The sequence below is a fragment of the Camellia sinensis genome, chromosome 1 (genome assembly GCF_055761805.1).
Source record: "Camellia sinensis isolate YWXY chromosome 1, ASM5576180v1, whole genome shotgun sequence".
In the NCBI taxonomy this organism is placed as follows: domain Eukaryota; kingdom Viridiplantae; phylum Streptophyta; class Magnoliopsida; order Ericales; family Theaceae; genus Camellia; species Camellia sinensis.
The window spans coordinates 9896388-9968476 of record NC_138961.1 but is presented as its reverse complement, the minus strand read 5'-3'; the positions used below and the strand labels follow the sequence as shown (position 1 = coordinate 9968476).

Below are 72089 nucleotides of genomic sequence, written 5' to 3'. Positions count from 1 at the left end.
ACCGCTGGAACGCCGGTATCCTCTGGGCTTCGCGCCGGCGAGCCCGCTCCTTCAAGACCGCCCGCAAATCCTCCAAATGAGCGGAGTAAGAGTACCTCGATGTCGTCACCGGACGCGAGGGCCGGTAGGTGCTGTCTTGCGCGCTAGACTTCTCTGCATGCGCGTCGGAATCACCAACCCGGTAACTTCTGGTAATAGATATGGACTGAGTACGTCGCTGACTCTGGCCGCCTGAACGACGAGATGGAGTGCGCTCACTGTGGTCTCCCACTCCAGCTACACCCTTCCCTTTGACATGCCGCTTCAGATCCTCCATCTCCGCCGCCATTCGCCGGATGACAGCGTCTTGATCCCTCAACTTATTTTCCAGACGCCTGGCGTGTGAATCTCTCCTCCGCCGGTGACCGTCTGGACTCCGTGAATGTCCATGACTTCTTCCGCGCTTATCCCGCGCGTCTCCTGACTGGCCTCTGGTGGGCGTCCCCAAGTCCGCCATTGGATGGATGGCGGGAGGGCCTTCTCTCCTTCGGGTGAACTCCAGGGTAGCTCCATCTATGGCAGACAACGGAAACTCATCGTTGTTCGCCATGGACGGCGATCAGATGAACCTGGAAGACAAGGTTTTGTCTGTCAAGCTTCCCACAGACGGCGCCAATTGTACGGGGAGCAAATATTCCGGCAAGCCCGTATTCCTTTCTTCCGAGCTCCGTCGATGTCCGATCACCTGCGAGCAAGTAACGGTGAGCTACCCGGCGGTGTGTGGCCGGAAAAACCCTCCGACGATCAAGTTAACACACACCTTAGGATAGAGAGAAAGAGGGAGAGAGGAGTTTAAGTGTAAGAAATTCCTTACAAAGTGTTCATCTGTCTGCGTATGGGAGGCGCAGACATGCTTATATACCCTCTGCGCCCCATATCCACTCCCAGTCATCTCCTGACACGTGGCTCCGTTATCCCATCTGTCAGCATAAACCTTGCTGAACATCACCTAATCCAACTGCCTGCCCATTCTCCTGGGAGCTCGGCAGCCGGGCAATTCCATCTCGGCCATCGTCTGCCATGCTGCGCTTCATGCCCAAGTACTCCAACAGCTAAGCTTAGATGAGGACCGGACTCGGCGGCATCTCGGCAAAGCCGAGCTCGGGACTACTTACGCTTGTCTGCGGTCGACCTACCTGCCGAGCAAACAGGTAATTCGGTCCAACCTTGCCTTTCCTGGTGCTGGACTTTTCACCTGACCGGTTTCGTAATCACGGATCCTTGCAGCTCGGTCAGTCAACGCGCTGCCTTAACCGAGCAGCTTCCTTCAAGGCCGGGCCACACAACTTGGCCCAACACCTGTTCGGTCCAAATCTGTCTGGCACAACTCTGCCCGGCCCAAATCTGTCCGGCACAACTCTGTCCGGCCCAAATCTGTCCGGCACAACTCTGTCCGGCCCAAATCTGTCTGGCACAAAGTCCATATCATTAATCTCCCTCTCAATATATTATTATACTATTAAACATTTAAGTAATATTATGGCACGCAAGCTTTTGTGGTGTTAATTACCGCAAATATTATAATTAGATCATTCTCAATCCTTATTTTATTTTATTTTATTTAAAAAGATATAACCAAACACCGCATAAAATATAACCAAATACCTTTTGAATTATAACCAAAATAATGGTAAGAGGATCTCCATCAAAATAGTCAAATTCTTAGTTAAATTTTAACTAAAAGTCTATTTTTCTATATTGGCTAACCATTTTTTCAAATACATTCTCTCACAAACTCTCTATTCTTTATTTCATTTGTTGAGTTCTCTTTCTCTAACTACATGTAGCTAGTGATTTGATATTCAACTAAAATAGTTAGTTAATAATTAAGTTTGATGGAATGTGTTTCTACAGTTTTGTGCTATGAAATAACCAAAAGAAAACTCTAATGAGTTTGATAATAATACTCTTATAATCAATAGTTATAACTCATATTATAATAAGTCATAACCAAAGACCATGATTGAGGCATATAAAATTTTCCTAAACGATAAATTGTTTGTCAATTTTATATATGCAAACAAAGATAAAAGAGGCATTTTAAAAAATTAATTTCTTTTCCGTCAGTTGACTTACCGGTTGAGTAACGAAAGGATTAAATTGTAATGAAAATTTAAACCTTAGAGAGGGAAAGGGTTAAGGAGTGGCAAGAGTGATTGGAAAGGGCTAATTGGAGACGGGTGGCCAAAATTGAAGAAGTCTATTGGAGTTAGGGTTTAGGCTAGTTTAGTAAATAAATGGGTAAATTGGTATTTTAAAAAATAAATAAATTTTGGGGTGTCCAATCAACAAAATGAGCTTTTAAGAGTTGTGTATAGTAGTATTTCCCATCTTTATTTCTAGTCAAAATTGGGTTTTGCAAATGTGTTTTTTTAAATATATTCTAAAAACATATAACATATGTAGTTGTTAAAAAATTACAATCTGTTTGGATTAGGTGATTTGATGAAAATGATAAGAAATGACGAAAAAGTAAACTTCTTTCTCATGTTTGATTTCTCTATTTAGTAATTTTTTAACTTTTTTACTAAAATATGAGTTAAAAAAATAAGTATGTTTAGGATAACTTTTTAACTTTGTATAAAAAAAAAACAAAACAAAACAAATAAATCAAGGTACAAAAAGTGAGAGAAAATTAGGTAGTGTTTGGTTTACTTTTCAAAATTCAACTCTATTTTTAAATCATGATTTGGATGTAACATATTAACCAAATATATTTTTAAAATACAACTCAAAATTACTTTCAAAACTCCTCTTATTCTTATTATTATGATTAATCAATCAATCAATCATTTTTTCTCTCTCATCTATCCTCTCTCCTCTCACATTTTCTCACATTCTACATATCAATCAATCAAACAAAAAAAATTACAAATCATCCCAAAACTATTTTCAAAATCATAATTAAACAAATTTTCTCTTTTAAAATTATGATTCAAAAACTCAAAACTCAAAATATAACTTCACATTCAAATCAAAATTCTAAAATTAAACCAAACGAACCCTTAATTTTTGACCTTTTTTTTTGTATAATTTGTTGGCTTTTAAAAAAAAAAAGTCAAAGATTATTATTCTCTCTACTTTTTGCAATTTTTTTTTTTAAAAAAAACCAAAGTCATTTCAAACATACTTGTTTATTTTACTTTAGATTTTAGCTTAAAAAACTTAAAAATTACTAAAATAACATGTTTCTAAACGAGGTCGCGAGATTCGGTAAGAAACAAATTAATTGATTGTAAAATATATATAATACCAAAATTGCTAATTAAAATATAAATGAAGAAAAAGAAATTTCAGTTATATCCTTCGGTTACATGCTTTGTTTTATCACCCATCTAAATGTGATAGCGAAAAACACAATAATTTCTTTTATTTTCTTACCCTCCTATCCAAAGAAATAAAATGCTTGAAAATCTTGAAATATTATTCTTAAAATTATTTTTAATAATGTTTCAATGCGTTGAGTTTTAACTAGTTGATTTTTAAATTAATGGACACATTATCATAATAAAATAGGGTTTGTCTTCTCTTAAGTTGTCATCTCAACTTAAGAAAACGATTGGGTTTAGTAGACCCATTTTTAACTAATTTTGGTAATACAAACCGTTCACTTTTTAAAACTTGTTAAATAGAATATTAATGTGAAAATCAAAACGTTTGGACATCAGTAGTTATATGTTTGAATCATATTTATTTTTAAAAAATGCATGAAAAATATAATTTTAAGAATAATTATTTATTTTTTGTAATAGCGGCAACGGTTGGTAGGGCTGAGCAATGAATCTGTGAAATTCGTAATCTGATCCAGTCCAGTCCAATCCAGTAGGTTTGGATTGATTTTTTGAATCCGTGGTTCGGTTCCAATTTGAAAAATTAAAAATCCGTAGTTCACGGATTGGTTCCGGATTGAACCCCACAGTTTTGGATTGGACCTGATCCGGACCATATACAAATAGTCTATATTTTTATTATGCACCCTCCTCCATAATATCTTATCTTATTTCATATAAAACTTAAATTAAAACCTAAACTCACATAGTATCTTTTTTTTATTACTTTTGTTTGCTAGTTTTTAACGTTAATATGTAATGGTCTAAATACTTATGGTGGAACTAGTTTTCTTATAATTGTTTAAATTTTAGAACAATATGTCTCTGTTATGAAAAGACATGTTGTTATTGTGAAACTAATATAGTGTTATATTTATATTTTTATGAAATTAAAGTGTTATATATATTTTTTTGTTATTTAATTATGTAAATTTGTGGTCCTAAACCAATCCAATCTGTGTTTAAATGGATTGGTTCGGATTGGTTCCACGATTTAAACGGATTGGATTGGTTTCAATTTTTCAGAAACCGTAGATAACGGATTGGTTCTCATTTTATCCCAATCCGAACCATGCCCACCCCTAACGGTTGGAAAGGGGAGATCCGGTGGCAACAATGGTTGAGAAGAAGAGATGGGTTGCAGTGGGGCTTGGTGACGGTAGATTCGCGTCTAGGAAGAATGTGTAACATGTTAGAGTTTTTAGGGTTCGTGTCTAGGAGGAATGTGTAGTAGGTTGGAGTTTTTAGGGTTTGAAGGTAGATGGAGATGAAGACGAATACGGAGACAGAGACCAAGAGAAGAAACTAAGACTTTTTGCATTGTGATTTTACTTTAATTTTCATTAAGTTTCTCAATTCATAATGGCACATGTCAACTGTTTAGATTGACACATGAAGGCCATTTAGAATATTCTATTGTAAAGCTATATTTTACTTATATTAGCAGATAACACACGTAATGTGTGTGTAATTTACACAAGTAAAAAAATATATAAATAATAAATTAATTAATATTATAATATGTATGCTGTGTAAGTGGTAAAAGGCTTCTTAATAAAGTTTAAGATTTGGATTCAAACCTTGTCATTGTATAACTCTTTATTTTTAAGATTAAAAATATGTCACATGACATGAGAAGAGTAAGATTTCACTACATTAACTGAGTCCTTCACTTAGTATATGTATGGTTTGAATTTTTTTTCTTTTAATTAAAAGGTACTGCATTAAAACTTAAATGAGTTAGTGCACATAATGCTTTCCACATTCAATGCCAATTGATTGATAATATATAAAGTGATATATAAAATATGAACACCTACGTGTTCAATCTGCTGCTAAAATTTACTATGAGATTTGCACATTGATTACCCTGTTGCAATGTTTTAAAAACCGGACCGGTGAACGAACCGGAAAAGGCATCGGGTGGACGGGTCACCGGTTCAACCGGTGGGTTGAACCGGAATCGAACCGTGACGTAATAAATATATTAAAATTATATTTAAATAAAAATATAAGTAATAAAATTATAAATTAAAAATATTAAAAATATTAAATTATCTTAAATATTTGTCCTAATATTTTTTTTACTGAAAAATATAATAATATATTTTAAAATATTATTAATTTCAATTTTGGAAGATGAAATCAAATATTTAATATTCCCTCCATATGATTTTAATTCAAATAATTTGATTGAAAGGAAAGCAAAAATTTTGGAGGGATATCAAAATTTCAATATTCCCTCCAATACATTTGATTGAATCCCACATGGATTTCTTGAGTTTTTTTAAAGAGTTTTTTTCTTATAAATAAGTGAAGACTTTCACAATAATTTCATCAAACTCTTAATGGGATTCCTCACAAGAGGAGACCCTTGAAAAAGAGTTTTAAATTAAAATTTTCTTATATTCTTATATTTTATATATATATATATATATATATATATATATATAAAATAAGAAAGAAAGAAAGAAAGAAAATAAAAAAAACAAACAAAGAATTAAAAAAAAAAAAAAGAAACCCCGGTCCGGTTCGGTCAACCCGTGGCCAGGTCGACCGGTTCACCGGTTTAACCGGTGGGTTCACCGGTTTTCAAAAAATAGGCCGGTTTTTACAATTGGCCGGTTTAAGGGGGCTGACCGGACCGGAACCCCATCCGGTCACCGGTTCAACCGGTCGAACCGGCCGGTCCGGTCCGGTTTTTAAAACCATGCCCTGTTGAACTTGATTGTGGCGGTTACGTTGATTACTTTGGTTTCATAATTTTGATTGGTGATTGTATCAATGCATAATAAGCCTCCGTTTGGCAAGAGCTAAACGGGGCTTTTTTGGCTATTTTAGCCACAAAAAATAAAATAGGCTATTTTAGCCACAAAAAACAAAACATCACATCCAACCCATAATCATTACATTCTTCTCTCACAAAAAAAGTCAAAAAAGCCAAAAAGCCCTTCCCAAACCAAACTTTTTAGCCCAGGCTAAAATAGTCAAAAAAGCCAAAAAGCCAAAAAGCCAACCCACTTCCCAAACGGAGGCTAAGTAAATGATAAAATATCTAGAGTAGGCTGTCGTTTGACAAATGGATTAGGGTTGAGCGGGAATTTAAAAAAATATATAAAAAGATAAAATAAGTAAAATAAATTAATAAGATAAAATATCATATTTAAATTATAATTATTATTTTTTTTCACAAAAAATAAAATAGTCGAAAAATTATTTCCAAACAAAACTAATGTCAAGCTCAATTAGCTAAAAAAAATTAAAAAAAAATCAAATTAAAAATGTTATTCCCAAACAAACTTTATGTGTCTATGCATTATTTAGGTGGTTCGCGTATAATCGTTTTTCTTGAAGTTAGTTAGAGCAGGTAATACAAAAAGACTTTGACCCATTTGGTAGAGCCGTGAGAAAATGATTATAGATTATAACTTAACAGATTATAACTTAACATAAGTTGGTAACCTGTTTGGTGCAGCTGTGTTTGGTAAATAAGTTGTAAAATAATTTTTTACTATGTAATTGTTATTTTTGCCTTATGAACATAAAAATTGTTATTTTTTCATTTTCTTCAGTTTTAATTTTTTTTTAAAAATTATTTCATTAATGAAAGTTAATATAATTAGTATCACTTAATATAAAAATTGATACATTTTATTGCAACAATTGTTATTTCATTTAATAAAAGTTATTTCATTTTTTTTATTATTTCATTTTTTTTCATTAATATCAATTAGCAACAATTGTTTTTTTTTTTTTAATTACAACACCAAAGAATTTTATATCGATATAAAATTCTTTTAATAGAAGTTATTTTATTGAAATAAATTTATATCAATATTAATTGAAATAAATTGTGCAATTTATATCAATATTACTTGTGAAATAAATTTATATCAATCTTTTTTTTTTCTCTTTTTTTTTCCTTCTCTTCTTTCTTTGTTAATTTTGTTTAATTTGTTAATTCATTAAAATTAATACCAACTAATATTCATGTTCTAATTTATATTAATGTCGTGATTTTTTTACATATTATTTGTTATTTAATATAAAAATTGTTATTATATATATATATATATTTCATTATATATTATTTGGTATTTTTAATATAAAAATTATTTTAGAGTGATTTAATATAAAAATTGTTATTTTATATATATATTTTTATATTAATGTTGGGTACAAGCTGGAGATGGCTCGCCGTCACCGTTGATGACCTAGCCACCGTCGAAACAACGCCGGAGAGGTGTGAGAGAGAGAGAGGGATCACAAAGAGAGAGAGAGAGAGAGGGGGGGGAGGGAGAGAGACCTTTGGTTCTTCAACTAGATCGCGATGCTCAGGTTAGGGTTTTAAATCGTGACGATGATGGTGAAGGAGAAAGAGTTTCAGATCGTGAGAGAGAGAGAGAGAGAGAGAAAGAGAGAAAGAGAGAGATCACGAAAAGAGAGAGAAGAGATAGCAAAGAGAGAACTCTGGTTTGCCTCTGTCAGAAATCACTCTTGCTGGAAATCTCTGCCAGAAATCGCCTCTATCTCTCTCTCTTTCTCAAGTGTGCAAAGAACAGTATTTTGTGAAATGGGACTTATATAGTTAGGTTTTTGGTAATAGTTAGGTATTGGCGAGGGCATTTAAGTAATTTTAACCCCCCACACTAGCTGCGCATTTAAGTCGAAATCTTAAGCACCCCCTAACCAGCTTTTGAGATAATAAAAAATATAGGTTGATTTAAGCTATAAGCTAGTTAACTTAAGCTGTACCAAACACAATATTTTAGTTTAAATTAAGCTAAATGTTGAAATAAATAGCTTATAAGGTCTACCAAATAGGCCCTTTAAATATTCATTCCATGACTTTTGCGCCTTACTACTTTTTTTTACAAATAAAAAATTAATTGCCCAAACGTAAAACCTCCATAAATAATAAGATTATTATTTACACTTCTCTCCTTTAAAAAAAAAAAAAAATGCGTTAAATTGAATGAGTGGATCTTTTTGTCCTTGGGGCTATGCGCAGTTTCTTCACCTCCAACAACAATACAAGTACCTTTTTAAAATCAGCTCATTTATCATTTGGTGATAAATGTAATAAATTGAATAAGGTATATATATATATATATATATATATATATTAGATCGATCTAATTTTATTATGTATACACAAAAAAATTATAAAATGAACAGTTTACATTATCGAAATTAAACTCGTGATGAATGAACAATAACCTCCGACTCAAATCATGAACTAAAACCAAATTCCTATTAAAAATAAATAAAAATTTAGATTGAAAACTTGTCAAGACAGGTTGTTTGAAGTGGATAAATAGAAAGAAATTTGAATCCCAACATTATAAAATTATATGTTGATGGGCCAAGTTCATTTGAAAAAACCAAATTCCTATTAAAAATAAATAAAATTTTAGATTGAAAACTTGTCAAGACAGGTTATTTGAAGTGGACAAATAGAAAGAAATTTGAATCCCAACATTATAAAATTATATGTTGATGGCCAAGTTCATTTTAAAAAATGTCGCATGCAAATAATCAAACGACGTGGAAATTTGCCGCTCACGACGAACCTTCCTTGCGTGTCAGCTTCAGCTTTTCTATTTATTTTTCAAACTAATGCGAAAGGGACCGATGTAATAAGAAATACATTTTCATTAATTAAAAATAATTGATATAAAATCAAAATACATTAGAAGATTTAACTTAAATTAGAACTCCCTGAAAATATATACTTCCTCAATAATGTTATAATAATCAAACTTACATATCATATTGGGTTTACCATATCATTCGTAATAAGAAAAATTCTTAACATATATAAAATTTATTCAAAAAATTAATAAAAATAATGTGACAATATCATTATTATAAGTAAATTCATTTTCAATAGTATTTTGTTTTAAAATAAAAGAAATAAAATGATTGAAAATATAAAAAGGTTATTTGATAATATAACATAAAATAATTTCTTTTCTTTTTTCTTATGAAATCTAATCAAAAGAGAAATCTTATTCATCTATTTTATTTTATATTTATCCAAAGAAGAAGGAGAGGAATCACAATCATTTCTTTTTTTTTCTCTTTTCTTTTATAACTTAAGTAATCATTTTTTTTTTCTTTTCTCTCCTAAGTTCTCAAACATAGGGTTAAATCTAAGGCCCCGTTTGTTTGGGGTTATAGGGAGGGGATTGGGTTTGGTAGTGAGAAGGGGATTGAGAATGGAGTGTTTGTTTTGAGAGATAAGGAGGGGATTAGTAATCTCTTGGTATTATTAAGGAGGAGGAAGGAGGATTGGTAAGGAAGAGGTAGAGATGGTATTAGAAAAATAGTGAGGGAATTAAAAAAAAAAATATTTTTTTTTATTTTTTATATATTGGGAATTTTTTTAAATATAATGTTTAATTTTTTATATTTTTTTATTTGTTTTATTATTTTATATAAAAATAATTTAACAATTTCTCACTATTAATCCCCTCACTAACAATTCCCTCACTATTAATTCCGTCACTATGAATTCCCTCCATTCTATTCTGAAAACAAAACGGGCTTAATAGACCTCATTCTCAAATCCAATTACAGTAGAAAAAGGTATTACATGCCATTTACCCTCCCCACACCCAAAAATTCCTCCTTCCTTCGTATCAATACCCACCCAGGAATTCCCTTTCTGTCTTAAAACTACGAAAGACAGAGAGAGAGAGAGAGAGAGAGAGAGAGGTGACATGGATGAAAACCAGAACAAGAACTATGAAGATAATGGCAACCAAGACGCTGACGGCGTACCTCAGGTCTCTCTCACAGTTTTATGTACAAGCACAATTCTTTTTTTCTTTCTTTTAAAATCTTGGGTAATTATTCTCTTAAATTTGTCCCAAAAAACACATGGGCTGTTATTATTTGGATTGAGATATGAGTTTGCTACAAGCACAAACTGTGACTATGTTCGATTCAAAAAGTTCTCTAATATGTTCTAGTTCAGCTTAAAAAAAAAAAAAAAAAGGGTTTAGTTCTCGTTCTCTATGCTTTCTCTCAATCATCCTATCGCTAATTAGCATATACAAATAGATTTGAAAAATCAATTGAACTAGGTATTTCTTTGTTTGAATTGGGTATTGTTTTTTCTCAACAAAACACTAGAGGACATTATGGGCATTTCAATATTTATTTTTGAGCAATTTCTGTTAGTTGTATGAACGACAGTCAAAAAATGAGAAAATTTTGATATTGTCAATTAAAGTAGGAGAGGTTTTTGTAATTATTGAAACCATAAAGGAAATCTCTGTATTTGTTAGAAACCTCAGGGGAGGTAAGTGTAATTTATCCTTATATTTTTTAGATCAAAATTTTCATCTCAAAATTAAACATTTTGACACAAAATTGTTTTGTGTATTTATTAGTGACATTTTTAAAATGTCACTAAAGGTTTGTAATTTTTTTTTTTTTGACTTTCGTTTATTCAAATTAAACATTTTGGCACAAAAATAAGAAACAATATTAAAAGTGGAACAACGTTAAAAATAAGATATTAGTGAAATTTTTTTATTCGAATAATATATTTTTAGTTGTTCTACTTTTAACGGTGGTGCTAGAGACCACTAATTTAGTGGCTCTAAACCCACCACTAATGAGGCGGCGAAGCAAAAAAAAAAAAAACTTGTTTCTTTGGAAAAATATCCTTTGAGCTCATGAATTTTAATCAAACATATGAATAAAAAATGATATTGCAACTTGACATAATGTAAAAGTTTGATTCTCAAAGTTGAAAGTAAAACTATTAAAGTGAAACTTTGATAAAAGTGTAAAAAGCCTAATTAACAATAGAAAATTTTAACAATAATGAGTTAAATCTTATAAGCTCTTCTAATATAGTTAAACGTGATTCAGGTTCAACTCGAAGATAATAGGATGCAGCCATCGGATCATCAGAATGCCATAGTAGGTGGCAATCAGGAGAACAATACAGTTGCAGACAGAACGAACTTCATCACAAAACAAGCTGGATTAGTGGGATTCGGTGGCATAGTGATAGCTGCTACATTTGCAGCTCTCTGCACTTGGTCTACTCCGTACCATGAGAGTGAAAAGCTCAAACTCAAAGTTGGAGATATATGGCATCATAATAAGTTGCCACCTAAATTATTTTTGTTCATATTGCTCACATTTGTGTTTTCATCGGGTTTTCTCGTCACAGTGATTCCACTATGGAAAATGGCTATGGAATGGTCATTTTATCTCCGGGCTCTTGTGGTTGTTACTGCGACTGGATTCTATGCCATTTTTTGTGTTATATTGAATGAAAAATTGCCAAATTTCACCTTGGGTAGCATTCCAGGTTTCTTCTTCGTGTGGCTTCTTGGCTGTTCTTTGATCTTTTTGGGAGTTGCAGCATATGCTATAATATCGAAGGCGTATAGACGCATTATATCTTCATACCACCAATAAGAATTGGAACCGACTTTTCTCCTCTTGAAGTTTGGGTCATTTCTTTTGGCAAACTTCATGTGCACTGGGTATGTATCATATGCCTTATGAAGATTTATGATCCTAATAATGACTCATGTTGGTATTTGGATGTTGGTATTTGGTTATGAGATTTTGTGATGGTTAAATTTGTAGTGTAAGTCGTTATGACACTCTTTCGGTGGTTGGTTATGACACTTTTGTGGTCTTCTTTCATTATCACCCAAATTTGTTTTAGTTATATCGCTGTGTAGTGTTTGTTTATGGGAATTTTTTTTGATGTTTTTGTTATGAAGTAATTTGGTTTTGTTGTTAGATACAAACCATATGTGTCTTTTCGGGGGTATAGTAGTTGAAACTACACTACAACAAAAAAGGATTTTTATGGCGTTCAATGCACGCCGTAAAAACCCTTCTACGACGTGTAGGCGCACGTCATATTATGACTAGTCATGGAAAGTCATTCACTTTCAACGACATGCTTCGTATGTCGTTAAAAACTATTTAATGACAGATTTTGTGCGTCGTTATTATTTTTTCTACGACATGCTATAGTACGCCGTTAAAAACTATTTAATGACAAATTTTGTGCATCGTCGTTACTTTTTCTACAACTATTTTTGCACACCGTTAATTGGTGAGACAAATAACGACGTTAATTGCGCGCCGTAAAATATGTAATACGACTTATTATACTTGCCGTAGAATATACAGTTTTTATTTTTAAATTCAACAGGTTCTATTTGACCAATTTGGTACAATCTAACAAATACCAACTCTGCTAAATAATTTTAGATTGATATTCTTGGCAAAGTTTGTTTTCTCATTTGCTCATTCATTTTTTTTTTTGGTACACCCAAATAATAACACTGCTGGAAATCAAGGATTCAGAGGCGTTTAAAAAACGCCGCTATAGGTCTTAAAAACGCCGCTATAGGTCCTAAAAACGCCGTCAAAACCTTTTGTGACGTTTGTCACCAACGCCGAAGACGTGGCAATCGCTATAATTTTATGGCGCTTTAAAAAAACGTCGCTAAAAATTCTACTAACGTTAACATGACGTCACCATGCTATTTAGCGACGTTTTAAAACGCCGTCGTATCCCTTTTTGAGAAATCCAACCTGTTGTGTGATATTTAGCGACGTTTTTAGAAACGCCGCGATAGCCTTTTTTTTTTATTGTGCTAGCTTTATGTAATTGAACTAAAAAATCCTGTAATAAAACTGAAAAATAACACTAATATGAAGTTGCTACGTTTAAAAGCCTTCCTATTACATTAATGTACATAAAAGTCAGTGGTGCAAGACTCCCAACTTATCATTGCCATTCACCCAACATACATATCCACAAGAAATGCCCAAAACCAAAGGAATTAAAACAAGCATATCATATGATCTCCACAAATACAAATTCTCAATTGAGTGCTGAAAAAATAATAAAGTAAATTGGGGAGAAGTGCAGGAACAAATAGTTGTTTTCCCAATATGTTTATTGATTTCTCATTAAACAAACAGCAAAAAGGCCAAAAAGCATGCCATTTTACCACTCCAAAAGAAAAGCAACAGGGGTCTCAATCATCCAACAACAATCTAATATAGAAGGCAATTAGAATTGTCTTAAAACACAAATTGACTCTCTCTCTCTCTCTCTCTCTCTCTCTCTCTCTCTCCAGTAGAATATAAGTTCCAGAATAGGGCAGCAGAAAAATACAACAATCCTTGGAAAGAACCCATTTTAATTCAACAAAAAAATCAGCTCCGACTGTTCCCAAAATAGCAGCAAATGTCCCAGCAGTAGAACAAAGTGAAAAACAACCTGCAAATTCTACTTGGACCAAAAAATGTAATTAATAAATGGTTTCATCCAACCAAAGTGATTCAATTATTGGGAAATATGAATCAGAACTTGCAAAAATAGCATAAATGAAAACACTACTTCCATGACAACAAAAAATCAGCTAAATGAAAAGATGCCAATAATTCTGCAGTGCTTAAAATCATTTCAAAACACTGCTCCCTTCTTCAGTGTATATGAGACTTCAACTTTCAAATGGAACTAGAAAAGCTACAGGTTATAATGTTATCTGCAAAACACACATTAAACAAGATCCTCAACTTTCAAATTGAACATGTAGAATCAATAAGGCCTATTCTTTTTTTTTTTTTTTTTTTTTTTTTTGATTGCCAACAAAAAAAAGAATTGTAACTTAACCATGAGGTTAGGGTCTCCATTCAATTTGGATGCAACTGACAAGAATTTTCCTCCTATTGTCTTCTTCTTGTTTCTCTTAACGTTCAAGTTCTCAACTGTCTAACATACCTACGTTACCCATTCCCCCAACCCAACAGAAAATGGTAAAGACTAATCCTCTTAATCCACATATTATCTCAAACTACTGTGTCAGTCCATACCAAAAAAATTAAAACATTGTGAATTTGTTCATGCCCTAGTCAAAGAACCTATGACAAGAAAGCACACACGGGCAAAACAAAGAACAATCTCTATAATGTAAACTGAGTTTCATAACCAAAGGACTCAAAAGTTTTAGCAGCAAACATTAATGCGATGTTTGAAGCAGATACTGTGAACAATCACATACCACCGTAACCTTCATGTAAATGGACTCTGAAGGTTGCAGGCGGATTACACTTTCATTCCTTCCTTGCTTTTGACCTAGTAAAAATGGGATTTATACAAGACAGTCTTCAAGCCAATAATTGATGCATAATCAGCATAGACCAAATAACCATAAGCCAAAAAAAATGGAGTGCGTTGAAGCAACAGTACATGGAACTGTAGAGGATACACATCATGATAATTAACAATCACATCGAGCTATTGTCCAGTTATTTCATGTACTATCATGAACACCCTGTTTTCTGTTATTTTTCAATTAGAGGACCCTTCTTTTTTTTCCCCGACGTCAATCACACATGCAAATCAAGCAAGATATAGACTTCAGAAGATTACTGAAAAGCAGGACTGAGATTATACATTTGAATATATCACCAGGAACGGTTTTAAATTGAATACGGATTTCTGCCTTCCTAGAAGTTAATGCTTTCCCTGCCTTGAGTATAAACGGAACACCTGCAGCAAGCAATTCATACAGATTGCAGTCAAAACATATCAGAGTCAGGAACTACATTTTGATTAATCTAATGCTTAAGAAATATATAACATGAGTAGAGGTTAAGCCTGAATTATGTGCGAAAGAACAGTTTCCTGAGCAGAGAATCAACAGGTTTATCTTCCTCAACTGCGACAGTAATTTAAAAATACAAATATGAAGAATATGTAATTAATTTGTAGATATCTTATATCACACCTTCCCATCTTTCATTGTGAATTCGCAGAATCATAGTTGCAAAAGTGGGAGTATTTGAGTTGTCTAGAACTGTTGGGTCATCAGTGTAGCCATCATATTGTCCAAGCAAAACTTCTTCATCTTCAATCGGAAGCACCGATTAAAGAACCTGAATGGAAAAGGAAAGCATGTCAAGGACTCAAAAAGTGGCAACTCTTAAAGAATACAGAATATATTATAAAAATAGACATTTACGCTAACTGAAAACACAATAATCATATGGTCATTCATTTAACATCTGTAAAAATTCATACATCCTTAAATCAAATGCCTATGCAAATTATTTCCTTCATTCACATGCATTTGTTCTCCATTCCATAGTAAAAAAGAAATACTTAAATCTTGATATTTCTCTCATATTCACTTATTCTTTACATTGACTAGAAAAGGCATCCAAGAGTTTTTCAATCTTGAGCCAATTGATAGAAAGGGACCACCGACATATTATCAGTAGAAGACATAAGAAACTAATTGATGCACCTTCACTTTCTCATCTCAAAATTGGGCTATTTCTATGAGATTTAATTTTTCAAATCTAATGTCTTTCAATCACTTCTTTTTGTCTTTTTGATAAGCAAAGATCAACTCCATCTGAAATCCAACTATTCAAAAACACCATTCTGTCACTTCTCAAATTACATGATTCAAGACAATACTCTCTTATCAAATTCTAAAGAGTAGAGAAAGTGCAACCTGCATCGGAATCAAGACTACATGGTTACAGCTAATTTAACAAAAAGGACATCAAATGTGATACAACAAAAATGAAAATTTTGTAAATTACAATTTTCTCAGATATCTGAGATGCCAAGCTCTTCCTCCCAGGACAGCAGCAGTAGTGCAAAATGCTTGTCCTCTGTTAAAGGCAAAACATAATCAGTCCAACATAATAAAAATTAAATGTTGTTTTATTACCTTAACTCTAAAGAGTATCACAGGTTTTTGCTCAAGATTGCAATGTAAACAAAATTAGTGAGAGACATTGTTAATACAGATTGATGTCTTCAACACACCAAACAGAATGGATCCGATAAATCCATATACCAGAGTTCAAATTTTAATTGCTTGATGAGATTGAGAACTAAATACATGATATGACCAAACCAATGTAAAAGGTAAAAGGTACAATAGATTTTTAATTACCTAATATGCTCCTGCTTCTTTGCCAGAGTAAACCTAATTTTTTGGAGATTAGTCACTAGAGTAACTGGTAAAAACGAAGGTTTTTTATTGACTATCACTTGGCAACACAATTTCACTTGAACATGTGTGTTTGATGTGTAGCCAAAATTGTTTTCACAGAATACTCATAATAGCAAGAATTCAAAAATGTATGCTCACCAGGCAAATTTTGAAATCTGTGGAGTGGAAAATCAGAGAAAAACCGTCTTGTCAACATATTTGCCAGCAATGGTTTTGGCTGCTACCAGTCCAGCTGCCAAACCAGCATCGAATAAAGCATGCAATCTCACACAGTAATACTTCGCCATAAAGATCTTCATTTTGTCCTATAAGAATGAAGTCTCAATACCACAATAGAGAACTAATCTGATTCAGCTATAAAAAGCGTAACAACTAGGGCTCACAACCATCCAATCTGTAATTCTACAGTAAAAATTGAAGCTTAAAATGTTACTACTTACCTTGTGGTTCTGCTCAACATAGTTGATGACTAGTTTTCCAACGGGCAAGGTTAGGGCACAGAGAAACTGAAACAAAGGTATGATTAGATTTAGAATCGTGGCCAGCATACACAAAGTTATTCACTAAAATGAACAATATAAGCTGAAACCTGAGCCAATAAGAATAAGCAGCGTTAACAAAAGAAAACACAGAGTAAGAAATATCACTGCTCATATCATTGTGATAAATGGAACAATGTTCAACATACAGGCACAATAGCTGAACATCTTTCATCGTCTCAATCTATTGACGAGTTCTTGACCTAAAGGGCGTGGCCACGGCCATTCATGTTTTGCAGGTACCCAAGCTGCTACAAGATCTTCATACAAACTCATCTGCACAGTTTACACAGATTTATTTGAAGATCAAAAGATGCCCTGTTTCTGCAAACCCTTTAAAAAAAAAACAATATGTTTGGACTCTGTTGTCAGCAACTTGTCTGCAGAAACTAAAATAGTTTGAAGCATCATCATTATATCTCATGCCAAAATGATATAATTCTTCAAACAATGTGTGCATTGGAGCCTATTAAAACACTGATAACTGAAAAGCATGACAAGACCTTCCATGCTTACCTCTTTTATGCTCTTCAGAAGCTACAGAACATTGCCTAAGGTATCTTTTATGGGGCCCCACCTTTAAAGAAACCCATCTCTTTGCTTATAGGAGGAACTACAGCAATAAAATTTGTCAGAAGAGAGAGCCTAACAAATATTTTGATACATGGAACAAGAGAACAAGAGAACAACATTCACCATTCTGTTCAGGTATAGCCGTATAGGAGAACAAGAGAACGAGATTGTATGGAACAGTATTACAAATAAAAGAGTTACAATTTTATATTAAAAAAATAATATCTAAAAGGGAAAAAACCACTTAGTATTAATCCTTAATTCCTATTTAAATTTTGTAATCAAAATTTCCTAAGAAAGAAGGTGTTGCAAGCTGATTACCATGAGACACAACTTGCTCGCAGCTGAGGCAGCAGCCTCTTGTAATTCTGGATCCATGGCTTCATAGTTGGAACCTACATATTTCAAAAAGCATTGCAACAATAACATTATGACAATCCTATGAAATCTGGAATCAACACATTGTGGGCCATAAATGCTTCATAGTTTTTTTAAATAAAATATTACTTTGTCCCAAGTGTTCCCTTATGAGAAAAAACCAAACAGAAAAAACCAAAATAGGTTTAATCATGTTCTTCTATCATGTTTAAAATGACTGGTTGAGCATGATAATAACAATAATCTTCTATGGTCCATTTTGAACATGATAATAACAAGAAACAATTCATCAAAATGACTGTCCCCTATGGTTTAATCATGTTCAAAATGACTGCACGTTATTATCACACAATTGATTTTGAGTTTGCTTCAGTGTTAAATTGTAAGGTAAGAACTCAGCAAACTTTAACTTACAAATCTTTAACTTTGTAAACTCATCACCGAAAATCCAACAAAAATTTTAAGCCTTTAACTCACAAATATGACAAATATAAAAAATAACCAATTTTTTTAAAATAAAAAAACATAAACCAAAAACTTTCAATAATAAGTTGAGAGTTACCCTCAAAGGAAGAAGAGCTCATTGCTGTTATTTAATTACTTTGACCATCACATTACCACCAAAGCTCTTAACTTTTCTGAACATGAAATAGAGAACTAAATTAATTAAAATTTTGAAAATAAGAAAACAAATTCAGGACAATTAAATAGAAATCCCAAACATCTAGTTAGTACCAAAGTATTACAACTTTAATTACATATCACCAAAAAATATATTACTACCCAAACAAAGCTAATGCATGAAATTGATATTGAGCCAACAATAAAACAACATAGAAAACAAAACTTTGTCAAGTAAAAATCCAACAAAACAATAAATAAATAAATTTTTTAAAAAAATCCATATCATAACCCAACTCCATCAATCCAAAAATCAGAAATTAGAAGAAAAAAAAAAAAAAATGGCAACCCAGGCTCAACCTATATTATCAAAAAAAATCCCCAATTATCTCTGCAAAATCTTAATTTTGGAGTCAGCTTGAACAATAAGATTCAGAGCAAAAATAAAAGGATAATCTCAAAGAAATCAAATACAACTATTGGATTATTAGATGCAACATGTAATGGTTGGTTGCTTGACCAATCCCACAATTTTACCTCCAGCAATCAAGAGTAGCCAACGGAGAAAGTGCTGTGCATAATTTGTGGATATGGATTTTGGAGGTTAACAAAAATAAAAAGAAGAGAATTAAAAATAAAAAAGAACAAATTACCAAATAGATTCAGAAACCATCTCGGGCACAGGCTCTTGTCAAAAACAAAATGAACATGGAAACCATTTCAAAAATCCATTTTAGATTCAGAAAATATAAAATTATTTCAGAAACCCACTCCAGAAAATAGAAACTATTTCAGAAACTCATTTCAATCAAAGAACAGATGTTACAAAAATCAAATCATTTCAAAACCATTTCACATAGAAACTATTTCAGAAAATAGAGAAAGAAATAAATCAACAACAAACCTGTTCCAGCCGAACTCAGCTTTGGCTGGTGACCTTCAATACAATATTGTGAAAAAATATAGCAAAAGATCTCATTAAACAAGCTAAACAACAATAAAACAGATCTGCTAAATTACAAACCTTTAAAGTTGGGTTTGTCACCATCATCATTAGTTGCAATATAATCATAGAGCTCTGTTATTTTATCTTCATTATTAACTCTAATCCAAAGCATCATCTCATAGTAAGCTAATCTTAATAGTGAATTCGGATTCTACTCATAAATAGCTTCACAGAAATATACAAATTCTTGTACCATCTCCATGTTGATTAAAAACATCTCAGAAATGGACCATAAGTTTCCTCCTCTAGTCACCAACTCACCATCATGAATATACCTAGAGCACATTCATTTCATTTCACAAATCCTGATTAAACTTGTAAGTTTCTTGCTAAAAATTTCAATAACCAAATCGAGAGAGACGGGAAGGAAGAGAGAGAGAGAGAGAGAGAAATCAACACCTCGCTGGTGCAAATGGTGGTGGCGGTGCAGATGGTGGTTGCGGTGGAGCTTCGAAATCGAGAGAGAGAGCTTCAAAATCGAAATCGCTCTGAGATCTCTGAGACCGATCTGAATGTCTGAATCTCAAAGATGAAACTCTGAGAAATCAAGCACAGCCAAAGATGAAATCAGATCTAGAGAGAGAGAGAGAGAGAGAGTCGGTGGAGCTTTGAAATCGAGAAAGAGATCTTCAAAATCAAAATCGCTTTGAGATGAAATCGAAATCACTCTGAATCTCAAAGACGAACCAGTATGAATCTGAATCTCAAAGAAAATCGTTCTGAATCGAAATCGCTCTCAAGGGTTTAGAAACAATTGGGGGTGAGCAAGAGGCGCGATTTGAAGGCGTGAGGATTCAAAATAAGGGTTTACAAAAGGCTTTAACAATCATTCTCAGCTTCAAAATGGGCTCTGAGAATGAGAGGGTTGAGAGAGAGAGAGATCGCTTGCTCGCTCGAGATCTGCGCGTATAACATCTCAGATTCAAAATAAGGGCTTCAAAATAGAGCGAGAAAGGAGGCGCGTGAGGCTAACGGATTTGGAGGCGCTTTTAAACGTCTCCTATTATAAAACGGCCTCGTTTTGTTTAAAGATATATGCGACGTTTAAAAAACGTCGTTTAATGTTAATAAAAGTGACGTTTAAAAAAACGTCATTAAAAAAACGCCACCATAACTCCTTTTTCTTGTAGTGTAATAATAATAATAATAATTGTGCTCATTCAAGTATACAATTTTGTCAACAACAATGATAGGAACTCACAAAATTTACCCACAAAAAACATTGTGCGGTTGAAATTCACTTCAAGTGTAGCCTGTAGGTTCCATCGTACAATAATTGAATCTAAACCATACACCACTTTTCAGTAATGCTAGAGACTGAGAGAAAGTCAGTCAAAGAACAAGTAGTTAGATGAGCATTAACAGTGGGTATAGGTAGTAGTAGTACAAGCAATACATCATAAAATAAAATAACTTAAATGAAGAGAACAACTTCCAAATCACAACTAAAATCCATTCGAAATATAAATTTTTACTGGCACATTCCAAAGGATTCTATAACCTGTACGTGTATGGGGAAGACTGAAGAGAAACAAATTAACAAGTATTGCAAGAGAGATTGTTCTATGAAGGGTGTGATATTAAAGCCTTCATGCCTTCCAGTATAGCTGCTTTATTCAAGATTCAATCATATACGTCGATTTCATTGCAATTTTCGATTCAAGCGTTCTCTTTAGAGGGTGACGACATCAAATGATGCAATGTGGTTGCCTGGATGATGGCACTAGGACTCGTTGGGTCCCTGGCATGGAGCGACCCGTGTCGTTTGAGGCCAGGATTCCTATCAACACTGTTTTGCACGATACACCGCAATGGCCTCGGAAGGTATCGCACTAGCCGTGTCGAGGTTACCAGCAGAACCACACCTAGAATTATGAAAAACCTGCAATAACAGATGGGCAATTGAACAAAATTTTATTTATAGCAAAAATCTTAATTGGCTGCAGTCCAATATATACAACAAAAGCAGTAATAACTCCGGTGGGCAGGAATTTAATTAATATTACTTTATTTTTTTGAATTTAGACTTCCATTAAATCAGCAAAGCAAAGGTAGGCCGACCATTTCTTGATGCATGATTTTTGCGTTCGTAGTTTAATGAAAGTCTCAATACTAGCATTAGATTATTTAGACTGTAGACCTTTACTAATTTAAACTTCAAGACAAAAGTTATTTGAAAATATGCCAGATAAAATTCTCAACATCAGATCAACTAGCACCTACAGTCTCCAATGTCAAATTACAAACATAAAGAAGTGAAAATAATGTATCAGAGGTCAATGGGGCACAAAATTACAAATCCGTTGAAACATTTTGAAATTGCAGCTGAAATGGGTGTTAGAATACTAATCACAAAGACGAGGAAATCGCCCCCCATCAATTTACCAATACCCTCATCTTTTCTCTTCTCCTTTCTTCAATGTTCTTTCCCTGTAAATCTGTGGCTAGTTGCCCCAACTGCCCCCAGCCCCCACCCACTCCCGGAGTAGGGGTGTTGGCCTGAGTTACAAAGATAAATATATATATATATATATAAGAAAATAAGGGGGAAGGAGAAGAAGAAGATGAGGGCATTATGATAAATTAAATGGATGATTCCCTTCTCTTTGTAATTAGTTTTGTTCTTCTCATTTTGAATTGTAATTTCAAAAAAATTCCCATTGATTTGTAAATACCCCATTATACGATATTTTACCCATAAAGAATCCATGAATAAAAATTGGATTTAGATTCCTCTTGAGAAAGCTACTAGTGGAAACTAGGAGTAAATTTAAAATTACCATCCAAACAAAACTGAAAGCCGAGCCATTGGTGCTGAAGGCCATCGTTCACCCAAAGCAAGCATACCAGCAAGTACACCAGTCACAATTGATGCTACAGCAGCGCATGCGGACACTACAATTGCTCTCCCATGTTTCAAGCCCCGTGTCTGTTTTGAAAGGAATAACACCAGAATTATCACTATGGTTCCCCAAGTAATTGGAATAAAAACGCTATGTGGTGTGGTCTAGTTTTATGAAACTCAAAACAGACAATGCTGGTAACTACATGACAAATATGAGTCATGGTTGGTACATGCCGAACAGGAATTGATGTCAAGTGAAATAGGAAACAAGCAAAAAATGAGTGGTATTTATGTTAGATGATGGTCATCGTGAGATGCTTGTAAAACAAGCATTAGGATACCTGGTAAAAAAATCCAGTACCACTACAACAAACACTGATTGAGATGCATGCAGGAACCAGCAACTTGGAGAAGCCCTGGTCCAAGAATACAAACCCCATCTTTGATATGACAGATGCAACCCTGCAATCAGATTTCATCAGAAATCTCACTAGGAAAATAAAATGCAAACCAAATCTGACAAAACCACAAACAAATAGAACTGCTTGTACAAATAATAGCCAGTAACAGCCATTTTCTGTACATGTTCAATTCTGAATAAAGTACCAACAGTTACAAACAAATTAAAGATATTTGCTTTACAACAAGAAACCTATTCATCAAGTGTTTCCTGCCATCTCACTGGATGAACCTATACATCTACTTAAAAAGAAGAGGCATTCCAACTAAAGGGAAGACCAAACACCACTGCTTCCTTGCAATTTCTTTTTGTTTTTGTGTATTTTTTTTGTGACAATTTTATTTAGATTATGGGTGTCAGATGCAATTTCATTCAGAGCAATTTTAGTCGCTCAAAAAGATGCTTCACAAAAAATCACCTGGCATTAACACCTCCCAGGACTTCACCCTGGTAAACCGATGTAGTAAACTTCAGCATCTGGCAACTCATTTTAACTTCAATTGATGAATCAAATTATGATATTTAGCTATGTAAAAGTTCCCCGTCAACATATGATGCAATGCTACCGATTAGTTGTATTACCAAATATGAGAAATGTTATATCCAACACCAACCGACCGGAACTGATCCTGGTGTCTCTCTCGTTATTCAATTGTGTACTAAATTTCTAATTTCATTCTTGATTAAATAAAATAAAAAATTCAAAAGAAAAAAAAAATGAGTTATTGGATAAGAAGTCTAGAAGGAGAAAGCCACCAGTCTTGCAGATGAAGGGTTAATTACACTTTTATCTCCCCTCAACTATCAATGAATATCGCTTTACCACATCAACTTCAATACTGTACACTGAGAACCATTAGCTATCAAAAATGGTACAAATACCCTTCTTTTGGAAGGGTGGAAGTGAAGCAATTTTTATAGTTGAGGGATCCAAATGTATGGTTTTAAAGTTATGGCGGTAAAGTAATATTCAGTGATAGATCAGGGGGAAAAAGTGTAAAGAAGACTGATAGAAGCAATATCTAGTCCTTCATGCCATCCGTCTACAAGTAATTTTCCACAAGGACTTCACACTAGCACTCCTTTTGGTAATACGCCAAACAATTAGGTAGCCTGTTAGAATTTACCATCACCTACCACACACTTACCATCACCTACCACACACTCACCTACCTCACCTACCACCACCTAACCTACATCTATATAATCAATCAAGTGTAACAGAATCATATATCAATCAGATATCAATCAATAATACATACATCAATTTTAACATGGTATCAGAGCAGGTTTAGAACCTAATATTTTCGCTTCACCGGCGGGCGGCAACCTCACCTTGGCCGCCCGCCGGACCTCAACCTATTCCGCTGTCATCTCTATCAATACATAAGCTCCCTTGGTCAAGCTTCCATCCTCCGACTCAAGCACCATGCATATCATCATCCTCATCGTATGCCTCTTGGTCCTGTTGCTGTTTCCGACGCATCTCGTCCTCAATGTTAACATCATGCAGTGTAGTCTTCTCACATTCATCCAACTCCATCAGAGAGACAACCAACCATTTTGGGCAGCAAATTTTCGGCACAGTCAAATATATTCCAAATCAACCCCATGCTCAAGCTCTCCAAACTCCTCCAGCAAAGAGGCTTTCACATCACCTTTGTCAACACTGAGTTCAACCACTGCGACAAGGGATACTCCCACATATTTGTTCCGCTGCTACTTCCCAGCTTTGACCGAAGCATCGGCTTGCGCAATGTTCCGAGCCATGGCAGTAAGACGCGCGATCCCGTGCTCGGCGGCTGTGACGGTGTTAGCCGTCGGCGCATTAATCACAAGGCAACCGTGCTCCGTCGCCGCCGCCAGATCCACGTTGTCGATGCCGATGCCGACGCCGGCGCGTCCGACAACCTTGTTACATGGACACCACCACACACACCGGCGAAGAGAGAGGAAGGAGATGATGAGTTATTGAGAGTGGGACCGCTGATAAAATCCGTAGTATACGCATTGCTCCGGATCGAACCACCCATATCATTCCACTACAGCAGAGAGCAATATCTTATACCAACTTTTCCATTCTTCTTTTCTCTTTTCTTCATTTCTTTATTTATTTTCCTTTTTTTATCTCTTTTTTTGAACCCTTTTGTTTATATTATTGATTCCCCACTTCCTCTCTCAATGATTAAAATACTCTCTCTCTCTCTCTCTCTCACTTTACACCCACTCTTTCCAACTCTTTCCAACCCATGTGCACCTTTTTTTTTTTTATTTTCTTCCATTCTACGTTTTTGACCCATCATTCCACCATACCTATTTTTTTATTCTTATTCTTATTATTATTATTATTATTATTATACAACACCAACACAACCCACAACCACCCGTCCACTTTTCATCTCTTTATTTTATATATATATCTATATATCTCTTTTTATTATATCTCAAAAAAAAAAAAAAAAAAAAAAAAAAAAAAAAAAACATCCTCCTCTCTCTTCCGTTTGATTTCAAACTCCATTATTTTTATTTATTTTCTCCAAACCACTTTCCTTCTTTCCCCCATCTTTCATTTTTGATTTCAAATATATTTTTATTATTTCTTTCTTTCTTTTTCTTTCACATTATTTTTAATCTTTTTTCAATTCCATTCATCCCATCTAGCTTTGCCTACCAAACCATATTTTATTCCTCTCAGGGATCAACCCCGATCACAATTTTACACACAACAAAAAAATTAAAAAAAAAAATAAAACAAAAAATAAAAATAAATAAAAAATTAAAAAAAAAAACACACAAACAACCACATTCACAGGTGGGATTTTTTCTTCTCTACTCTGCCGCCGGTCTTTTCCTCTTGCCTCCGTCCTGGGCGGCCCTTGCCGGTGTTGCCTCCGTGTTTCCCCCTCCACTGGGCATGATCACTACTCCCTGCTCCTCCACTGCAGCATATGGCGGCCCTCCAAATCGGAACATCACGGTGGCCTTCCGTTTCAGCTCCTTATTTTCTGCCCTTAGCACGCTTATCTCTGCTCGCACATCCTTATACATGCGTTGGAGCAGAGCCAGCTGGGAGTTTAATTGCTGCACCTCATTTGTCCTACTCTGCAGCCGGTTCGACAAGTTTGTGACCGCCGTCATGCTTTCCACACATGCCTTCAAAGTATACTGATTGGCCTCCACATCCGACTGCACTGCCATTCTTTGCTCCACAGACCGCATCGGAAAGTTCAGCGGAGTAAACTCCGGGGCACTCGGTTGAGGTTCCAGTGCCACCGCTCCAGTTCTCTCTCTTGTTGACTCGTTGAGGTCGGGAAAGAGAGTGAGCAGACTCCGGGAAGATGAAGCCATTTTCTGGGCTACAAAGTGTTCCCCAGTTTCTCTCTCCGAAGAGGCAGAGTTTTTTCAGAGAAGGGTTGGTTTCAGAGGTTTCAGAATGGTATGCCTCAGCCTCAGCCTTCGTCTTGGTTAAATAGCCGAGGTAGCCACGCGTATCGCGCGCCACTTGCCGCCAGACGACAAACGGGCACGCCAACCAAGGCACTCACGTGCCTCGCCATCATGTCCGACACACCTTTTGATGAATTGGGCACGCCTTTTGATGGCACGCCTTTTGACAAATTTGGGCACACCTTTTGAGGGTGCAACTTTTTCAACGGTCCGACATGACCCTATAAACTGTCCCGACATTGATTCCGGTTAGCTCCTTTATGGGTCCGACAAGACTCTGTAAACTGTCCCGACATTGATTCCGGTTAGTTTCTACAAGGGTCCGACAAGACTCTATAAACTGTCCCGACATTGATTCCGGTTAGCTCCTTTATGGGTCCGACAAGACTCTGTAAACTGTCCCGACATTGATTCCGGTTAGTTTCTACAAGGGTCCAGCATGACCCCATAAACTGTCTTATACAACGGTCCGACATGACCCCATAAACTGTCTTCTACAACGGTCCGACATGACCCCATAAACTGTCTTCTACATCGGTCTGACACCGCCATCCAGTGTCCTCTACACCGTTATGACACCACCATACAGTGTCCTCTACAACGTTATGACACCACCATTCAGTGTCTTCACCAATGGTCTGACACGACCATACAGTGTCTCCTATCCTTTTTTATTTTTATGTATTTTCTTGTTTATTTTTATGTATTTTCTTGTTTTGTTCCTCTCTTCAAACTCAAGTTGGTTAGTTTCTATCCTCCTTGAGTTTGCGGGGGCTGTTAGAATTTACCATCACCTACCACACACTTACCATCACCTACCACACACTCACCTACTACACTCACCTACTCCTCACCTACCACCACCTAACCTACATCTATATAATCAATCAAGTGTAACAGAATCATATATCAATCAGATATCAATCAATAATACATACATCAATTTTAACATAGCCCAACTGAAAAACTAAGTCCCCTATGATACATGTGAAATCTCCTTCTAAACAAAAATGGTCCACACAGTATCCTACTTTCCCATAATGACCTATTTTGAGTCTTTCAGACTTCTTCCAGTTACTAGGAAAACAGTTATGACATGGCTCTTGTCATGGTGTCCAACCATGTCTCCCAAATAACAGTGGGTGTTTTACTCGTGTGTCGTGTAGTGGTAGCATTTTGCATCATCAAATTATTCCTTTTAGAATTTCCAATTCTTTTTTTATTTTTTTTCCCCTCGTCTCTTAAAAGATTGTATCCATGTCAGGTTTTGACAACAGCAGTATTATTAGTGCAATTAACCCAAAAGATGGAAGAAAGTATTAACATGCTAAAAAATTTTCAAGTAAAACCACATAGAGAGACAGTACCCAAACAAAATGCCTGATTCCAAGCCGTAAATAATTTCCTCAACAACTTCAGATTGCATCTGCAAGGAAAAAGCACATCACAACATAAAAGGGGAAATCCCAAGCAGACGCTTTGTAGTATGATAAAACAATACATAATATTAGGATGAAAAAAAATACCATCTCTTGTTCTCTTCGGTGACGTCTGTAGATGCGAAGCCATCCGTTAAGTAGTACCTACAGTCACAAGATTTCTGTTAATGCCTGAATCATATCAACAAATTTAAGAAACAATTTCTTTAACAAAACCCTAATAGCAGTGATAAGACAAACAAAATAAAGCACGGGCGAAAAACCATACAACATAAATATATTACACAAATAGGAAAAGAAGGGCAGTAACAATCTAGAAAACTAAATCAGTGACAATCTAGAAAACTAAATCAGTAACAGAAACAGGAATTCACAATCTACTGCATCTTCCAGCAACTCAGCCCATTCAGAGCCAAAAAAATAAGGCTCAAAATAGAAGGGATTACTATATTGTAATGGCAACAACTAATCCTTCATAAGAACTCAGCATTTTTTTTTAATGCTAGCAATGTAGTACTGTACTTGATTTTTAAATGAACTAGGTATAATTACTCATCCATAATACACATTACATCATAACAAACGATCAAAATTTTTAGTTTCATCCATGTTTTGTAGCAGTTCTTTCTTTCTTGGGTAGTTCCGTAACTGAAGGCTGTACAATTTGTATCCGTTAGGCAAATCTAAAATAAGTGTCATGATAAAGGGCAAGTAGTTAAATATGAAGACTAATTTTTAGTTTCACAAACATAATTAAGCACTCAAATTCAAAATTCACTATAATCTTAAATCGGAAAAGCAATTATCAAATATTTAATTTGGTATTGCTTAGCAGCACAATTCCATGAGATCCATATGTCAAGGCTTACTTGACACCTAGACACTAGTCACTTTGCAACCCAACCTAATACCTAGGTTGTGACACCCCTGTTCTGTATTATGCTAATTGGTCCCAAATACAAATGTGATTATATGTTTTGATATGATTTTGTGTGCCATTATGCGAATATATGTGATTTTGAAGTTTTATCTGTTCACCGTAGGAATATCTGTTTGAATAATCTGCTTTGAAAATTAAATTGAGGGCCTTATCGGCCACAAAACCCGGAATCGATTACGCCATTGTGATTGGCATAATTTTTAGAGCCTACGGTGAAATTTAATTGAAAAATTGATTCGGACCAGATTAAGGTGATTAAATTGGTAAATTGGTGCCCAATTATTTATTATTATTATTATGAGTTAGTGGAAATTATTGGGTAAGGGCACTACACTTCCCATTCTCTCCTATGTATTCATTTTGGCTGATCAAACTTTGAGAAAGGGAGAGAGAGCCGGCTGTCAAAAAGAGAGAGGGAGAGAATTGTGTAATTTGTGACTCAAGCTTGGAGATTTGGAGTCTAGGTCAAGAATTAGCCATAGATTGGGCTTATAGGTAAGTATTGATTCTTGAATTCATGAAATTAATGTGTGATCTTGTGTGTTCAAGGGTTGTTTGTGACCAGGAGCATGAGTTAAGTTGGTTTTGTTGGAATTAAAGCTTGATATATGCATGCATGCAAGAAATTGTTTTGAAATAGCATGTATAAGCTTGAAATACATGATTCATGTAGAGTTTTGGTTGAAACTCATGTTTTGATCACCATTTGTGTTGTCTAAGTTGAGAATGTGGCTAATTCATCACATGCATGTACAATTTATGAAGATGTGAGCTTGAATGTATGAAATTGTTATGTTGGAGTTGAGTTTAGTGCCAATTTGGGACATGCATGTGGTTAATTCATGAAATTGAGCTCTATGATGATGTGTATTGGTATTTATATCATGTTAGTACAAATATAGATGAAGTTGGAGCCATGTTATGCAAGAAATGTGGTTGGAATGTTTGAAGGGAGCTCAAGAACACAATCTGGAATTTCCAGAATTTTGGTGTCCGCTCGAGCGAGGAAACCGCCACTCGAGCGTAAATTTTGTGCTCCTAGCACTTTTTGCAGAGTTGGATGTCCGCTTGAGCGGGATATTTCACGCTCGAGCGGGGAGCTTTTGTAGACAGGCCTTCCGCTCGAGCGCCCTAACTCACGCTCGAGCGCAATTTTGAGGTAACCAGCACTTTTGCAGGCCTGTTGGGTCCGCTCGAGCGGGGAATCCCACGCTCGAGTGGGGACCCTGTTTCCTGAAATTTTGTATGTTTGTTCTGTGTTTCGTTTTCCATTCTCTTCCACATTTAAGCACTCTTAGGCATATGTTAAGCATCATAAATGAGTTAAAGAGATAAGAGTAAAGCCTAAAGAGGAATATGTGAATTAAAGAACAGATTGAACTGTTAGTAACCCTTTTGTGTTCATGAAATGTGTAGGGTCAAGCTCCAGGGCAAATCCATAAGCCGATCACTGTAAGTAATATCGATATTTGAAAACTTGTCAATGTCCAATTGTTTATTCCCTTATAAGCTTCATGAGTTGCTAATTGGGATTGTGGACACAAGTCTGACATGATATAAGCAAATGGACCGAAGGTCGTTTTGATATAAATAAATGGACCGAAGGTCGTTTTGACATAAATGAATGGATAGAAGGTCGTTTTGACACGAATGAGTGGGCCGAAGACCGTTTTGACATAAATGAATGGACCGAAAGCCGTTTTGACACGAATGAGTGGGCCGAAGGCCATTTTGACTTAAATGAGTGGGCCGAAGGCCGTTTCGACATAAATGAGTGGGCTGAAGGCCGTTTTGACAGAAATGAATGGGCCGAAGGCCGTTTTGACAAAAATGAATGGGCTAAAGGCCATTTTGACATGAATGGAAATCTGAACGGGCCGAAGGCCATTTTGTCATGAATGAAAATCTGAATGGGCCAAAGGCCAGTATGTTTGGAACTACAGTCGCTTGATCAAAATTGTGTATAAGTATATATGTTAAGTAGAAATATAAATTGGGCCCAAGGCCGTTTGGAGCATGTTGTTCTACATATTGTTTATACAACTTCTGTATTTGATATTATTCACTAGGTTATCGCTCACGCTCATTCATGTGTTTGTAGGTGAGCCAAGGGAGGTCCAAACCCAGCCCCAGTGAAGTCCATCCGGAACAACAAAGGTTTTGGAGAGTCAGCCCTTGTGTCTCACGCATGAGACCCAACCTTGTCATTTTGTTATGTACTGTATTTTGTCACGTTGGCAAGGGCTTTGTGTATATTTGTATATAGTCTGTTATGGGTTGACTTAGTTCGGATGATCCTGTCTGTAACGAATTTTATGGCACTGTACTTTTGATGTGGGTTATTAACGTATATGAGTATGGTTTGTTTTGATGTGTATATAAGCACGGCTCTATGGACAAAGTTTTAAATTTTTGCTTCCGTTTGGCCCCTTTACTCTGATGAGATATGTCTGTTTTGGTTTGAGCCCGTAGGTAATCCTTAACCCATAGGGGCGGGTTCAGGGTCATGACATAGGTAACACTGCTTTACACACATAGCTGTAAGGCAATATTCTATGCAATGCAGCAAGGATAAATGCAATGCAGCAAGGATAAATGCAATGACATCAATAGAATTTCATATATAGATACATACACCTATGTATAATTCAGACAGCAAAAGCATGTTCTAATATACTAATCAGTAAATACTTTACAAACAGATTCTTGCACATAATTTCCATACAAAATTATGTGGCAATTTGTGGTCCTTTAATTTCAAACCAGAACACTAACAATCATGAATCATAATTTCAAAAATACCTCAACCACATCATTTTGGACGGATTTTCCTATACTAAAATTAGATGGTGCATAGAATAGAATACCTACAAATAAGAATGCAACAACAAACGCCAGCCAAGGTAAATGGGCAATAGATATTGAAGAAGCCTGTTGTTCCTCCCCTCCAGCCCCAACTCCTGCACATAGAAAGATTATTACTAAATTATACCTTAAAATTGGCCTAATCAAGAGAACAGAGATCAAAACTAATTATGAGACACCTCAAAGTGTCAAGTTTTAGAAACCAGCTGAAAAATTCTTTCAACCAATTACTTGGCAATTGTATAACAAAACCCAGAATCTTCTGTATAAGAAAATAGGGAAATTGCAGGAGACATGGTTTTCACAATTCAATCTGATCAATCTCAGATTCTCAGTAGTTAGGCAATATTTCAGTCAAGAGGTGGTATCCAATTCCCAAATTTCTGAACCATCTCAACTATCACATGTACTCGGAAATAGATGGAAAATCTAAATAGTAAACTGAAATTGTACATACGATGTGCTCTTTCGAGGAAACAGTTATGAGGCAATAGTCCCAAAATTCAAAGCACTGGCATAAAAAAGGCACTTTACCAAGCCGAGAGGACCATTAGAGAAAAACTGTCATTTTTTATTTTTATATATCTTTGATTTAATTTTCAAAAATTCTGAATACATGCATTGAAGAAGAGAAGAACGGCCTCAATTGGAAAGCCCGCCATAGAGTAGTTTTAGAAACTTGGTTGCACAAAGAAATTAAACATGAGAGGGGAAAAAAAAAGAAGTAAAAAAGGACAAGCTATTATGAGCTATAATGTAGTGACACCCATAACATCAGAAGCATAGAAGACAGTGGCACATATGCATTTCTGCATTCTCATCCAAAGTGCATTTCTCATCACCAGGCCTTTAGCACTAGTAAGAGCACCATCACTATTTCAGCATTTCTGCTACATCATACTAGTGAAATTTTTCAGGAGGCTATGCGCATCACCGTAGTTCTTAATAAAACACAAAATCGAAAGAGGGAAAAAAAGAAAACATTTCAATCAAGAAACCAATGTACATAACTAGATGCTCTGTTTGGCCCCCAAGGAAACACTCTGTTTGGTAGCCAAGAAAAGAAGCTAGACAACCCAGAAAATGTACCTATGTTCTTCTTCTCTCCATGGAGTTCCTTTCTTCCTCTCGACCTCGCCATGCTTTGTCTATGCTGCCGACCCAAACGAGGTCTAACTCTTCTTCGACTCGGTCTCCCATCCGAGCGACGACTCGTCAGAGTAACTCTGCAACTCGACTTGGCCCGACTCAATCTCATTTGCAAATCTGAGAGAGAGGAGAGATGCCCCAAATGAGATGTGTTTAGGGCAAATCTGAGAGAGAGTGAGGGAGACAGAGAGATGCCCCAAATAAGATGTGTTTAGGGCAAATCTGTGAGAGAGACAAAGAAGAGAATAGAAGAGTTGTACCGGGATGGATGCCCGTCGAACCAGTGTCTGATGATTAGTTCCCGTTTGGTAATATTTACCTTTTTAGTTTTTAATTTTTGTAAAAATTTAAAAAGTTCAGATAAAAATTTGTTTAGTAAAATTTTTAATTTATAAATTAGTGATCTCAGTTTATAAATTTGGCTAAAAAATAAAAATACAAAAAATATATTTCCATTTTAAGTTTTCATTTTTTTTTTTACCACCCAACACTAGCCACCACTCGCCACCATTTTCCACCACCGTCTTCTGCCACCACCACCCACCACCCACCCCCACCTGTCACCACCACACATTACCCACCTGCCACCACTAGTCACCACTACCCACCACCCACCTGCCACCCACTCACCACCACCACCCATCCCTCGCCGCCACTACCACCACCCGCCACCTACTTGCCACCACCATCCACCACCAGCCACCCACCACCACTAGCCATCTGCCACTCACCCGCCACCACCACCCACCGCCACCACCACCATCACCCACCACTCACCCGCCACCCACCTGCCATTACCACCAACCACCACCCACTCGCTACCACCTACCACCCGCCACCGTCACCCACCCATCCACCACCACCACCACCCGCCACTACCCACCATCACCCGCCATCCCCCACCCACCTGCCACCACCACCCACCACCACCACTACCACCACCCACTCGCTACCACCTACCACCCGTTACCGTCACCCACTCACCATCACCACCTACCACCCACCCGCCACCACCCACCATCACCCGCGCATCCCCCACCCACCTGCTACCACCACCCACTCGCTACCACCCACCACCGTCACCACCTACCACCCACCCGCCACCGCCCGCCATCCGCCACCCACCTACTACCACCACCCGCCACCGTCACCCACCCAGCCACCCACCATCACCATCCACTATCCACCCGCCACCCACCTGCCACCACCACCCACTCGCTACCACCTATCACCCGCCATCGTCACCCACTCACCCACCGCCACCACCCGCCATCCGCCACCCACCTGCCATCACCACCTACCACCACCACCACCACTACCACCCACTCGCTACCATCCGCCATTGTCACCCACCCACCCATCACCACCAGTTACCCACCACCCACCGTCATCACTTTCTACCACCGTCTTTCGCTACCACTTGCCACCACTTGCCATTTCTCACTATTTTTTATATTTTTAAAATTTTTTAAACATTTTTTCAATTACCAAACGTGTTTGTAGTTTATGTTTTTCAAAAAATAAACAAAAACTAGTTTATAAAATTTTTGTAAATATAAATTGAAAACGTAAACGTTACCAAACAGACCCTTAGAAACTATCCCAAACAGTTGTATATTTTCTTTTCCTAAATTTTTTTGTTTTTGTTTTTTTTTGTTTTTTTGTTTTTTTTTTTGTTGAATTGGCGTTTTGATTCTATAATTTACGACATACATTGTCTGTCGTAAAAATTGCAATACTTTTAACGGTAGACGTTGTGTGCGTCGTAAAAAGGTAATACTTTTTAACGGCGAGCATTGTGTGCGTCGTGTATAATTGATTTATTAACGGCACGCCATATGCACGTCATAGAAAGTTTTATTATTTACGGCGTGCATTGCGAGCCATAAAAAAATATCATTATTATCATTCACGGCCTACGCAATAGACACGCCGTGGTTGGAAAAGCATTTACGACGTGCAAAAAAAGCAAGTCGTAAAAGTGAAAAACTACAGCGTGCATTTATTGTATGCCGTTAATGTGGTGCCGTAAAAAGTCAGTTTTGTTGTAGTGTATTTTTGTTTTGTAATTTTTTTTTAGGAAAAATTACCCATAAATCCTAAATGGAGAAAAGTTAAACAATTTGGTCCTAAGAGTTTTCTTGTACACCAATTAGTCCTATTTTTTTATATGTTTTATTAAATGGGTTTATTTTTTTATTTTTTTATTTTACATGTGTACCCTTGATTTTGTATTTCTAATTTACTGATTCAGTTTTGGATGGGGATAAGGAAATATTATCGTGGGGATTCCATTTTGAATTGTTTAACATAGTTGTCATTGTTTTGGGGGGAGTGTGCGTTGTGTTTTTTGTCTGGGGGGCTGGACATTTTTCTAGAGGCGGCCGTATTCCGGGTTTGTATTCATTTCCGGTGGTGTTTTGCTGTGTTACGGCCATCAGTGTAGCAGGTGAGTAATTTGATTGTTGGTGTGTTGAACGTTGTTTCGTTTTTTTGTGTAATGGTGTGTGTGGCTGGGTGTGTTGGGTGTGTTTTTGTGTAGTGGTGTGTGTGGTTGGGTGTGTTGGGTGAGTTTTTGTGTAGTGGTGTGTGTGTCTGGGTGTGTTTGAGGGGGGGGGAGGGGGGGAAGTGGTGTGTGTGGCTGGGTGTGTTGGGTGTTTTGTTGGTTTTTCGTTTTTTTGTGCAGTGGTATGTGGGGCTGGGTGTGTTAGGGGGGGTGGTGGTTGTTGTGTTGTTTTTTGAGTGGTAACTATCAGTGGATTATTATTTTGTGCATTTTTTGGTGACGTTAATATTACATATGGATTGATGTTTTACATGTATGGATGTTAAATGTGATTTGATACTTTACGTGATAAAACATGGGTCATTTGGTCTTTTAACATTGGGGTGGAACTTATTGGTTCATAAGATTTAAGTTAGGACTAAATGGATCAAAAGATTGAAATTTGAGATTTATTGGTGCATCTGCCCCCCCCAATTTTTTTTTCTCTCTCTCTCTCTCAACAATGATACAATCTCCCCAAAACAAAAATGATGAGTATTTGTTTGAGTTGGTTTTTACTGTCAATGACTAAGGCTGGCTTAAGTCTAAATTAAACAAAGTAAATGTGATGTTTTTGTAAGTAAATTGAGTCTACCATTTTTTATTTCAAAGGCCCTCAAAGGCCCTCAAGTTTTAACTCTCTTGTTCTCATAACCCAAAAGATATACTCCTTATTTAAACTTTGTGGTGTGCAAGATTTTTGTGACATAAATGATCAAAATTAGTTTTAGTTATAAACCCAAGTCATTATAGTAGGTTTTGTGTCGTCTTGTTAAGAATCAAAGTTATATTAGTTATTAGACTTTGATAATTCCGTTAGGAGGCTTATAGGAGAATCGTGCGGCCCACGTTCAATCTGTATTAGTACATGTCGGTGTTGTTGAGATCTCAATCTTTATTTATGTTTGGAGCCCAAGAAAACAAAACAAAACAAAACAACAGAGAACAATAAGCAAGGAAGCTGTAGGAGAGTGCCACTCCAAGGATTTCAAGTGGGATCAACTCAGACGAGAAATCGAATCCGACCCTTCTCTTCTCTACGACTTTCTTCTACCCCTCGATCTCCATGATGATGATCATACCCATCTTCCTTCTCCCTCTCATTCTCTTTTTGGGTCTGGGTTTGGTTCTGGGTCTAGGTCTGTCTCTGTCTCTGTCTCTGTCTCATCTCCTTCTCAAGACTCAGATGCATGGAACAAATTCCACTCTCATCACTCCGGAAAATTCTTCAAGGTTCTATTCAACCTCTTTCGCATTCATATTGATGATTGTTTATGTATGCTTGTGTATTTAATTGTATATGTATGTATATCTATATTTTTGTCAACTTACACACAACACTTGCACCCCATGGGTATCTTGTTTGTGATATAGTCTTGAATTTGAATGAAATGCGATAGTCTTTTCAATCCCAATCAAAGATTGATTATGAAGCCACCATTTTTTTGTGAAAGTTCAGTTTCTTGTTCTTATTAATGTACTGTTTTATTGTTTACGTCACAAATGAAATCAATGAGAGCAAAAGAGGGTTTATCAAACTTCAACACTACAACCCACAATTCATAAAACTGAAGCACTGATTGAATCAGACATTACCCATTGAACTTCAAACAAGATACATGTTAGGACTATTGGACACCAGAAATCAATTCCACACAATAACACAAGAATATTTATGTGGTTCGGCAATTGCCTATGTCCACGGAGAGCGATATATTATCTAGAGAAAGATTACAGAACTCTCTCACATACACTCTCATACTTTGTTCTCTCTATGTTGCTGCTTGTTTTCTCTCCTCTCAACCTCTCCATTTATACACATAGATGGTAGGTGAGGAGAGCCAGCCTTCTTCTTCTCCTTTTGGTGGTTGTCACAAATCCGTCCACCTTTGCGGCTTGCCAACCGACAAGCCGCATTCCTTGACAAGCAATCCTATGCTTTCACATGGAGGATGATCTTTGTAAGAACCCACATTTTACGTCTTAATCATGTTCATGAGCATCTGTATGATTATGGCTTGTTAAGTTTACATGTGTATGTTTGTGACTTGTTCTGCTTAAGTGAGTGAGATCCATGCCTTGTTTTGATACCTTTGTGATTTGTCTAAGTGTTGCGTGCTTGCCTTGCTCCTTCCTTGATGTGAAACCTAGGCCACGCCTTGCCTAAGTTATGATTAGCCGACGTTATGCCAAGCCTAGGTTACGTTACGCCTAGACCATTCCGAGCCGAGGTCATCCTCAGCCTAGAAGTATCTTGGAACCCCTTTTGTTGACCACCATCCTTGCTTTGACGCATTGGCCGAGATGTTACCTTTGCGCCCAAGTGATCTCGTCCTGGAGTGGTATGACCTAGACCGAGGTGTGGCACATCTAGGCCAAGATGTGGCACAGCTTAGTCAAGTGTTGTCTTTCCTAGCCGAGGTCATTGTCACCTTAGTTGCCGAAGCCCTTTTGTTAGCCGATGTCACCCATTGCCGGAGTGCCATTCCGTGTAGCTTGTTAGATACGCCTTGTTATTAGCCGATGTCATTGCCTCGTCAGAGAGCCCATACCGCTTTACTTGTTGAACACCCTTTCACCATGCTTTGTCTGGTCTGTCAGCCACTTTTTCAGAGAAAAGGCAACCAGTCACCGCCACATGTCCCAGCAGAGGGATTAAGCCAGAACCGAGTGAGAACACTTATCATTTGATATTATAACCTTGCCTTTTAGAGAGAGAAGCTCTAGGAGGAAGAAGAAGTTTTAGAATGAGGAAGTAAGTCTTCAAGCTTGATTCCGAGAGATCGAAGCGTTAGATTCGTGTATTGAGGTTAGATCCTTGGCTTGCTTTTGTTGTTCCTTGTGTTTATCTAGCTGCATTGCACGATCGAACCCATTCTGCACGTCATGCATTAATTTGAAAATCGATTTTAGAAAGAGAAAATAATGTTCTTACATTCTTGAAGAAAAAGTCTTGTTTTGATTCGAAAGCTTGCATAGAGAATCATGTTTTTGTGTTTATTTCCACAAGAACTTCAAGTACGGGTGCCCAGGTCCATGTTTTCAAACTCGTAGCATGAAAATCCCAGATTTTGTCAATAACAGGTTGTAAATGAACATTCATGTTCTTCATGTTCATCAACAGAGGGAAACCCAGAATTTCCCGACCTCTTTCCCTTGCATGAGGACCTCGGGGACACACCTCGGCAAGGAGGTGTGGAACCTCGGCCTAGACCTGATTAGTGCCCAGCATGTTTTTCCGAGATCATTGGTATACATATGAAACTCGTTTGAAAGTGCATTCAATAGACCTTGCCGTGTGTTTGTAGGACTTGGACTTGTCTCGACCCCGACGTTTGAAGAGCTATGTGAGTGGTATTTTTAATAAAGCTATGTTATACTTGTTTTGATGAATCTCGTTTTGCTTTGTTTGATGAAAAGTATTTGATTTAGCATGATGCCTATCCCTATTTGTATATCAAACATTATCTTGTTTTGATGACATGTCTTGACAGTCCTTAGTGCCAGGGGACTATAATGCAACTGCACTCTTGTCTTGACAGTCCTTAGTGCCAGGGGACTATAATGCAACTGCACTCTTGTCTTGACAGTCCTTAGTGCCAGGGGACTATAATGCAACTGCACTCTTGTCTTGAAATGTCATCGCACTTGTAATATGTAGATGTTATTAACATCCAAGGAATTTGAAAGACCGGCAACAAACTTGATTTTTCCCCTTGTTTGTAAAGTATGCTATGTATTGTTTTGAAAGAGACCTTGGACATCAATCATGCAAAAACCTTTATTTCTAATATCATTCACTGAGTACCCAAGCTCACCCTCTCTATATATATGTAGGTGACGAGCAAGAAGGCATTGAGGCCTAGATGTGCTGCCGATGTGTTTTATATGCTTTGCCGACGTGTTTTGGATTCGCATTTTGTAACGTCTTGAAGATCATGCTTCTTAGCCTATATTCATGTGTAAATTGTACATGTCGGCTTGAGAAGCCTTTTGGTCAAGATGTATTTTGTACCTTATTTCCTTATTGTATTTAAGTTTTTAAAACTTTGTAAAAATGTATGTCATTCCTTTGGACTTATGCACGGCTCTCATGGACTACTCAGATCTTTTTACATATATTGCTTCCACACTTGTAAGCCCCATATTTTATACTCTGATTGTGTGTGATTCTTGGGTAAGTCGGCCTTCGGTAACCTCGGGTTACTGGCCATCACGGCACCAAACCACTAGGGGCGGTTTGGGGGCGTGACAATCTTCTTATGAGCTGGAATGTTAACAATTCTCCCCCTCCACACCCATAAGGATAACTGACTTCTCACTTGAAGTCCATCCCGGTCAGATTCTTGCAAACTTTCAGTTTGTCTCTGGTGACACCCTTGGTTATTATGTCAAAAGGATTCTTGTCTGTGTGAATCTTCACTAGCTTCATCAACTGCTTTTTCATCACTTCTCGTATCTAATGATACCGGACATCAATGTGTTTTGTACGTGAATGGTACATGGAATTCTTGCTCAAATCAATTGCACTTTGACTATCACAATGTACCTTGTATTCTTCTTGCTTTAGACCTAATTCTTAGAGAAATCGCTTTAACCACAACATTTCCTTTCCAGCATCTGCGGCAGCAATGTACTTTGCCTCTGTTGTAGATAAAGCAACACACTTTTGTAGTTTGGACTACCATGAAACAGCTCCCCCTGCAAAGGTGAATAGAAATCCTGATGTAGACTTTCTACCATCAAGATCACCTGCCATATCGGCATCTGTAAAACCCTCTAAAATTGGTTCAGCTCACCCGAAACATAAACACATCCTTGAAGTTCCCTTCAAGTACCGAAGAATCCATTTGACCGCCTCCCAATGCTTCTTTCCTGGATTGGTGAGGAATCTGCTCACAACGCCAACTGTGTGAGCTATATCTGGCCAGGCACACACCATTGCATACATCAAACTTCCTACTGCGGAAGAATAAGGGATTGTCTCCATTTCTTTCCTTGTAGAGCTGGTCGTGGGACACGAACACTTTGACACATTGAAATGGTTGGCCAGTGGTGTGCTGACTGGCTTGACATCTTTCATGTTGAACCTTTCAATTACCCGTTCAACATATTTCTTCTGTGACAGCCATATCTTCTTGGCTTTCCTGTCACGAACAATCTTCATGCCCAAAATTTGCTGTGCTCGGCCTAAATTCTTCATGTCAAAATATTGCGACAAGTCCTTTTTCAACTTGTTGATCATAGTAGTATCCTGTCCGATGATCAGCATATCATCGACATACAGCAGTAGGATAACGAAGTTTCCATCCGAAAACCTGCGGAAATATACACATTGGTCTGCCACCATTCTTGTGTACTCGTGATCCACCATAAATGAATCAAACTTCTTATACCATTGTCTCGGCGCCTGTTTCAGGCCGTAGAGACTCTTTTTCAGTTTGCAGACTAGATTCTGTTTTCCTTTAACTTCAAATCCTTCTGGTTGCTCCATGTAGATCTCTTCCTCAAACTCACCATGGAGAAAAGCAGTCTTGACATCCATTTGTTCTACTTCCAAATTCAAGCGAGCTGCTAATCCTAGAGCTACTCGAATAGAAGTCATTTTCACAACTGGGGGGAAGATCTCATCAAAATCAATTCCTTTCTTCTGCCCAAAGCCTTTGACCACCAAACGAGCTTTATGCTGCAATAGTTTATCGTTTCCATCTTTCTTTAACTTATACACCCATTTGTTTTTCAAGGCTCTCATGTCTCTTGGAAGTGGAACAAGCTCATAAGTGTGGTTCTTCTGCAAAGAACTCATCTCCTCCTTCATGGCTTGTATCCAACAGTCTTTCTCTGTATGACTCTTGGCTTCTGAAAAACTCTCGGGCTCCCTCTCATCAGTAATCAGAATATACTGAGAAGCGGGATATTTGGTTGATGGCACAGTAGCTCTTCCAGTTCTCCGCAACTGAGGCCCAGTTGCCTCTGTTTATGAGGGTTGCTCCCCATGCTCAACACCTTCTTTATCCGGGTTTTCATCTCTTTCCTCCTGATCCTCAATTTCTGGCATAGGATTCTGCAACTCTGGCACTTCTTGTTGCACATCATCTCATCTAGCATTTTGTGTTGCCTCGGGAGATGGAAACAAGTCTGGAGTGATGATATCTCTGGACTTTGTAGGTTTCTCAAAATTTGCTACTATATGGTCTTCTCGGAACATAATATCTTTGCTCCTGAACATCTTCTTGTTCACTGGGTCCCACACCTTGTACCCAAATGTTGCATCTGAATAGCCAACAAATATGCATGGAGTGGACTTGTCATCAAGCTTCTGTCTGTTTTCCTTAGAGATGTGTGCAAAGGCCTTACACCCGAAGACCCTCAAGTGAGAATATGATACATTTCTTCTGGACCAGACTTCCTCAGGTATCGCAAAATTCAACGGGACTGAAGGTGACCTGTTGATGAGGTAACAGGCTGTACTAGCGACTTCAGCCCAAAATGACTTTGGCAACTTTGCCATCTTGAGCATACATCTAACTCTTTCCATAATAGTGCGGTTCATTCTTTCTGCCACACCATTGTGTTGTGGGGTGCCGGGAACTATTGTCTCGTGCCGGATACCTCTGCTGGCACAGTATGCTGCAAAAGTATTGGAAATGTACTCGCCTCCATTGTCTGTGCGAAGACACTTCAACTTCTGCCCAGTCTCTCTTTCTACCATTGCATGGAACTCCTGAAAATGATGAAATACCTCATCTTTTGTCTTCAGGAAATACACCCATAACTTCCTTGATGCATCATCAATGAAAGTCAGAAAATACTTGCGGCCGCCATGTGACTCCACTTTGAATGGGCCACAAACATCCGAGTATACCATATTGAGCACTTCTGTTTTCCTCTTGCTCGTTGAACTGAATGATACTCGATGTTGCTTGCTATAAAGGTAATGATCACACGGCTTCAAAGCACTCCCTTTGGATAAGGGTATTCTAGATTGCTTTGCCAATAGATGCAATCCCTTCTCACTCATGTGAGCCAGTCTTCTGTGCCATAATGGCCCATCTCAAGACCATTATGCAGGTTGAGGAGGAGAGGATGAGGGGCTCTAGGACGAGTCAGGATAGTTAGAGGAACGGTAAGAGGCATAGAGGTTCTAACCCTCAGTCATTCCAGGGAGCTCAGTCGAGGTCCACCTTCTAGTACCAAGTTCGGGTTCTAGAAGGGGTGGTTAGGGAGATTTTACTTGTTACAAATGAGGTTAGTTGGGCCACAAGTCTCCAACTTCCCCGTAAAGAGGGAGAGAGCAGTGAGTAGCGTCATCTTCGGCTCGTTCTCAGGGCCAGAGTCAAGGAAGGGGGCATCTGCCCACTTGTTATCAGTGTGGGCAGACGAGGCACCTGAAAAGGTTTTGCCCACAGTTGGGTAGCACACTCAGTGCGTCTGGTTCGAGGCAGACACAAAGTCACCAGCCAGCACAGTCAGCACAGGCCTCAAGGGCCAATCAGGGAGCCTCTTCATCTCAGTCGGTGCATCAGTCCTATGCTCTGAGGGGTGAGTAGGTAGATCAGAGGTCGACAGGGCATGTGTATGCTGTTACCGCACCAGATCTTGTACCTGTTCCTTCAGTAGTGAGAGGTACCTTCTTGTTTTGTAATTCAGTTGCTAATGTGTTGATTGATACAAGTGCATCTCATTCTTTTATTTTGTCTGCATTTGCATCAGTTTTGGGGTTGGAGTTGGCACAACTAGTATCTTCTATTTGTGTAAAGTCACCCATTGGTGGTGAAGTTATCCTGAAATAGAGGTGTCGGGGTTGTGACATCGAGGTTGCCAGTCGTGGATTACCTTTTGCATTTGCCTTGCTTAACATGTCTAGTCTTGATGCTATTTTGGGTATGGACTGGTTATCGTTATACCGGGTTGTTATATATTGTTACCGTCAGAGGGTTACTGTACGTACCCTAAGCGGTGATTATTTTTATTTCTTAGGGGATCGGCTGGATAGAGTTTTATTGCCGGTATATGATCTGCGTGGGTGGAGTGAACTTAGTTATCTTCTTGTCAACTTTTTGAGTAGTGAATGTGATAAAGTCCGAGTTGAGTTACCAAGGGTGGTTTGTGAATACCTAGATGTCTTTCCTGAGGATCTTACTAGTTTACCACCTCACTGAGAGATTGAGTTCTCTATTGATTTAGTGCCTAGCACGACATCGATTTCTATGGCACTATATTGGTTTGCACCTGCTGAGTTGAGTGAGTTGAAGATTCAACTCCAGGAATTGTAAGATAAGGGTTTTATCCGCCCTAGTACTTCACCTTGGGGAGCGCCGACTCTCTTTGCTAGAAAGAAAGATGGAACCATGCGACTTTGTATTGATTACCGGAAGTTGAACCAGGTTACTGTTAAGAACAAGTATCCAATGCCTCGTATAGATGATATGTTTGATCAGTTGAAAGGATCTTGTTGTTTGTCTACAATAGACCTAAGGTCGGGTTATCATCAGTTGAGGGTAAGGGATGAGGATATCCCGAAGACGGCATTCTATACGCGGTATGGCCATTATGAGTTCTTAGTGATGCCTTTTGGGCTAACTAATGCTCTAGGAGTGTTTATGAATTTGATGAATCGGATCTTCCGTGAGTTTCTAGACCGCTTTGTGGACGACATCTTGATTTATTCGCCCTCTGAGGAGGAACATGAGGAACACTTCCGAGTAGTGCTTGAGTTGCTTAGAACCCATAAGCTGTATGCTAAATTTAGGAAGTGTGAGTTCTGGCTGAAAAAGGTTAAATTCTTAGGCCATGTGGTATCTAAGGAAGGGGTGACTGTAGATTCATCCAAGATAGAGGCAGTGTAGGATTGGCCACAACTTAAGAATGCTTTTGAGATTTGTAGTTTCCTAGGTTGGCTGGGTATTATCGAAGGTTTGTGAAAGATTTCTCTAGACTAGCCTTACCTTTGACTAGACTGACGAGGAAGGGAGTTAAATTTGTGTGGAGTGAGACTTGTGAGAAATAGTTTCAAGTGCTTAAGGTTAGATTTACCACAGCTCCAGTCTTGATTATTCCGGAGAGGGGTTTAGGTTATTCAGTTTATTGTGATGCCTCACGGGAAGGTTTGAGTTGTGTATTGATGCAAGAAAGGAAGGTAGTAGCCTATGGCTCACGGCCATTGAAAACACATGAAAGGAATTACCCTACCCATGACCTAGAGTTAGCAATGGCGATTTTTGCATTAAAGATTTGGAGGCACTATCTGTATGGAAAGAAATTTGAGGTGTTTTTTGATCAAGAGAGTCTGAAGTATCTGTTTACACAAAAGGACTTGAATTTGAAGCAAATAAGGTGGATAGAATTCATAGAGGAATATGATTTCGAGTTGCATTATCATCTGGAGAAGGCCAACGTTGTGGGCGATGCTTTGAGTAGGAAATCAATTAGCAGTGTAGCTTGTATCACCATCTGGAAATGGGAAATGTTGGGCACTCTTGGTGAGTTTGACTTGTATCTTAGTTAGTCCGTTGAGTCTGCAGCCTTATTTTCAGTAGTTGCATAACCTATACTTGTGAATCGAGTGTTAGAAGCGCAGAGGGGGTAACCTTGAGGTAGAATCCCTCCAAGAGAAGATTTCTAATGGGAAGGTAGAAAGAGGATTGACTGTGTATCTCGACCAGAGTGTGAGATACCGTGACCATTTGTTCATGCCGGAGTCTTGCCGAGAGGAAGTACTCCGAAAGTTTCATTATTCACACCTTGCGGTGCATCCAGGAGGCACAAAGATATATCATGACCTTAGTCGTCAGTTTTGGTGGAGAGGTATGAAGAAGGACGTAGCCATGTTTATATTGAAATGCCTTACTTGCCTATAGCCGAGTGGAAATGGGAGCATGTCACGTTGGATTTTGTTGTGGGCCTTTTGATGACTCAATGGGGGCAGTGATGCCATTTGGATGGTATTGGCACACTTTATAGCTATGCGTGTAAGCGATTCGGTACACCATCTTGCCAACCTTTACATTAGGGACATAGTGAGGTTGCATGGGGTCCCTGTGACGATTGTTTCGGATAGAGATCCGCGTTTTGCAGCTCGATTGTGGCAGAGTTAATAGAGTGCCTTGGGCACTAGGTTGACCTTTAGCACCGCGTATCACCCTCAGACTGATCGGCAGTTCGAGTGTACCATTCAGATCCTTGAGGATATTCTTCGAGGTTGTGTTCTTGATTTTAAGGGGTCGTGGGAGAGGCACTTACCCTTAGTGGAGTTTGCCTATAATAACAACTTCCAATCGAGTATTGGCATGGCACCGTTTGTGGCCTTGTATGGCTAATCGTGTAGATCTCCGGTGTATTAGGCTGAGGTGGGTGATGCGCCTTTGTTGGGCTCAGACTTAGTTCAAGAAACGACGGAGAAGGTGGCACTTATTCATAAAAGGTTGGTTACGGCTCAGAGTTGCCAGAAAAGTTATGTCGATCATAGAAAGAGACCCTTGTCTTTTGAGGTGGGTGATCATGTCTTTTTAAAAATATCACCTAGCCAGGGTTTGATGAGATTTGGGAAGAGGGTGAAGTTAGCTCCTCGATTTATTGGGCCTTTTGAAATCCTTGCGCGGATTGAGGAGGTTGCTTACCGTTTGGCGTTACTGCCACAACTTTCCAGAGTGCATGACGTGTTTCATATTAGTATGCTTTGGAAGTATGAGCCAGACCCATCTCTCGTGTTGGATTGGACCGACTTAGAGGTAGACGAGGATGCCTCGTATGAGGAGAGACTAATGAGAATCTTGGATACTCAGGACCAGGTCTTGCGAGGCAAGACGATTCCCTTGGTTAAGGTTTTGTGGAAACACCACGTATAGCTCGACTTTTCGTGCCCTTTCTCGGAAGATAAATAAGCCTTACAGGATTGGACTCCTACGGTTTTGAATCTAATTCCACAAGTGCAATGTGAAACAGATAAACATCAAAGAGTCCAAATCCGGCAAATCTTTTTGGAAAATCGATTTTGAATAAAAAATGCCAAAAATGGACTGCTTTGCCAGATACAGAGTCGCCACCTAAATATTTTTGAAAAATTTAGAAAACCCATGACTTGTGCCAACGGCCACGTGTTCGTCATCGCCAAGATTGTCTCAGCTTGGGAACTTAGGTACGAGAGGGGAAGGATATGAATTGAGCACCCCCACACGCCCAATCAAAGATTGGCCTCTACTAATAATGATGTGAATCTTATTTACATTATATGCTATTGTTCTGATTATTAGGCTAATTTACTTTGTGATGCGTACACACACACGTATAGACTAATTTGCAAGAATTGGAACACTTGATCTCACGCTTGTTTTGAAATATGTACCATTTGAAAAAGTGATCGCATATAAACATTACTCAAATTATTCTAATTCAAGCAATAAGCTTGCATCCATAGGCATTCAAGCAATTATAGCAATTAAGCAATTAGCCTCATGGCAAGCGTGCTAAGCATGGCAACAATCACATGCGATATGCTAAAGCGAGTAAAGGCTCACCTAGTACTCTAAACAAAAAAGATGAAAGAGTTAGAAAAATGCATGATCCTAACTACGCGATATGACTAATGCATCACATGCGATATGCAATCTAAGTAGGCTAGGCTACTTAACATGGAATGTGAATCAAATTGATAGCGTGCAATCTAAGCACGCATTCAAAGAAACATTAAACTAACAATGCAAATTAGAATGATGAATTATGCTAAACAAGACATGTTGTCCCTAAATTAACCAACATAAGCTAGTAAACAAAAAGGGAGAAAGACGTGAGGTTGGAAGACATACATATTATTAGAACATTACACCCTCACACAGGAGGGTTCGAATAAACTAACTAGCTAACTAGCTAAGCTAAGTTAATTATTACAAAACAAATTAAATTAGCTAAACTACTTAACTAATTATTGCTATACCAAATGAATTAACTATTCTAGTTAACTAAAATAATTAACTAACTAATTAATTACAACGCTTTACAAAATTAACTAGCTACAACTAATTAATTACAACAAATATCTAAGCTAAATATTTAAACTTAAACATGCTCGGTATGCGAGGAATGCTCATGTACATGCTTGGTTTCCACCTGAAAAGGCCACTGTTTTGTTTCTAAAAGGTCTCTGTTGCATAGTAGAACACTTACACCTTTGCCCATCTCCAGAATAGCTCTGCTCTGCTAAAAAAACACACTAGTAAATTTTGCATTGGTGGTCGGCCGGCTAGGAGTAAGGGCCTGCCGGCCATAGAAAGTGGCTTGCCAGCTGTAGACGTCCTCGAACGTCCCGGGAGGAAATCTCCCGTTTTGTTCATTGGGCTCACTACAGTTCAGGACTCAATGTCACGGTCCTGTATTTAATCTCGCAGAGTGCAATGCAAGACCGATGAATCATCAAAGAGTCCAAATCCGGCAAATCGTTTTTGAAAACAGATTTTTTTGAAAGAAGTGCCAAACATGGACTGCTTTTCTAAATACAGAGTCGCCACCTAAATATTTTATTTTGGAGAATTTAGGAAACCCTGACTCGTGCCTAAGGCCACGTGTCTGTCATCACCAAAGTTGCCTCGGCTCGGGAACTTGGGTACGATTGGGGAAGGTCACTTCGTGAGCACCCCCGCTCGCCCGATCAAAGATCGGCCTCTACTAACCATGATATTGAGTTTTGAAAATATTATGTGCTCTTATTCCGGTTATTAGCCTAGAATTACTATGTGATGCACACAGCATACAAGTATAGATTGGATTGCCTGAGTTGGAACAAAGCATCGCATGCCCGTTTGTTTTGAAAATGGATTGAAATTTGCTACTCGCAAGTAGGCTAAAACACGGGTTTCGACGAATTATTCGAACTCAAACAACCCAACCAACCTTCACCCACAGGCATTCAGGCAGTTATATCACATAAGCACATAGCCTCATGGTAAGCATGCTATCATGGCAGTCACTTACACACATGCAAGGATGCTAAAGCATAAAACACTTACCGAGTACTCCAAGCCAAAGAAAGAAGCTAATTAGAAAACATGCATGAATTCTAACTATGCTGAAATGCCTAATGCAACACATGCAAAAATGTAGCTAAGATAAGCTCAGCTATTCTAAAATGGCATATGAAATGCAACAACTAATACACATATTCAACTCGGAATTGAAATACAATGCAGTTAGTATGATGCGCCGAGTCCGGTGCATGCAATACAGATGAATGAATGCAAACATGCGATCATATAAATGCTAATTGAAACATGCCCTAAAACTAACCATCGTAAGCTGGTAAATAAAATGGAGAAAGACGTGGGGTTGGAAGACATATATCACACACACACACACATACACACACACACTTATTACAACATTGCCCTCTTCGGAGGGTCCGAATAAATAATACACAACCGAAAGAATAACGAATTACAGCTAATTATTACACAACCCTAATTAATTAACAAATTAACTAAGATAAATAAGCTAGCATGCAAATTAAACAAAGACGGACTGCCTCAGCTCTGTTCCGAATGATAGGGATGCATGCATGCTCAAGTCGCCTTGTCGGGAAATCCATCACGATGCCCCGATTTGCCTCTGTTTGCGATTGGTCCCGGAACACTGTACAAAGCTCCAGAAGGCTGCTGACCAGTTTTTGCTATTGGTTTCCGGTTTGCGGCAACAGAGAGCGAGAAATGGGCATGGCAAAGTATTTTCAACATATGTGTGCATGACCACTCTCCCCATCATTGCAGAAGCTCTAGGGAATGTAGTCCTCGATCCTCGTGCCATCAATCACGTATCGCGATGCATGATGGCCGAAGAGTCGGATTGCATGACTCAATATGAAATGAATGCACATATAAACACAACAAGGCCTAAACTCCATCATGGGTAGTCCGGAGTGTCGGCGACCGAGAATCGAGGCACGTTTCGTCACTTGGAGTATGAAACGTCCCTCGTTTTCCGTGTTTGGACTAAACCCTACTCCAAACACTATGCAACAACTAGAATGGCATGGCATGCAAAGACCATGTAACAACTAGCATGCAATCCTAAACGAAATGCAACTAAGACATGCAAACATGCAAGGAATGACATGCAAAGGTGCAACTAGCATACACAATGCTATGAACTACGAATGGCATACTCAATGCACGTAACACTATATGGCATACACAACGCACATATGATGATGGACATACACAAAGGCATAATCAAAGCATATACAATGCAACGATCAAGCATGCGACAACATGGACATGGCATACACAATACAAGATGGACTTAAACTAAAATGAATGGGCCTCAGCCACATTCAAATCAGTGGCCAACACATGATGAAATTAGGCAACAAAACACATGCAAGTATGCCCAATGCAAAGGACCGAACCTAAGGCATCAAATGCCACTCTATCAAAACATGGCAAGGGATGAAATATGGCATACAATCATACATTTTTCAGCTCTGAAATGACATGCAAGATGGTCTCAAATCATGCAAACACCTCACACAATGCACGCTAGATGGCCCGAATACCGAAACTAGTGAAGCGCATTACACTAGAGGTACACAACGCAATGCACAAATGGCAAAACCAGCTCCAAACAGACCTTAGGCAGGTCCAAGGCAGTGGGAAAATGGTCCAAAATGATGGCTCAAAATGCATAGAAATGAAGCTCATGCAATGGTCCAAAAATGAGGTATTTATGCACAACTCTCAAACGCATTCAAAGAGTGGAAAACATGGGAATATGGCATACATGTAAGCTCTGAAATACGATGCACAATGGCCCCAAAACATGGAAACACCTCACCATAAGCATGCAATAGGCTCCAAAACTCAAAGCTAGGCAAGGGTATTGAACTACAACCATACATAGCAAGCATCATTCGACCATGAGGCATAAAAACAGAGCTAAGGTAGTCCAAAAAATGCATAAAATCATTTTAAGGCATGGCCAAAAAGTGCTAGAATCAAAGACCAAAATAGCATGCAATACAAGCTAGTGAAGAGGATTTACACTACAAGTATATGGAGCATTCAAGAGGTCACTAAACCAGCAAAATTTAGAGGTATGAAAGGCCAAATAAAGCCCAAAAATCCATTGAAACATGGTCTATGCATGCAAGAATGATAGGCTCCTTTGATAGGCTATAAAGAGGGTTGTTCTACACATGCAAGATGGACAAGCAAAATGGAAAAATGGGCTCTGGAAAGAGCCTATTCAGGTCCTAAAACCCACCAAAAATGACCTGAAATATGGCTTGGAAGCATGAAAATAAGGGCTCATTTGTTAGGCCAAAAATGCTAGCAAACAAGACAAGGGGTGAGAGGGCCACCCCTCTCTGATTTTGGTGCTCAAAAACACATTCTAGCCACTGAAAATCCACTGGATTTCAGTGGCTAGCAGGCCAAACAAAGGCCAACACAAGGCCAACACAAATGCTCTAAGGCATGGCTCAAAACAAGGTGGAATGAAGCATGCAAGGGGGTAGATGACCCCCAACAGAAAAATGGTCTCAAACAGACATGTTAAGGACCTCAAAATAAGACTTTTTTTAGTTTATAACAAAGCCCAAATATGCTTGCAAATAGAGCTAAGATATGAAGCAAAACAATGCCTAAAAGAGGGAAAGAAGTGTTACCCTTGTAGCCAAGAACTCCAGCAACTTCTGGACCAAAAAAAGCAAACCTTCAACCTCTGAAAACAAGCTCCAAGTTGCTTAGGTTGATGGTGGAAGTGTGTGGTTGTGAGGTAGTGTGCAAAGGGGTCAAGAACTATGGACTTTTGAACACAAGATAGAGAGATATAGAGGGAAGTGTATGCACAAGCCTTAAACAATTTCTGAACCTTTGCTAATGAGGGAGAGGCCCTCCTTTATAGCCAAGAGGGTTCAAAGCTTCTCCTAGAAGCTTAAAACCAAGTTTAAACATCCTCCATACACGTGTATGGAGGATGCAATCTGTGCCTCCTAACTGGCACAGCTGGCACGAACTCAGTGAGACAAGACAGGGGGGAGTAGGCCGACCAGTTCAGGTAGTCGGTGTAGACACCCCATTTTTGACCGTCCTCAAGACTTGGACGTCACCGTTTGAACACTCGGTGATCATCCATGTTCGTGTTCGTTTTGAGTTCTCGGAGGTCTCGACTACGCGCGTTGCCTTAGGATCTCTCGACTTGATTGTTTTGTATTTGGTTTTGCACCAAACACTTGTTATTTTGCTTTTGAGGGTAGGGAATGGCTTGTTGGCCATCCCTACACCTCACCGGCCATGGCTTGAGGCCACCGGCCCTGTTTTGTTGCTACCGGCCATTGGTGATGGCCGGTCGGCACTCTTTATGGTCGGCTGACCATTGTTTTGGTCAATTTGTCATTTTTTGCTGGCCGACCATTGTTCATCTACTTTTGGCAGATATTTTATGCCAGCTGTGATAGCTGGCATCCACAATGCACCCCCTCCATACACGTGTATAGAGGGATTTCCCTCTTGCTTAGCTTGTTTTGTAAGCTTTGCAAGATTGGAATTCCTATAAAGGGAGGGCTTCTCCTCCCTCCTCAAGGGTTCCAAGAAAGTTCCAAAGGTCTGAGATTAGGGTTAGAGGATCCTATATCTATCTATCTCTATATCCCCCTCTTCTCTTGATTTGTGTGTGTTAAAAGGTGTTTTGTTCTTAGTTTTACACTAAGGCACATAGTGTTGCACCATACCTTGGTTGCTGAGGTGCCAAAGGGTTGTTCTTGAAGTTTTTGAGCTGGTTTTGACCCAAGGAAGGTGTTGGAGTGGTCTTCTTGAAGAAGGTCTACAAGGGTGAGAACTATTCCCTTTATTTCCCATTTTTGCATAGGCATTTAACCTATCTTGCATCCGTTTTTAAGCTTAGCTATAAACTAAGAAAAGTTCTGTTTTTACCTACTTTTGATCTTTGTTTAAGGTCTCTTTGAGGTTTGGGGTTGTTTCCCCCCTCTAAGGCCTTGTTAGGCCTTGTTTAAGGCCATACCTTTTGGCTATTATTTTGAGCTTTGCATGACCTCTCTACCACTGAAATCCAGAGGATTTTCAGTGGTGGAGAGGTAATTTTGAGGTCCTAAATGGGAGAGGGTCATCCCCTCTCCATGTTGTCTTTGATGCTTGCATAAGTGGCTTGTGTTGGTTTGCCATGATATAGCACTATTTTAAGTTGGTTTAGACATGCCTTGTATGCTCCATACACTTGTCTTGTAATCCCATGTTTTGGCCTTAACATGCCTCATGTTTTAACATGTGTTTTTAGCATGATTTTGGCTTAGCTTTCTGAAGCTTTTATGCATGTTTTGGTGTGCTTGAGGTCTGATTTTGGTTGTTTGGATCATCCATGACTTACTTTGTATAGCTACCATGCAATCTAGCTTGTAGGCTTTGAGTATTGGATTCTCTAGCATGCTCTACTTGCATTGTTTTAGTGGTTTGGCATCACTTATAATGATATTTCAGTCCATATAGCATGCTCAAATACTTGCATTTATCACCTATTCCGTGCTTTGGATAGTTTGTGTTTTATGCTCCATGTTTGGACCTTTGTGGATGCTTCCATACTTAGACCATTTAGATGCCATCTAAGTGTGTCTTTGGCCTTATTTTGGTCTGCCTCGGGACTGTTTTGAGTCCCTTTGGTCCTTTGAGGCTTGGTTGACATGGTTATGGCTTGAGCCCCTTGGCTAGCCTTGAGTTTTGGACCTTGTTGCATGCCTTATTTGCATGGTTTGGTTGGTTTGGCACCATCCTTATCATGATTTCAGAGTTTATAAATGGTTGCCATATGTCCATGTTTGTCCCTTTTAAGTGTGCTTAAAAGTTGCCCTCTTATGCCTTAGTCTTTAGGCCTTCACATGTGCATGTTTGTATGTGTTTTGGACCTCATTTCCATAGCATTTTGGCCATTGATCTTGGGCTTATTTGAGAGCTGTCCATATTAGTTTAAGACCATCCTCGCATGTTGTTGCATGCTTGCCTAGTATGTTGTCACATACTTGTTGCATGTTTAGTGAATTACATGTTGTAGCATGCTAGTTCAATTGTGCCTCGTTGTGTACTTAATCCATGACATGTTGTTGCATGCTTAGGTTGTAATGCATTTGGCATGCATTCTCTTTTTTAGTCACATAACATGTTGTTACATGTATGTATGTTGTCACGTGCTTGCACGTTTGCATGCTTGTTCACATTTTCATGGTGCATACTTAGCTTCCATGCCTAGGTTGCATTGCATTGAGCATGCATGCCTTGCCTCTTGATCGAGCATGATAGAGGTTGGGTCTCTTGTGTGTTTGTATGCATTTCATTTGACATCAAATGCACAACTTGACACCTTGGACCATCATGCATTGAAATGCGTGATTGGTGGCCTGAAGGTCGAGAGCTAAACTCCCTTGAGTTCATGACATGAGAGGGAGGTTGGTTGTGCAGACATTTGCTTTGAAATGCATTGCCATGTCTTGTTTGCCTTCTGCTGCTGCAAAAACAGGATTCTGCAAGCATAGATGGCCGACAGACCACATTGAGTGCCGGCCGACCACAAATCTCTGGCCAAGAGCTACATTAATGGTCGATGACCACTTTTCCATGGCCGGTGACCATTCCTCTTGGCCGGTGGCATCCCATAACCCTCAGGGAGTATTTCAGAAGCATCCTTGGGACTTGTGCAGTCTCTAGAGAAGAAAAATAGTGCAAACAGAGGCAGCAAGAGTATGGCGATGGATTTTCGGGCGGAATCGAACATGCGTGCATTCATCCCTCTTCCCGAGGCCTTTTTACTGCTTTTCTTAGCTTAATTGATTCGTTAGTTAGTTAAGTGTTGTAAATATTTAATTAGCTTGTAGGTTAATTAATTTGTATTATTCTTTCGGCCCCTCCGAGAGAGGGCACAATTGTGTAATAAGCGTGCGTGTGTGTGATGCATGTCTTCCAACCCCCACTTCTTTCTCCCTTTTTCTTACCTGCTTACGATGGTTAGATTAGGGCATGTTTCAATTAGCATACTGATGCTCGCATGTTTGCATTCATTCATATGTCTTGCAGGCACCGGGCTCGGCGCATCATACTAATTGTATTGTATTTCAATTCCAAAATTGAATACGTGTATCAATTGTTGCATTTCATATGCCATCTTAGAAAAGCCAAGCTTATCTTAGTTGCATTTTTGCATTTGTTGCATTAGGCATCTCAGCATAGTTCGAATTCATTCGCGTTTTCTAATTAGCTTCTTTCTTTGGCTCGGAGTACTCGGTAAGTGTTTATGCTTTAGCATCCTTGCATGTGCGTGAGTGACTGCCGTGATAGCATGCTTACCATGAGGCTATGTGCTTATGTGATATAACTGTCTGAATGCCTGTCGGTGAAGGTTGGGTTATTTGAATTAGAGTAATTCACCGATTGAGAGTTTTAAGCCCACTTGAGAGCGGCAAAATCATGTTTTCTTAAGCCCACTTGAGGGTGGCAAATCCACGTCTTAGCCTACTTACGAGTAGCACCATCAAACCATCTTTCAAATAAACAGACATGAAATGTTTTGTTCCAACTTAAACGTTCCAGTCTATACTTGTATGCTGTGTGCATCACATAGTAATTCTAGGCTAATAACTGGAATAAGAGCACATAATGTTTTCAAAACTCGATATCATGGTTAGTAGAGGCCGATCTTCGGATCGGGCGAGTAGGGGTGATCATAGCTGACCTTCGCCAATTGTACCCAAGTTCCCGAGCTAAGGCAACTTTGGTGATGACGGACACGTGGCCTTAGGCAAACGAGTCAGGGTTTCCTAAATTTTCCCAAAAATAAAACATTTAGGTGGCGACTCTGTATCTGGCAAAGTAGTCCATGTTTGACACTTCTTTCTAAAAATCTGCTTTCCAAAAACGATTTGTCGGATTTGGACTCTTTGGTTGCAAGATCAGATTAAGAACCGTGACAATTCGAGTCCGAACTGTAGTAAGCCCAAATGAACAAAACCGGGGGGGGGGGGTTTCCTCCCGGGACGTTTGGGGACGTCTACAGTTGGCCGACCACCTTCCCTGGTCAGCTGACCAGGGTCAAAAGGGTCAGCTGGTCGGTGGCCTCCTAGGGTGGTCTCTACACTGAATGTAAGCTAGTGGTATGGTGGGAGACCAGTAATTGTGGCCCAAAAGTGAGGGAGATCACTTACCTGTTAAGAAAATCGGCCGACCGGGGAAAAGTGGTCTCCAAGGAGAAAAGGTGGTCTCCCACCCTTGTACCACCTTCCAAACAATGAAAAAAGGGTCCATGCCAAAAATGAACCAAGACGGATGCAAAACGAGGGTTCGGGGGTCAAAATGCGCGGCCGGAGGCCTCGAAAACTGACTGTTAAGCACCGAAAGTGGCGTGCGACCACGAAGGTGGTCTCTCGGGCCACAGTGCCCCTCTAGAGAGAGGAAACAAGGTGTGTGCCAAAAATCGGAGCAAATGAAGAAAGTTAAGCGGTCCCGAACCGAGGTGCACGACCGACGGTTCCAAAAACTGGAAACTAGTCTCCAAACGGGAAAAGCGGCCTACGACCACGAAAACTAGCCTACGGCTACTAAGAGATGGTCTATGAGACCTCTCCCTCCCTTCGGGAAGGGAAAACAGAACCTGGTTCATGAACCGAGGCAAAGCATAAAAAGATTCCGAGGCTCGGAGGCAAGGCTCTCAGCCAGGATTCCGAAACCTCAGAACGAGCACGACATGTGCAATCACCGAGTGCTCAATCGATGACATCTGAGTCTTAAGGTTGGTAAAAAATGGGGTGTCTACAGTTGCTCCTCTTTGACAGAACTCGAAAGTCATAAGTGATGGGAGTGAATGTCAAAGCCTAGAGACGACCTATTTTTGACAAGGCCGAAGACTTAGACAAACAGGCGAGATAAACAGGAGATGTGCCCGCAGGCATGCCCGTAGACAGGGGCAAAATGCAAAATAATATGCACAAAGCCGAACGTAACTCATGACCATGCAAAGCAACAAGCTGTAACGAAGCAAATATTTACAATAAATGCAACAGTTCTAAGCAAGAATGCAAAGCAAAACTACATTTCATGCAGTAAGAGTGTAAGAGAATTACAATTCTCGCTACGTCTCACACGGAGAAGATACAATACCTGTCCGGTTCATCTGGTCGCACCAACTTCAAATGAACCATATATACAATATCGTGCCTGCAAAAGAGAGAAACTTAACAGGCACAATATAGTTAGCAACATATGTTCAACGCTATATCGAACGCAGACAAACATGGTGCCGATGAGAAAGTGCATCGCAATATAAGAAGAAATGTGCGCGACAACGCAAGTTAAGCATGGAGGGTATGACAATGCCAATGAAACATGCGTAACAATGCAAGTGACGTACATAACAATGCAAGTGACGTGCATAACAATGCAGGATAAGTGCGACTTCAAAAGCATATTTGAAACAAAACATTGAGCAAAGAAATGTAAGCCTCAACGAGGGCAACTCAAACGCGACCTCTGGTTTACCTCTCGGAGGGGTCGCAACATACTCAAAAAGGATACACCTTGCTCTTGTTGAGCAACAACATGCCACGCATCGAAGATGAGATTTGAAGTTCCTGCGGAGAGATTTTGCGCCTAAAAGTGCACTTTCCTTGTACTTTCTCGAGAGTCGGGGACTCCGATCACCACCAAAATTTGCAGGGAGAACAAAGAGCCATTGGAGACCACCCAGGAGGGCCACCGACCACCCTAGAGTGCCACCGACCAGGTTTGGTGCAAGGAGGTGGTCGGCCTACCAGAAAAGGTGGTCGGCCGACCACCTGTCCAGATCCGGGACAATTTTGTTTTTTTACACTTGTTTCTTTAAATCCACATGTCCCAATCACTATTCCTCATAACCCCAAGGCCGAAATCTGCTCTCCTTCCTTCCTAGACCATTTTCTCTCTTAGATCTGCTCTTTATATGCGTTTTCCAACGCCCCACGCAAAGTTATTTCGCGAAATCTTTCAGTTTTCTTCACTTTGGACCGATTAAAATTTGATTTCGGAGCTTCTTTCTCCATTTTCACCACTTGAGGTAAGTTTCTCTCGACATTTGGAACATTTTCTCGGGAGTTGACTTTTGTTGGCTTTTTCATTTCTCGAGAGTTGACTTTTGTTGACTTTTTCCAATTTTGGCTCATTTAGCTCTTTTTTGCTCATTTTTACAGATTTCTTGAAATGGCGAGTCATTTCCCTTATAGTGGAGGTCCTCCAGGTGCCGGGGATGAGCTAGACATTATGTCCTTGCCTCTGAGGACTCGGCCCTTTGATCTCGAGAGGTACGACCCTTCGGAGCACATCCTTCCCCCGAGTACTTTCTATCATTTTACTGATTTTGATCTGCGAGCGCCCGCGGATCTACTGTTACGGGAGCCGGAGTCTCACTTCTCTCACCAGGCACGAGAGGTACGTACTTCATTTTTACATTCTCCGCAATGTATTCTGCATTTCTTGCGTATTTCCTGTTTTCGTTATACATGTTCATCTGCTCATTTTTAACACATTCACTCACCATCCGGTCCACTTGGCACACAGCTTATGTATAACCAGACTTTGCTCGTTTTAGCACACAGCTCATAACACAGAATTCTGTCGAGTTGGCACATAGCTTGTTTTGAACACTTCGTCTATGACAAAGCATTCTGTTTGCATTTTGAACACACAGCTCAAACACTTGAATTTCTGACCACACAGCTCAAACTTTTTGTCATGAACACGCAGCCTGCATTTCTGAAATTTGAACACACAGCTCAAACCTTTTGTCGTGAACACACAGCCCCCATTTCTGAAATCTGAACACACAGCTCAAACCTTTTGTCGTGAACACATAGTCCACATTTTTTAAATCTGAACACACAGCTCAAACTTGTTGTCGTGAACACGCAGCCCACATTTTTGAAATCTGAACACACATCTCAAACTTTTTGTCGTGAACACACAGCCCACGTTTCTGAAATCTGAACACACAGCTCAAACCTTTTGTCATGAACACGCAGCCCACATTTTTGAAATCTGAACACATAGCTCAAACTTTTTGTCGTGAACACGCAGCCCACATTTTTGAAATTTGAACACACAGCTCAAACTTTTTGTCGTGAACACACAGCCCACGTTTCTGAAATCTAAACACACAGCTCAAACCTTTTGTCGTGAACACGCAGTCCACATTTTTGAAATCTAAACACACAGCTTAAACTTTTGATGGTGAACACACAGCCCACAGTTTTTTGAAAATTGAACACGCAGCTGTAGACGCGCCCTTGGGCCTCACTACAGTTCGGACTCAATTGTCACGGTCCTGTATCTAATCTCGCAGAGTGCAATGCAAGACCGATGAATTATCGAAGAGTCCAAATCCAGCAAATCGTTTTTGAAAACAGATTTTTTTGAAAGAAATGCCAAACATGGACTGCTTTGCCAGATACAGAGTCGCCACCTAAATATTTTATTTTGGGAAATTTAGGAAACCCTGACTTGTTGCCTAAGGCCACGTGTCCGTCATTACCAAAGTTGCCTCGGCTCGGGAACTTGGGTACGATTGGGGAAGGTCACTTCGTGAGCACCCCCGCTCGCCCGATCAAAGATCGGCCTCTACTAACCATGATATCGAGTTTTGAAAACATTATACGTTCTTATTCCGATTATTAGCCTAAATTTACTATGTGATGCACACAGCATACAAGTATAGACTGGGTCGCCTGAATTGGAACGAAACATCTCATGTTTGTTTTGAAAACGGTTTGCTACTCGCAAGTAGGCTAAAATGTGGATTTGCCACCCTCAGGTGGGCTTAGAAAAAAGGATGATTTGCCACTATCTAGTGGGCTTAAAACTCGCATTTAATGAATTGTTCCAATTCGGATAACCCAACCTTCACCCACAGGCATTCAGGCAGGTATATCATATAAGCACATAGCCTCATGGTAAGCATGCTATCATGGCAGCCACTCACACGCATGCAAGGATGCTAAAGCATAAGTACTTACCGAGTACTCCAAGCCAAAACAGAAGCTATGTTAGAAATCCATGCATGATCCTAACTATACAGAAATGCCTAATGCAACACATGCAAAATGCAACTAAGATAGGCTCGGCTATTCTAAAGATGGCATGTGATGATGCTACAGCTAACACGTATTCATTGGAATAGAAATACAAATGCAGTTAGTATGATGCGCCGAGCCCGGTACATGCAAGACAGATGAATGGATGCAGACATGTGAGCATAAGTATGCTAATTGAAACATGCCCTAAACTAACCATCATAAGCTGGTAAATAAAAGGGAGAAAGACGTGGGGTTGGAAGACATGCATCACACACACGCACACTTATTACACAATTGCCCTCGCTCGGAGGGTCCGAATAAATAGTACAGTCTGAATAAATAATTAACTACTCTAGTTAATTAAATATTACAAAACCCTAATTAATTAACAAATTAACTAGGAAAGCAAATGAATTAGCATGCAAGCTAAATGGATCGCCCCAGCTCTGCTTCGAATGATGAAAGGTACATGCATGTTCGAGTCGCCTCGTCGGAAAATTCCTCGCGATGCACCGATTTGCCTCTGTTTGCGATTAATCCCGGAATGCTGTGCAAAGCTCTAGAAGGCTGCTGATTTCTGGTTTGTTGCAACAGAGAGCAAGAAAGGAGCATGGCAAAGTATTTTCTCATATGTATGCACACCTCGATCCTCGTGCCACCAATCACGCATCTCGATGCATGATGGCCGAGGGGTCGAATTTCACGACTCAATGTGAAATGAATGCACATGACAACACAACAAGGCCTAGACTCCATCATGGGTAATCCGGAGTGTCGGCGACTGGGAATTGAGGCACGTTCCGTCACTTCGGGTACGAAATGTCCCTCGTTTCTCGTGTTTGGGCTAACTCTTATCCCAAACACAACGCAATGAGATGGCATACACAATGCGACTAACATGCAACCTAGCATACGCAATGCTATGCACTAAAATGGCATACACAATGCGCGTGATGTAACATGGCATACACAATGCTCTAAGATGCAACCTAGCATACGCAATGCTATGAATTGAAAAGGCATACACAATGCATAATGGACTTACACCAACATGAGTGGACCTCAGCCACACTCATATCAGTAGCCGTTAGATGGAAAAGAGACAACCGAAATGCGTGCATACGTGCACGTATACCGGGGACCGAACCTAAGGCATAAAATGCCACTCTACCAAAGCATGGCAAGGGATGAAAGATGACATACAAACATGTAATTTCCAGCACTGAAACATGATGCTAAATGATCTCGAAACATGGAAATATGGCACCCGATGCATGAAATAAGCCTCGAAACTCAAAGTTAGGCACATGTATTGAATTGTAACTATGCAAAGCAAGCATTATTTGGCTATGAAGTATAAAGACAAAGCCAAGGCAGTCCCAAAACATGCACATTTCTAGTTTAGAGCATGGCCAAAAGATGCTAACATGATGGACTAAAATAGCATGCAACATTGGCTAGCAAGCATGGTTTACATGGCATGTATATAAAGAAAATGAGAACTCATCAAACCAGAAAAAAACAATGAATAAAACATGCCAAAATATGCCCAAATAATCACTGAAATGCAGCCAATTCATGCAAAAATGAGGGGCTTCTTTGGAAGGCCATTCAAGGGATTGTTAAGCACATATAAGATAGACACTTAGCATGACCAAAACAACTATGGAAATGAGTTATGACAGCCCTAAAACTCACAAAATTGGCCCTGAAATCAGTCAAGGAAGCATACGATGAAAGGCCCCCTCAAAAGGCCTTGAATGGAATTGTTCTACACATGCACTATAGACATAAAATATGATCAAAAGGGCCCTAGAAAGACCTAGGGAAGACCTTAAAACCCACAAAATTGGGCCCAAAAAGTGACTTCGATGCATGCAAAATAGGGTCCATTTGGAAGGCCCAAAAGACCACCAAACAAGACAAGGTGAGAGGGGGTTACCCCCCTCTAATTTTGGCCCTAAAAAATACATTTAAGCCACTGAAAATCCATTGGATTTCAATGGCTAAGAGTCCAAACCATGGCCAATGCAAGTGCTCTAATGCATGGCCCTAATCATGAAGGAATGAAGCATGAATAGGGGAGGATGACCCCAAACAGAAAAATGCCCTTAATAAAAATTGAAGAGGGGCTCAAAATAAGAACTTTTTAATTTTATGACAACTCTAAAAAATGTTCACAAGTAGGGCTAAAATAGGATGCAAAAATAGTCCTAAAAGAGAGATAGAGGATAAGGGGAAGTAAGTGACCTCAAACAGTAAAGTGCCCTTAAACAAAGTTGAAGAGGGGGTCAAAATAAGATACTTTACAGTTTGGGTCGAAGCCCAGAAATGCTTGCAAATAAGGCTAACCAATCATGCAAAAAAATACAAGTTTAAGGGAAATAGGCACTTACCCTTGAAGAGCAGCAAAACTGGAGCTTTTGGACCAAGTTAGTGAACCTTCAACCTCTAGAAATCAGCTTCAAGGGGCTGGAATGGATGGTGGAGGTGGTAGGCTAGGAGTTGTAGTGTAAAATGACCAAGAACAAGGGTGTTTGAAGGCTTGAAGTAGAGAGATGGAGGGGAAATGGGTGTATATCTTAGCTGGTTTTTTCTAACCAGCCCAAAAGAGGGAGAGGACCTCCTATATAGAAAAAGAGGTCTAAAGCTTCTCTTGGAAGCTAAAAACAACTTTGAAGGATGCTGCAAATGGCTCCCAGCTGGCACAGCTGGAACACACTCAGAGAGACAAAACAGAGGGTAGCTGGCCGACCAGTTCAAGTGGCCGGCCGACCACTTGCCTTGGTCGGCTGACCAGGGTTCAAAAGGTCAAGGTCTAAAGCTGGTCGGCCATGAAGCCCTTGAAATTAGCTTTCCAATGCCGCAAACCTTGCATTAAAATTCCTCCTGTGCAAAAAGTTATGCCTGTTTTGGTGAAGCCGCGCAGATTCGGTCCAACCGGACTTCAACCAACCATATCTCCCCCACTCGGACTTGGTTTTAGGAGATTATTGAGTGTGAAATGAAGCATCAGAAGTCTCCTTTCCAATGGTAATAGCCTCACATCTAAATTCCTCCTGTGAAAAGAGTTATGCCCGTTTCGGTAAAGCCGCGCATTTTTTGGTCCTCCCGGATTCATGCTGAACCACTTTGGACCACCTGATTTTTCTGGTCTGCCATCTGATTTTATGGTCAGCCATGTGGCCACATTGAAGCCCCAGAAGGTATCTTTCCAATGGCACTGACCTTGCTTTAAAATTCCTCCTGTGCAAAGAGTTATGCCCGTTTCGGTGAAGTCGCGCAGTTTCGGTCCTACCCGGATTCATGCCAAACTTCTCCCAAACTAGTTTTCCTCTCTTTTCTCCTCTTTCTTCAACTCCAAACCCCTAGACAAAGTGTTTTGAAATATTTTTCAAAGATTTCATCTCTCTTTCATTCATTTCCACTTTGTCCTTGCTCGGTTTACCGAAAAGCGCAACATTCGTCAAAATGCGAGCCTCGGAACATCGTAGGAACTTTATTTTCAAAACGTTTTGAAAGAGAGGGTTTCAAGTCTAAAATCTTTTGATCAAGATTGTTTCAGTCGAAGAAAGGGGTATGAAGTCGAGATTTGACTCTCTCCTTGCCGAAGAAACTGAACCTTTGCCCTGCACACCTTTCTCCATCAAGTAAGCCATCAGTCGCGTCCAAGTCTTAAGGGCAGTCAAAAATGGGGTGTCTACAGCAGCCCAAATACGGAGTCGCTCCAGTAGAAGTTCTGATTGAAGTTCGGTAGCCCCACAGAGCAAACGGCAGCTTATCTGGTTAGTCCCGGTAGGTTTCCACCATCTTCTGCAAAATGTGTTTGATGTTTTTGTTGGCGGCCTCCACTACCCCATTGGTTTGCGGCCGATATGTGGATGACTTATGAAAAGCCACGTTGTATTTTTCCAACAAATCAATCACTTCCTTCTTGAAGTGGGAACCGTTATCTGAAATAATCTCGTTTGGGACTCCATAACGACAGATGATGTTGTTCCGGATGAACTTGGCAATGTGCGAAGCCTTCAACACCGCATAAGATTGGGCCTCAACCCACTTTGTGAAATAATCTATCGCGACCAGAATAAACTCATGCCCATTGGACCCTTTCGGAGTGACGGCCCTGATCACATCAATTTCCCAAACTGAAAATGGCCATGGCGAAGTCATATTGTACAGCTTTGATGGCGGGATGTTCATGCGGTTTGCATGGATCTGACATTTGTGGCATCGCCGAACAAAGCCGATACAATCCTCCTTCATGGTGGACCAGTAGTAACCCTGTCTGAGGATCTTTCGAGCTAACATTACCCCGTTCATATGCGCTCTGCATTTTCCTCCATGGATGGCCTCCATCAGGCGCTTCGATTCTTCAGCCTCAACGCACAACTTATGTATTCCCAGATGACCTCTCTTGTAAAATTTACCCTCGCAGATGATGAACTGAACGACCATTCTTCTAATTGCCCTTTTATCCTTAGCATTTGCCCCTGGTGGATACGTCTCTTTTTCCAAGAAGTTCCAGACATCGTAGTACCAGGGGTTCTCATCTTGAACTTCATCTATAGCAGCAATCGACTTGTAGGCTGGCGCAAATTTTTGGTCAATGATGATCGGACGCATCCGGACTCCAAAAGGAATGTCTATCATGGAAGATAGAGTTGCTAGTGCATCTGCGAACCTGTTGTTCTCTCTTAACAGATGAGCAAAGTTTAGTTTCTCAAACCGAGGAATTGACAAGTCCAAGGTCTGGTGATATATTATCATCTTTTCTTCTTTGACATTCCAATCTCCTTTTGCTTAAGATACAACAAGGTTCGAGTCCCCGATGACGTCTAACAGTTTTGCCCCTAGTTCCAGGGCTGCTTCTAAACCAGCAATGCATGCTTCATATTCTGCTTCGTTGTTCGAGACTTTAAACCGGAGTTTGAAGGCTAGAGGGATACGGGAATTGTCGGGTGCTATTAGCAACACTCCTATCCCATACCCGTATTGATTTGACGCTCTGTCAAAGTACATCGTCCAAGTTTTGTCTTCGATATGCAAAATGGCCTCATCTAGGAATAAGTACTCAACTGCTTCACCTCCTTCCACTGGATGATCGGCTAAGAACTCCCCGCTCTTCCCTTGACTGACTTGCGCGTCACATATTTCAGATCGAATTCGAAAAGCAACAGCAACCAACGAGTTAGCCTACCCGTAAGTGCCGATTTTTCGAAAAGATATTTGATGGGATCTAATCTTGAAACCAACATTACAGAGTGAGCTAACAGGTAGTGCCGCAACTTCCTGGTAGCCCATACCAAGGCTAAGCAAGCCTTTTTCAATGGTGTGGAATGGGTTTCATACTCTAGCATCTTCTTGCTCAGATAGTAGATAGCCCTCTCTACCTTGACCTCAGACTCTTGTGCGAGCATACAGCCCATTGTAGTCTCAGTTACTGAAAGATACAAAATCAACAGTTTCCCCGGCTCGGGCGGTGACAACACGGGTGGGTTCTGTAAGTATTCCTTGATCTGTTCAAAAGCAGCTTGGCATCAGCCGTCCCATTGGAACTTCTTTCCTTTCTTCAGGAGATCAAAAAGTGGTTCACAAGTCAAGGTTAATTTTGAGATAAACCATCTTATGAATTGCACTTTACCCAGAAAGCCTCGTACCTCATTTTCAGTCCTTGGTGGTAGCATTTCTAAGATGACCTTGATTTTGGAAGAGTCGACTTCGATACCTCTCTGTGTAATCAGAAACCCCAGCATTTTTCCTGCTGTAACACTGAACGTACACTTCTGAGGATTTAGCCGCAACCGAAATTCTCTAATCCTTTGGAAGAACTTTTGCAAGGCGGTGTAGTGGCCCTCTCTTTCTTTGGACTTGACAATTATGTCATCCACATACACCTCAACCTCTTTGTGGATCATGTTGTGCAATATTGTGGTTGCGGCCCGTTGATATGTAGCTCCAGCGTTCTTCAACCCAAATGGCATCACCCTGTAACAGTAAGTCCCCCACGGGGTGGTGAAAGCAGTCTTCTCCGGGTCTTTAGGTGCCATCACTATCTGATTATAGCCCGAGAATCCATCTATGAACGAAAGCAAAGCATGCTCCGCTGTAAAGTCCACTAACTTATCAATATGCGGCAAGGGAAAGTCGTCCTTCGGACTGGATCTATTCAAATCCCTGAAATCCACGCATACCCAGATCCTGCCATCCTTCTTCGACACCGGAACAGTGTTGGCCAACCAAGTTGGGTATTCGGATACCAGCAGGAACCTTGCGTCAATTTTCTTGGTGACCTCTTCTTTAATCTTGAGGGCCCAGTCCGAGCGGATCCTTCTGAGTTTCTGTTTAACGGGTCGGGCCTCTGGGTCAAGAGGGATCCGGTGCTGTACAATCTCAGGATCGATTCCAGGCATGTCTTCGTAGGACCACGTGAAAACATCTTTGAAATCTTTTAATAAAGCGACAAAGTGCTCGCGTTCCTCCAAAGATAGCGTGGACCCAATCTGGACCAGCCGCGGGTCCTCCTCAGTACCAACATTAACAGTAGTGATTTCATCAACTAAAGGTTTAACAAATCTTTCCTGCTCTTGATCAATTAAGCGTTGCAAAATCGGAGGAATTTCTTCCCCGTCGTTTTCATCAAAATTTTGAAAGCCTTGTTTAGTACAATAAATCAAGGGCACAGAAATGTACTCAAAAACCACATCCATTCCATTCTCATTAAGTATTTCCAAATCGTCCGATTCTTCTATTACAACAGACTCAAAAGAGAAAGAAAAAGATGACCTGGACAGGACTGTGGCATTCGGGTTATCACCCCCAGGAATACCGGACTCAGATTCAGTCGAGCTGGAACTTGATTCTGACTCAACAGATTCGGTGGAATCAGATTTCGGCCCACTACTTGACCCAGTGCTGCTTGACAAAAATCCTCCTCGTACTGCCAGATGAGGGAGGGTGCGATGGATGCATCCAAAATGTTTGACGGTAGGCCCGCAGCCGTTTCATTCCTAATCATGGACACCGAGAAGTTATCCCCCAAGCACTTCTGGTCGATCGGAGGATCTGAAAGTAAACAAGTCAGCGCTACCCCCATTTCAACTTCGGTGTCTTTAGAATCCACTTTCCCATAGTGCTTTACCTCAGCCGATGGGTCTGTCTGCCCCTCGGCAACATCATCCCCAGATAACTGCAGGTCGAAAAAGATCTCAAACCCTGACACACGGTGCTTCTCCTCGTTTATCCACGGCTCTAGGAAGCCACAAAATGGAAAGTCTTCCCCCTCCCGGACAAAGCGTCCATTTAGGGTACCCTGAATGGGTCGGTGCATTAACTCAAAAGGCTTCCCCGCCTGCTTTGCTCTGACTCTCCCAGCCATCTCCTTGCCTTTCCTCACACAGTCTTCTTTGGTGGGCAGATAACCCAAGCCAAAGGTATGCGGGTTGTGCGGTACTTCGACCGATACTGCGATGCCTTTCCGGCCACTCTTTCCCAATCCTATCTCGGGGATATGTTGAAGCTTGTTCATGAGGTATATTGATTGTGCATTGACATACACCTCCTCATCAACAGCCAAGATGTTTTGCACGACTCGAGCCTCAGCCAGAGTAAACCCCGATAAGAACACATCCTCCGTGCTGTGCTCGATTTCCAAGACTAGTGTAGACTCCTCCGGCGACGGATGGATTGATGAATTTCCAAAAACTATAGCTACCCCCTTCCCGTGAGGGTATTTTAACATCTGGTGCAAGGTGGAAGAAACTGTCTTTACCTGGTGCAACCACGGTCACCCCAAAAGTAGGTTAAAGGTTGCGGGAACGTCCAAGACATGGAAATCGATCTCGTGTTGTCCTGGACCAACCTGGGTTTGAATTTTGACAGTCCCCATCACCTCCCTGCTTGTGTTATCATACGTCCGAATCACCTGGGCAGTTGGCACGAAGTTCGCAGGCTTTAACCCTATTGCATAAGCCGTCCTCGATGGGCACACATTAATGGCGGACCCAGTGTCGACCAGAACCACCGGTACCCACTTGCCTCTACAATCCACAGAGATGTAGAGAGGTTTGTTGTGATTTGCGCCCTCAGGTAGTAGTTCTTTGTCAGAAAAGGTCAACGTCGGGGAACTTCCTCCTGAAAAAACCAATCTAACTAGCTGCTCTGGTGTGGTGTCTATCGAGAGTTTGGCCTTGTCCATGGCTGAAAGGACGGCCTGTCTATGTACTCGAGAAGCCATAAGCAGTCCCCAGATGGAGATGTCTGCTTGTATCTTTTTCAACTGTTTCAACACAGCCTCTTCTTCGAGTTGCTTCTCTTTCTGTTTCTCTGCCTCCTTGTCCTTCCCGGACGCTTCTGGTTGATCTAGATGCGGGGGCTTGAAATACCGCCCGCTCCTAGTCATATGATCGACTTCGTCGATGTACTAGGTATCATCAGGTTGATTGCTTCCCCAATCCTCATCCGTGTGGGCAAGACATAGATCATCGTCTTCCCATCACATTCCATCGGCAGCCGACAGACACCTATCCGGCTCCGTTACAAAAATCTCTGTGCCCGTAGCACCTTGCGTTCTTGTACTCGCAGTACATTTTGTTCTCGTGCACACAACACTCTCAACCCCCACAGGAGCTTTAGCCTTTCTGGCTCTTTCGGAATCTTCGATCTCTTCTTGTTCTAACTACTTCAACACAGCTTGCTCAACATTTCCTATATTCACAATGCCCAAGTCCCGAGCAAAATTCTTAGCGCCGGCGCTCTCCGGCGATACATTCTGATCTCCAGCCCTTCCGGCTACAACTGATGTACTTGCCCCTGACGGGCCCTGTTCCGATTGAGCTTCTTCAACAACGTCTGGTTGGTTATCCAGCAACCCGGTAACTTCTGCCGATTCCTCAAAATCAAACCAGTTGACTGCCATGTCTCCTGGATCTTGTTCATTGAAAAACTGGAGGTTAGCAAAGTCCCCTTCCAGAGTTGCTAAGTTGTCCTGCCTCTGATCAAATCCGTCCCCTTGTATTACACAAAACTCTGCCCCTGCTGGCAATTCAAAGTTTGGCCTAGCCCGGCCCACTGATGTAGTATAGCCATTCGGATTGTATACCTCCTCAGCAAAGCTCACAACTTCCTCAGACTCTGACTCAACAATCCCATTCTCTTCCGAAGTCATCCCCGTTCTGTCTTTGACAGTCACCACCATTGGTTCAGGTTAGGTTCGGGAGATGTCCAACATGCACAAGTCAGTGCTGTCGGGAATGAACACCTCTAGCTTAGGTAGGTGAGAAGGAGTGATATAGATGCTAGGATCGTAAGACATGACTCCAGTTTGGATAAAGTTGATGCGTTTGGAAGGTGGAGCTTGGTTGTGTGGAGGGAGAAGGTTAGTTGTGACATTGGGTTTCTCTGGAGGCATAATCACCTGTTTGTCAATGAGATCTTGGATCTCATGACGCAATCTGAAGCAATGGTCGGTGTCGTGACCATGCTGTTGGTGGAATGCGTAATATTTGGCTGGGTTGTGAGAGGGGGAAAGTGTTTCTGGCAAGGGCCACGGCTCCAGGGGCTTCAAGTGCCCTTTCTTAACTAAAACCCCCAGAGCCTTGGACAAGGGCATATATAAAGGCGTGAAGGTTCTTTGGCCTCGAGGTTGGAACTTGGTTGTTTGTGGGTTGCTTCCGGACGCACCGGTGAAAGGGGTAACCGCCAGGGCTCTTGGAGGGGTGGTGGTGACCATGCTTACTTCCGAAGCTTTAGCAGTTGCAGCACTGTTTGTGCCTGCATTGTTGTTTCGGTTGAAGGTTCTCCTGGGTTGCTCTTTGTCATTGTCAATTAAGCCCTGTTTTAAGGCATCCTCGATCTATACTCCCATCTCATGGAGATCTGAAAAGGTAGGGAAGCGGAGCACGATCATTTTCTGCATCAGTTTGGGTGGGAGGTTGCGCACAACCATCCGTATTTGATCCTTATCCGTCGGCCTTATGGTCATCATTGAGGCCTTGGCCCTCCAGCGGGTTACGAATTCTGAAAAACTCTCCTTAGGCTCTTACCTTGTTGTCTCGAGATCACGGGTTATAATCTCGATTTGCGTGTTATAGGAGTACTGTGCAATGAAAGCCTCGGCCATCTCATCCCAGTTCCGCTTGACATCGTCTTCCAATTTTGCGTACCAGATGACCGCCACACCCGACAGGGTCCGACCAAACAATGAAAGCTTCTATAGTCTGGTGAGGCCCATCGGCCTTAGTATGTCCGAAAACAAACGTAGATGTACCATGGGATCCCTGGACCCATCAAAGCGGTCGATTTGTGGCACCTTGAACCGATCTGCCAGCGTCATAGCCGCGTCAGTATACCCGTCCTCAATGTCTGGGATGGACTTTACCCCTTGGAATTTCTTGAACAACTTTTCAAGCTTGCTCAACTTCAACGCTGTAGGGTCCACCTCAAACTCAAAGGGAGAGTCCGACAGGTTGATAGGAGTGGGTGGCTTAGATAGTTGAGATGGAATCAGGGGCGGAGGTGGCCCTGTCGAAATGTCCATATCTACCTGGACATTTGGTGTCTCCCTGGGTACTGGAACTCCTGGTGGGGGAGGAGCTTGGTGTGAAGCAGATGCTCCGGTTTGTTGCTGTGACCTGGCGATTAACTCTGCCTGCTGAGCCATGACCTCGGCTTGTTGTTTGGCAAATTCATCTCGACGAATAGCGTCCTGCTACATAGCCCTCATACTTTCTTGGAGTTGACGCATCATTTCCTCAATTCCTGCCATATTCTGCTGTTCCAGCTGACTGACTGGTATATCTATCTCTGTGGTAAAAACTAAAGCCTCAGCATGACTGTCCACTGACGGGGTAGACCACTGTTCTGGCAACCTCTGCTCGGATACACTGTGTCTTCTTAACCTCCGCCTGATAACCGGAGGTAAGGAATAAAACACTGGTTGTTCGTCGACAAGATCCTCAGATCGATTGAGTCGGCGACCTCTAGTCCAGAGTGCTTGGGGAATATCTGCTTGGTCTGAAGCAATTGTGCTAAACTACCTAGCAAAAAGATAAATAAAGCAATAATAAGGAAAGAAACAACCAGACAAATGGACAGCATAACAGCGTAAATAAACACACAACACATAGTTGGGCACAACAACACACAGTTGATAAGCTGAATAGATTGTTCTCAAACACTGATCATTGTTCCCGAATTACTACCCCCAAAACTGAATCTGATACCCGTAGATAACTGATTCCCAAAATACTAAGCTGGTGCCCGCAGGCCTGATATCCAAACTTGTAAACTGATACATGCTTTCCGGTAGAGACGCACTCTAAAAGCACATAGCAAACAAGTGAGAGCCAAAACACCCCTATGTTGGGTAAGGTTTCCCTGCCCTATTTTGTCAGGAGCTAGGGTTTCACTACGCACACAGCGGTTTCAAACAACCTATAATCAGGTAAGCAACCTGTACTAGCTTGGAATGGTCAAAGAGGGTGCCCCGCTAAAAATCGGGGTTTGTGTTCCTATCATGGCAGAGCCCGTAACCGGTCAACCTTATGGCACGCAGCCTCCGGCAAACCGTTCAGGAATAGCAGACGGCAAACACTGTGTCCTAGGCGCACCAATGCACATGCAATGCAAAGAAACACATAAGTGCAAACAAAACAGGATATCATGAGTTCGAGTCAAGTTCTCTAACTCCCCAGCAGAGTCGCCAGAAACTGTAGACGTCCCCGAACGTCCTGGGAGGAAATCTCCCGTTTTGTTCATTGGGCTCACTACAGTTCAGGACTCAATGTCACGGTCCTGTATCTAATCTCGCAGAGTGCAATGCAAGACCGATGAATCATTAAAGAGTCCAAATCCGACAAATCGTTTTTGAAAATAGATTTTTTTGAAAGAAGTGCCAAACATGGACTGCTTTGCCAGATACAGAGTCGCCACCTAAATATTTTATTTTGGGGAATTTAGAAAACCCTGACTCGTGCCTAAGGCCACGTGTCCGTCATCACCAAAGTTGCCTCAGCTCAGGAACTTGGGTACGATTGGGGAAGGTCACTTCGTGAGCACCCCCGCTCGCCCGATCAAAGATCGGCCTCTACTAACCATGATATTGAGTTTTGAAAACATTATGTGCTCTTATTCTGGTTATTAGCCTAGAATTACTATGTGATGCACACAGCATACAAGTATAGACTGGATTGCCTGAGTTGGAACAAAGCATCGCATGCCCGTTTGTTTTGAAAATGGATTGAAATTTGTTACTCGCAAGTAGGCTAAAACACGGGTTTCGACGAATTATTCCAACTCAAACAACCCAACCTTCACCCACAGGCATTCAAGCAGTTATATCACATAAGCACATAGCCTCATGGTAAGCATGCTATCATGGCAGTCACTCACACGCATGCAAGGATGCTAAAGCATAAAACACGTATCGAGTACTCCGAGCCAAAGAAAGAAGCTAATTAGAAAACATGCATGAATCCTAACTATGCTGAAATGCCTAATGCAACACATGCAAAAATGTAGCTAAGATAGGCTCGGCTATTCTAAAATGGCATATGAAATGCAACAACTAATACACGTATTCAACTCGGAATTGAAATACAATGCAGTTAGTATGATGCGCCGAGTCCGGTGCATGCAATACAGATGAATGAATGCAAACATGCGATCATATAGATGCTAATTGAAACATGCCCTAAAACTAACCATCGTAAGCTGGTAAATAAAAGAGAGAAAGACGTGGGATTGGAAGACATACATCACACACACACACACACGCGCGCGCGCACACGCACACACACTTAT

At 39.9% G+C, this 72089-nt stretch overlaps 2 protein-coding genes across 9 annotated transcripts; one reads left to right on the top strand and one right to left on the bottom strand.

The window, feature by feature from the left end:
• Positions 1-9948: 9948 nt before the first annotated feature.
• LOC114310735 (uncharacterized) lies at positions 9949-12072 on the top strand. The gene is made up of 2 exons (XM_028256819.2): positions 9949-10159; positions 11256-12072. The coding sequence occupies exons 1-2, from the start codon at positions 10094-10096 to the stop codon at positions 11811-11813; spliced, it is 624 nt and encodes a 207-aa protein (XP_028112620.1). The 5' UTR covers positions 9949-10093; the 3' UTR covers positions 11814-12072.
• Positions 12073-13306: 1234 nt separating this feature from the next.
• LOC114310751 (putative magnesium transporter NIPA9) lies at positions 13307-33010 on the bottom strand. 8 transcript variants are annotated; one of them, XM_082922644.1, is made up of 19 exons: positions 32605-32956; positions 31522-31610; positions 27798-27854; positions 27639-27697; positions 22706-22826; positions 22300-22448; positions 21107-21401; positions 18455-18530; positions 17836-17909; positions 17458-17554; positions 17091-17217; positions 16843-16908; positions 16541-16707; positions 16343-16375; positions 15984-16055; positions 15161-15308; positions 14827-14922; positions 14435-14505; positions 13307-13656 (listed from the first exon to the last, which is right to left on the bottom strand). In XM_082922644.1, exons 1-7 carry the CDS (start codon positions 32771-32773, stop codon positions 21179-21181), a joined length of 867 nt encoding a protein of 288 aa, XP_082778770.1. In that variant the 5' UTR covers positions 32774-32956; the 3' UTR covers positions 13307-13656; positions 14435-14505; positions 14827-14922; positions 15161-15308; positions 15984-16055; positions 16343-16375; positions 16541-16707; positions 16843-16908; positions 17091-17217; positions 17458-17554; positions 17836-17909; positions 18455-18530; positions 21107-21178. The 8 variants fall into 8 exon arrangements, with proteins under 8 accessions (XP_082778770.1, XP_082778783.1, XP_082778766.1 ...); XM_082922657.1 differs by lacking the exon at positions 14435-14505 and having other exon boundaries at positions 20721-21401; positions 32605-33010; XM_082922640.1 differs by lacking the exon at positions 16343-16375.
• Positions 33011-72089: the final 39079 nt, after the last annotated feature.

Excerpts from the sequence above, each read along its gene's own strand:
- LOC114310735 (XM_028256819.2), top strand. The coding sequence starts at position 10,094 with ATGGATGAAAACCAGAACAAGAACTATGAAGATAATGGCAACCAAGAC. Across the intron at positions 10,160-11,255 it reads ACGCTGACGGCGTACCTCAG|GTTCAACTCGAAGATAATAG; the intron begins GTCTCTCTCACA and ends AACGTGATTCAG.
- LOC114310751 (XM_082922657.1), bottom strand. The coding sequence starts at position 32,773 with ATGAGATTGAGTCGGGCCAAGTCGAGTTGCAGAGTTACTCTGACGAGT. Across the intron at positions 27,855-31,521 it reads TTGTTGTTGCATTCTTATTT|GTACTACTTAACGGATGGCT; the intron begins GTAGGTATTCTA and ends TTGTGACTGTAG. Across the intron at positions 22,827-27,638 it reads GAATCAGGCATTTTGTTTGG|GGTTGCATCTGTCATATCAA; the intron begins GTACTGTCTCTC and ends ATCTGATTGCAG.